The sequence below is a fragment of the Adiantum capillus-veneris genome, chromosome 27, assembly GCF_014529385.1.
Source record: "Adiantum capillus-veneris isolate H3 chromosome 27, ASM1452938v2, whole genome shotgun sequence".
Lineage (NCBI taxonomy): Eukaryota > Viridiplantae > Streptophyta > Polypodiopsida > Polypodiales > Pteridaceae > Adiantum > Adiantum capillus-veneris.
Window position 1 is genome coordinate 119,669,418 of NC_140957.1, and position 72,089 is coordinate 119,741,506.

A 72,089-nucleotide genomic window follows, 5' to 3' on the forward strand; every position below is an offset into this window, starting at 1 on the left:
CTTCTCATCCCAGTCTGTCCTGTTTTGATTTACCAGCTTCCTGATTATCTCGACCAAAATCTTATTGGTACTCTCTGCCTGTCCATTTGCCTGAGGGTAATGTTGATTTCTTGTGAAAAATCATATGCAGTTCAGTCAGTTTACTGATCACTTTGTTAATGAAATGGCCTCCCTGATCAGAAACTAGCTCAATTGGACACCCAAACTTGGTCATGATATTCTTGTAAAGAAACTTTGCCACACTCCTTGCTGCATTATCTCTCAAAGCTATTGCTTCAACCCATTTTGTGCAATAATCAGTTGCAACCAGAATATACCTGTTCTGTGTAAATCTTGCAGGTGGTTTGATAGGAACAACAAAATCCAACCCCCACTTCTGAAATGGTTCTAAAGGTAGCACAGGTTGTAATGGCATCCTATCTACATTCAATGGTCTGCCCTCTCTTTGACATAACAAACAGTTTTTACTGAATTCCTGAGTATCCTTGATCACAGTAGGCCACCAAAGTCCTGCTTGAAATATCTTTTTTGCTGTAACATCTCCTGAAAAGTGGCCTCCTGCATTACCTACATGAGCCTCTGCAAGAACTGCTCTCTGTTCATATTCAGGAACACATCTCCTGATCACTTGGTCAATTCCTCTCTTATACAACACCCCTGCAATCACTATAAATGGTTTACTTCTTAGGGCCAACCTCTTTCTATGATCCTTGTTCATTGTTTCAGGTAAAACTCCTTCAATTAAAAATTGCAACATGTCCTCATACCAGTCCCCTGACTGGTCAGTCACCTGAATAAGAAAAAGTTCTGCATTAGGTAATTGATCAGGTACACCTTCAGGATCATATTCCCCTGACTCTAATCTACTCAAATAATCAGCCAAGACATGAAGTCTTCCAGGAGTATGTATAACCACATAGTCAAACTCCTGCAACAACAATATCCACCCGGCTAACCTTCCTGACAAATGTGGTTTATTGACCAGGTAAATCAATGCTTGGTAATCAACATGAAAAATTACCCTGTTTGCCAACAAGTAATGCCTAAACTTTTGTAAAGCATATACCATTCCCAAGCACTCCCTTTCTGTCATTGTGTAGTTTTTTTTTGCAGGTGTTAATACCCTACTAGCATAATAAATGGGTCTGAACCATCCTCTTCTTTGCTCCTGCATCAATGCTGCTCCAACTGCTACATGGGATGCATCTACAAAGATATGGAATGGTAATTTCCAATCAGGAACAATCGTACAGGTGCTACTGTTAGCATATTCTTCAGAATCTGAAATGCTTTGATTTGCTCTTCCTTCCATTCAAATACACTATCTTTCTTTGTAAGTTTTGTCAATGGAATACACACATGAGCAAAATACCTCAAAAATCTATTATGCCACTTAACCTGTCCCAAAAACCTACCCAACTGTTTAACTGTTTTGGGCTCTGGTGCTTTTCTGATGGCTTCCACCTTGTTAGGATCAATAGAAACCCCTTCTTCAGAAATGATATGCCCTAAGAGGACTCCCCTCTTAACTGCAAAAGCACATTTTGCTGGATTTAGTGACAACCTGAACTCCCTGTATTTCTGAAAACACAGTCTCAGGTGTCCAAGATGCTCCTGTTTCTTTCCAAAAACACTGAAATCATCCAAGAAAACTCTCATGAAGGTTGTCAAAAACTCTGAAAATATATGTTGTACTGCTTTTTGAAATGTTGGAGGAGCATTTTTCAGACCAAATGTCATCACATTACTTGCATACACCCCCCATTCAATCACAAAAGCAGTTTTATTCCTGTCTTCAAATGCAATTGCAATTTGGTTATACCCACTAAATCCATCCAAGAAGCTATAAATCTCATGTCCAGCTACTGCATCAAGTAGAGTGTCACAAAAAGGCAAAGGAAAAGGATTAGTTTTGGTAGTTGCATTAAGCTTCCTGTAGTCAACACATACCCTGATCTTGCCATTTTTCTTTGGAACTACAACAATTGGTGATAACCAAGTAACTTCTTCCACAGGATAGATAAAACCAACAGCCAAAAGCTTATCTATCTCTTCTTTTACCTGCTTAGCATAATTGGGATTCATCCTGTACCTTTGTTGTACCACAGGAACTGCATCAACCTTCAGGTTAATTTTATGCTGACAAAAACTAGCATCAACTCCCTTCATATGTGTGTACTTCCATGAAAAAATATCTTTAAATTCCAACAATAACTCCTTAAGTTTCAGTTTAAATTCCTCATCAATATCTGCTGAGACTTTCACTGTTTGGGGTTCTTCCTGAGTGTTCAGGTTCAGTTCCTGTAGTTTATCTTGAGTTACCCTAGCAGTATTTGCCATCTGATGCTCAAATGCCCTTTCTGCTTGCTTCACTGCTTCAATAGCTTCCTCTTCTTCCTTCTTTTGAATTTGCAGGATCTTTAGTAAATCATTACCCATTTTGTTGCTTGGTTGTCTACTTCCCTGAGTAATCAGTGATTCATGAAATCCTGATTGTTTTCCATCATCCACTGAATGTAGGACATATCTATCTACAATCTTCTGCACATCCACTTCAAATATTGGTACTACTGATGAATTAGTCTTCAGAAACTCCTCTTCTGCATCTTCTCCAATTTCTTCCGCCATGTTGAGTCCTTCTGCATGCAATGCCCTAACCCCTGGTGGTATAACTTTCTTTGCATCCATTTGCATTTTCACTTTCATCTTCCCTCTTTTGATTACAATAGCATCTGCTCCCCATAACTGCTTTACTCTTGCTGCCCTCAACCAAGGTCTACCGAACATCATTGGGTATGAACATGTTGATTCTTCTAACCTGAGAACTACAAAGTTGGCAACAAACTCCAATCCTCCCACTGAAATTAACAAATTTCTAAGAATTCCCAAAGGCTGAACTCTCCTTTGATCTGCCATCTTTACCTGAAAAGGTGCTGGATCCAGTTCAAGAGAGTTAATTTTTTGCATGTAGATTCTGGAAGAATATTGACTCCTGAACCACCATCCAAGAAAACTCCTGGGACAAAAACTTTCCCAATAGATACCCCAACAACTGGTACTTTATAATCCATGTCCATTGGCAAAACTTCACATGCCTCTCCAATATTATTTTCTTCAGGATCAGTACTCATTACCTGATTACCATTTACTTCCTTCATTAACTTTTTGAGCAATTGTTGAGAAAAAGCAGGTACCAACCTCAACATCTGCTTTACAGTAAATGTAATTGGAGCTGCCCACAAAGCTTCATAAAATTCATCGCTGCTGCCCTGCTCTTTCAGTACAGCTTTTCCTTGTCCCAAAAAATATTTACCTTGCTTGCCCAAAGCATTAACAGAAAATTCCCACTCATCTGTGAATACATTCCCATCCTGAGATTGCTGTAGTTTCTATAGTGTCTCATTTCTCACTTCTTTCTGCTCTTTCCAGTTAACAGTACCTTTATCTGCTTTTTCCTGAACAACCTCTTTCATTGGTTTTGATTTTGATCTTGTCACTATCATGACATCAGTGCACTTACTGCTTTCAGGGACATCTTCAATTTGGATACATGTTGGACAGTCACAATTGCATTGCTTACACATTCCCTGAGTATACTAACATTCCTGAACTTTGTCAACAGATTCCTGCTTCTCCTGATAGCATGGTACTTTGTCCTGAACCCATTCTTCCTCACCCCATTCTTCATCTATCCATTCTTCCAAAACCACAAGATTAGCCCCCTGGAGGTCTCTGCTGCTGTTGAACTGGAGTTTGTTGGTTTTGCCCCTGAGGCCTGTTGTTATTGTTGTTATTATTATTGTATCTGATGATAGGAATACCTCTATCATTTCTGTGTTTGCACCACTGCTCACAATCAGGACCTTGTCTGTGTCCTGTTGCTCCACAATAATTACAAGGTGATTGATGCATGTTATTTTGACCCCTATTCTGAAATCCCCAATTGTTTTGATTCTGAAATCTTCTTGGAGGTGCAGGTCCTTGATATCTCCTGTTATTACCTTGTGGAGCTACCACATTTACTGCTGCCTCCCTCATCTTCTGAACAATGTACTCAGGTCTTCTTCCCCTGAAATCTGGATTATAGTAACAATTCTCATATTCATGACCAAATCTTTGACAAACCTGACAATAAGGTTTATCTGACATTGCAAACTGATTCATCCCCATTGATTGTAGTTTTTCTTGAACAATCTTGTTAACTGCTTCTACAGTAACCATATCCTTTCCCTGCTTCTTGTCAGTATTTTCCTTATCTTTGTCCTTCTTCTGCTTTTTCTTTCCCTTCTTCTTCTTCTTTTTCTTCTTCTTTTCTGCCCACTCTTCATCCTCAGAATCAGTTTCCTCTTCAGTATCCTGATCTGAATCTTCAGTATCTAATCCTGAGTCTTCTGCTTCAGAATCTGAATCCTCAGTCTTTTTCTTCTTCTTATTTTTTAATTCTGCTTTGCCTCCATATATCCTTTCAGCTCTAGCTGCTGCTTCCACCAATTCAGTAAAATATTGTGCAGTGGCTAGTGGGGGTCTCCCTGCAATTGCACTCCTGAACTGCTTTTTCAGTCCTTTATAGAAATAATCTCCCAATTGCTCCATAGAAGGTTGTTGGGCTGCTTCCGACCTGTTATTCAAATTCCTGAACTTTTGTGCATAGTCTTCCACTAGCAAATCTTCCTGTTTCAATCTTCTCAATTTCTTCAAGATGTCTTCAGGTGTCTTGTCCTCCCTGAACCTTAAATGAAATCGAAGCTTCAAGTCATTATAATCAGCAAAAGCTCCCATGCCATACTGGATTAACCAATCCATGGCCTTGCCTTGCAATGTTGCTGCAAAATGTTCTTTCTTCACTGCATCTGGATGAAGTGCCTCATACCCACTGGCAGACCATCTTGTTTGAAACTGACCAACATGGCTATCAGCATCTTGGGTTTTCTTCCCGCTGAACTTAGCCGCTCCCACTTTGGGATTTGGTGCAGCCATTGGTGGTGCTCGAAGTGGTGCAGGTACTCTTACCAGAAGTGGATTAAAAGGTAGATTACCTGTTCTTGCAGGTACAAACTGCAACTGCCTTCTTGTCCTTAAGAGTGTTTGAGTTAGTAATGCATTAACCAACTGTCCCAATAGTGGGTTTTCTGTGGGTGGAGTGGTTTGTTGGCCTTCTTGGTTTGCAGGTGGGGTTTCCTGCACCTTGTCTTCAGGTTCATGCAGTTCAATCCCGTCCCCAACAATATCTGCCCATGTAGCAAGTTCTCCTACTGGTTCTTGTTGATCATCACCATCTAACTCATCTCCTTGTCTCCCCCTTGCAAATAATTCCCTTCTAAGTCTAAACCTTGTTCCATATGAATGTTGTGGAACATTGGACCCCTGCGCTGATTCACTCATGCATTGCTGCTTCTCCCTTGTCTAGAATACTGTACTAGCATTCTTTGATTATGCACATTGTAGTTTGAAGGTAAATTACAGGCTCCAAAGGGTAACAGTTTTGTAACTACCTTTTCGAGAATGAGAATTCTGACTTCGCTGGGCAGTTGTGGGTAGAATTCTTTCAAGAATTGTGATGCATACTCCTCAGACTCTTCCCCCGATGTTTTCCAGTTCGCAAAATCCCGCAAATGGTCACTATCAGGGAACAGGTCGCCGCTGTGATTCATTCCTTAGCACCCATATGGTTTTAGGCGAAATTCAAACCAATTGTAGGATCGCCAAATGTTAGGCACACATTGCTATAACAAATAACCAATGCAGTAAACATACAATTCATATCAAATAGGAAGCAGGAAACTGCATACTTCAAACACCATACTGCAAAGGAAACAGGTACATAACATCATAGATAGAGGGAAAATAGTGTGCCATTCATCATCATTATTCAGTAATACAACAAAAACCACAGAACTAATGCAGGAGAGAGCCAACTGCATCAACAGGCATAGACATAACTGCTTCTCGTCCTGAGAATTCACGAGACACACAACTAACTTCCCCAAAATATAAAATACCCATGTTCACTTATCCCTAAGGTTCAAAGATAAAGGTTTTAGTTATAGTTCAAAAAGTAATAGCCTGACTGCCCTGAAAGCCCTGATAAATCAGGCACTAACAGTGTACCTCAGAATTTCATGTCAAACTTCATCAGGTACTTTGATGGATCGGTATTGTGCCAGGAAATCTTTCTTCACACGACTGTAGTCCAAAACCACCCGTGGAGTTTGTGCTTGCATCAATTCCTCAAAATTGTGTAGCCAAAATTTTGCATCATCCTGTAAACTATATTGCAGCAGCCGCAACAATATAGCTTGGTCTAGTATATTGCACAGTAAGCAATTGACTTCCAACTTTTCAATAAACATCTGTGCATTTTCCTTAAGCAATCCATGAAACTGTGGGAGCTCGTCTACCATGTTTGATTGCCACAAAAACAACTTACATGTGACGTTGAAAACTCAAGGGATGTCAATGGATCGCTCCAGTACCTAATCCACCTCACACTGGGTAACCCGGCCCCCATTTCTCCGCTTAACAAAACCTCACGACCCTTCAAAGGTTGCATCCAATTATACGACCGTCTCAAGTGTTGTGCACAATTTGCACATACATAGGCGGTTGTCCATAAGGACCCACATCCCTTTTACATTCACTACCTGCACAATAGACAAATTTCACAGGAATTGGAGCATAGGATCACTTTCTCCTCAGTGGGGGCACCAAAACAATGTTAGCATGCAAACAAGAAGGAAATCAAGAACCGCTATAGCCTTGCACACACCACATTATCGGAAGGAAACACCATAAATCTGCAAAAAACACCTATGTCAAACACCTGTAAAGTCGGGCGGGAAATAGCCCTACGCCGAACCATGATAAAAATTGATGAAATGGAAAGACCATAAAGATGAAGCTGGTGTTGTGTAGAACTCCATAGAGTATCCATATGCTTGATATCGACAACAGATGAGACATTAGGAAGAGAATGGAGTCTAGGAGGGCCTCTTTATTTGGCATTTTAAGGGAGTCAAAACTTTAGTATTAAGAAAGAAATCAAAGGACAACTTTTAAATTCAATAGGTAGAATGGCTAGTTTATTTGAATTCAAAATTTTCCCTCAAATGAAATTTAAAATCTAGGGGGCAAAAGTATATCAAGTAGCATATCTATGGAAAGAGATCGGCATGTAGATTCTAGATCTATAATCTCCACTCAAACCAGAGATCGTAAGCAGGAGTTATGGAAGGCCAAAAATCATAAATTTATCCTCCCCCTTTTTGGGGAGAAAAGTGCATCCTTTGACCACTCTTACACCTCTCTTACACACACACACCATTCTTGCACACATGGCATGTATCTATTCGTCCAAATATTAATCAACTCTATAATCTCCTGGAAAATAAAGAGGCCCTCCTGGACCCCATCCTCTTCCTACAGGAGTTACAAACTTTTGAACTTAGGGTATCTCCCAAAAGCTGCAAAAAAGCTAGTCTCTGTAAGCAAAAAGGATGTGCAGAGAATTGAATCTATTAAAAAGGGGATATTTCTGGCTATTATCTTAATGAATTTTCTCTCTCCTCCTAGTTGATAGGGTTCTCTCTTTGGGCACCTTTTAATTGGTCAAATTTTGGTCTTTTTTGGGTGAAAAATGAGCTATCGGTGACCATTTGACCATGGAATGGGGTAGGGGAAAGTGTCATTGACCAAAAGGTGGTTAGGTGCCTATCCAGACAGTGGGAACTCAGAATGGGTTCTCCCTCTCTCCCCCAACATCCACGAGCCCCATTAGCAAGGCAAGAAAAGCTCCATTTTCCCCTTTGATACAACCTTATGGGGTGTCGACTCCCCCCGTTATACCCTCCAATTTCCACTTTCTCCTCCCCATGTGGGATTACTCCATTGCCACTTGGCACCATCCTCCCACCTCTCCTACTTCCCCAAAAATTTCCAGCTTCTCCCAAAGCATGAGGGGACTTCTCAGACAATTTTCCCCGAGGCATACCTTGCTGCTACGGTCACCGAATGACGCACCGTAGCACAGGGCTCGAAGCCCATCGCCTCGGCTATCTCCAAAAATATAAACTTCAGCATTTTTAATCTTAGACCCCCAAGTTTTCCTAGTTGCCCTTCTCGCATGCACCCGCAATCACCTTCTAAGTTGAGACCGCCCGCCTTCGGATGCTCATAACTCATCATGTACAAGTCCGATTCACAAGCTATAAAACAATGCTTAAAACACTTATTAAAAAACATATTTAAGAGTCTTGAACAATTCAAAACATCAACATTCAAGCTTCGCAAAATCACACCTTTGCACATGAATTTTTACAAGGCCACTTCCAAAACTTGCACGGCTATGTACACATATATACATGAGGCTAGTGGGCAAGCTTTTTGGCATGACTTAGTCTGACAGCGTGAGAACAAAAAAACTACTAAGACTTGCTATGTATTTTCTTTTAATGGCAATGAGGTCTATAGTAGAGCTTGGTACAAAAATCATGGTATTCCAAAAACTTCATTTTATCATTACCGTGAACAATTTGAAAATAGGGACGCTCAGTGCATGGTAATGATGGTGTCATAAGAAAAGGAAGAGACCATAGAGAAATAGGAAGGGCATTGATGCGCTCTTTTGTAGATGAAAACTTAGAGAAAGTGCCGCATAAGAGTAGAACTATGGAAGATGGTACCAGGGAAACCTTGCTTGCAATACCAAACTCATACAAGCAAATTGACATCTTACATGATGTCAATAGAACACTCAAGAGTATGAGTCTCAAGCCAATGTCTAGCACTACATCAATAGGATTTGGAATATAGAGTTTGCTAATGTAACCTTGGTAAAAAATAAGTGAGTTCTCCAAATGTGTTGTGTGTAGCTGGATAAAGTCTCAACTAGGGTCAACAAAGGATGATGAGTTGATTTCATGTTTGAAGGATGAACGTATAATTCACATGATGCAACAACAAAGCTGTAAAAATGTGTACTACACCTCACATAAGTTCTTGCAAATCCAAAATGATAAGTATTTATGCATTATACATGATAAAATGGACCAAAAAAAGACAGCAATACTTAAATTGCGAGTGAACTCAAAAGACTATGTGCATATTAGTTGCAAGTATCATTAACAAGTATGATAGCACATGAACATGGTCATGGATGTATGGTCATTTCTCATTGAATGGTCTTTGGCCTTCAGATCTGAATGCTATTGGAATTAGGGTTGCAGAGAAACACACACAGGTTGGAGAAGACGAAGGAAGCTCAAGGCACACAATAGAGAGTGTGTTACTTAGTGTGCAATGGAAAGATAGATAGCCCTAGAGTGATGGGCGTATATACAATGCACGGGGGAAAAAACCTCCTAAAGAGGGAAAAAATGCCCCGACGATCCTAGTGTGTTCACACACATCACTACCACATGTATATGGTAACAAACCCCCCCTGGAGTGATGCGGTGAACGAGAGCTAGCACATGAGTAAAGGGAAGTGCCATGCCCTGAGGATAGGATCAGTCCACAAAGGGGAGTAAGCCCAAAGCTTTGTGGAAAGCTTCAAGATTATCACGAGACAATGCCTTTGTAAAAAGATCTACAAGGTTGTCCTGTGTTGGCACATAAGCCAAGCTGATCTCTCCTACTGAGAGCCTTTCCCTGACATAGTGGTAATGCACCTCAATGTGCTTTGTGCGAGCATGAAAAAGTGGGTTTCTCGCACTGCCAATGTGCTCTGACTGTCAATGTAGATAGTGTTGGCAGTGTCTTGTCCAACACCCAAATCAGCCATAAGGCGTATGATCCATACACACTTAACCGTAGCTGTGAAGACTGCCCTCTACTCAGGCTCACAACTCGAAGTGGCCACAGTAGGTTGCTTCTTGCTCAACCATAATATACATGAACTGCCAAGCATGAAACAAAAACCACTTGTGGACACTCACGTGTCAAAACAACCAGCTCAATCTGAGTCCGAAAAAGCATGTAAGTTTGGCGACAATGATCCCCCCTTGGGATAAAACAAGCCAAGATGTTAAGTGCCACTAAGGTAGCAGAAAATCCTCTTCACAGCCTGCCAATGCTTAGACCCTGGGCTATGCATAAATCTGCTGACCTGTGAGACTACAAATTGAATATCCGGCCTCGTGTTGCATACATAAATGAGGCAACCCCCAACAACAGTTTGGTAAAGAGTGACATCAGCACGATCGCCAGCATCATGTAGACTCAACTTGTTTCCATGGGAGTGGCAATAGGTTTGCAATCCTCAAGTCCAAACTTACATATCAATGTCTCTATGTAACTTTTTTGACACAAGGCAATACCACCATCACACTGCTTAAACTGTATACCCAAGTAATGATGCAACATCCCCAAATCTTTCATCTTGAAAGTAGCATTCAAATCAGCCTTAAATTCAACAATGTGTCTCTCATTTGGTCCAGTGATCAGCAAATCATCAATATAAAGAACCACAATGAGAAGTACATCACCGTCACGCTTTACATACAATGTGCTTTCCGCTGGACTATTACGAAAGCCTTGTTTGACCAAATGAGTGTCAGCTTTCTCATACCAAGCATGAGGAGATTGCTTCAAACCATACAAAGCCTTGTTACATTTGCACACTTTGTCCTCTTGTCCTTTTATGACAAAACCGCGAGGCTGCGTTACATAAACTTCCTGAAATATGTCGCCATTCAAGAAAGCAGTAACAATGTCTGATTGATGTACATCCCAATCAAAATGAGCTGCCAATGCACATAGAAAACGCACATTAGTCATACGACAAGTGGGAGAAAAAGTCTCTTCATAATCTATGCCTTTTTGCTATGCATAACCCTTTGCAACAAGTCGAGCCTTATGGCGATCGATTTGACCATCCGGCTTGCGTTTCAACTTGTAAACCCACTTCATACCAATGGCCTTTTTGCCAGCAGGAAAATCACATAAAGTACATGTGTCATTTTCTATAAGTGCATCATATTCTGATTGCATGGCAGCCATCCAATTTTCTGAATTTTGTGCTTCATCAAAAGTCAGAGGCTCCTCAACATCATGTAAGCTAGACACAGCCAAAGCATAACAATCTGATGCATAAGATGCATGGCGAGAGCCTAAACGAGTACGACTAGACAAAGGTGCATCCAATTTACTGTCATGCAAAGTGTGCACCAGCCATTTTGGCATACCTCTAGCCTGCTCATTTTCAGCCCTTTCCTCATCAAGTACATCATGTACATCTACATCAGTAATAGGATGATCTAAAACATTTTCAGAAACCCCCATAGGGTGTACATTTGCCTCATTGGAACTTACATTCGTATTTCCACCACTGAAAAGAGTCAACAAAGTGTCATAAATGTCCTTTGAGCTTACAATACTGTCTCTAGTACATGACAGCAAGGGCTGAACAGAATCTTCCACAAACACTACATCCCGAGAAACCAGAATAATCTTTGTTTGCGGATGATACAACCTGTAACCTATGCTTTCAGCACTATAACCAACAAAAATACATTTGACAGCCTTATCATCCAATTTTCTGTGCTGCACTTGTGGCACCAAAGCATATGCCAAACAACCAAAAACACGCATGTGCTCAATAGAAGGTTTTATATCATGCCATGCTTCATATGGAGTAATATACTGAAAAGATTTCGTCGGACACCTGTTAAGTACATAAGTGGCACACATAATGGCCTCAAGCCAAAAAGAATGCGGCAAAGCTTGACTTTTGACCATACATCGTGCCATTTTCGTCAGTGAACTGTTTTTCTCTCAGCAACACCATTTTGCTGAGGTGTATAAGGCACTGTACATTGGTGTTTTATCCCACGACTAGCCAGAAATGCATTAAATTCATGAGACATATACTCCCCCCCTCGATTGGAACGGAGGGTGCCCATAGTACATTTCGAGACATTTTCAGCCATAGCCAGAAATTGTTTGAAGCACATAAAAACTTCGGACTTCGCATTAAGCGGAAATACCCATGCATGCCTGGAGTAATCATCAATGAAATTCACGAAGTACAGGTAATTTCCCAAGCACGGAGTTTGCATGGGCCCACAAACATCACTATGCACAAGCTACAACCTGCATGTGGCCCGAACTGAACCATCCTTTGGAAATTTAGAACGCTGCATCTTACCCAAAATACACCCTTCACAAACATGTTTGACAGGTGCTTCAAGAGGCGGCAAAGAAGCAACCATATCAGATTTCTGCAAACATAGAAAACTGGCAAAATTCAGATGACCAAAATGTGCATGCCAAAGTTTTGCATCTGAAATAGCCCTTGAATCTGCAACAACATTTGCAAAATTTTGTCCACACTTGTCATACAAAGTGAGCTTATACAGCCCACGGCACAAAAGGCCAGATGCAACAATTTCATCACCAAAACTGAGATCATGAACTGTACATCTGTCATCCACAAATTTTACTACAAGTCCAAGTCTAGCAAGTGTAGATACAGACAAGAGATTCTTCTTGATCCCAGGTACATAAAGTGCATTAACAAGTGTGAAGGAATTTCCATTAGCAGTAGTGAGCACAATCTTTCCAACTCCATGAACTGGATAAGAGGTGTTGTTGGCACAAGTGAGTGAATTCCCATGAGGGACAGACTCAAGAGAGGTAAAAAATTCACGATGTGAGGTAATGTGCTTTGTAGCACCACTGTCGAAATACCACACATGTGAATCTGCAGCAAAACTGACAAGCATTCATCATGGACAACAAGATTGTAAGTGCACTCTGCGCTAAAAGCCCATTCTGCATCAACATTAGCAACACAGTCTCCTTTCACAGAAGACTCAACAATGGCTGCATTTGTAGTGGAACCACCCTCTTTCTTCTTAGCCTCTTTGGCCTTCAACTTAGGACATGACTTGATCAAGTGATCATTGGCTTTACAATAATGGCAACGCATCTCCTTTTTGCCCTTATCACCAGAATTTCCAGACGAATTGCTTCCAGCAGAAGCATTAGGAACATAATTTTTGCCACTCGCAGCAGAACTATAAGAAGTGTTTGCATTGCTGTTACCACCCTTTCTTTGAGAAGCAATAAAAGCCTGTTCAACTGCACACTGTCTAGTCCTGTTTTTTCTGGACAGTGACTCTTGAAACAGCAATGTGCATAATGCATTAAACTTGACAACTTTTGGATTTCCTTCGGTCATAAGTCTCCAAGTACTAGCAAAAGTCTGGTAAGAATCTGGTAAGGCATCAAGAACAGTCTGCACAAGGGAACTGTGTGAAATAACTTCACCTGCAGAAATAAGTTGCTCATTGATATCCTTGACACTAGCAAGGAAAGTTTCCATATCATCTTCCTCATGAATAATCTTCGACTCCAGCTCTTTACGCAGCAAAGCAATTTTAGCCTCATTGTGGCTTGCATAAAGACCTGCTAGAATATCCCAAGCCTGTTTTGCAGATTTTGCTGAACGGATGTGAGGAACAATGGTGCGCTTCACAGAAAACGCAATCAATGCATGAGCCTGCACATCCTTAACATCCCAACCAGCTTGTTCTTTCGTAGGCAAAACAACTCTAACAGCTGCAATCCTTGCAGCAAGACCTGCAACATCCTCAACATCGCCTACATCCTCAGAACCAGGACGTACATCAATGCCCTGCACAATGTTCCAGACACCCTTTGACACAAGAATATGTTACATCATATAAGCCCACATAGGGTAGTTGTCCCCATCCAACCTATCCTCAGTAGCAAACATCTTGAACACATCTATGTTGTTGTTGTCAGCCATGGTAAATGCTGCACCTGATGTGAAAACTGCCCGAAAATAGGAGAAATGGAGCGAGAACAACCTGTGCTATATAGCACAAACTGTAGAAGACTATAAGGCACCTGTTATGCAAAAAACGGCACTGACAAAAATTCTACACAAAATGACGAAATAGCCTTTGCAGTACTGCCTGTAGTGGAAACGGAGGCCGAAATGAGCCCAAATCAAAATTATGAGTAGACCGAGCTCTTCGAGCGTGCCCAAAATTTTTGTCGACCTACGAACGCTCGCCAAAGCTCACTGAAATCGGAGAAAGTGAGCAGGCATGTGCTAGAGCAGCTGGCGACTAAGCCCGGGAGAACGTGACCTGCTCTGATACCAATTATTGGAATTAGGGTTGCAGAGAAACACACACATCTTGGAGAAGACGAAGGAAGCTCAAGGCACACAATAGAGAGTGTGTTACTTAGTGTGCAATGGAAAGATAGATAGCCTTAGAGTGATGGGCGTATATACAATGCACGGGGGAAAAAACCTCCTAAAGAGGGAAAAAATGCCCCGGTGGTCCTAGTGTGTTCACACACATCACTACCACATGTATATGGTAACAAATGATGTGTTCACACACATCACTACCACATGGTAACAAATGCTACAATTGGTTCCCTTGCATTATTCTTACAGAATTTGGAAAGAACAGAAAACCATGGGCTAGGATATTTATGCCATGATGTTATGCCACACGACAATGTAACATTGTTCAATGCATTGAATTCAAGGACATCTTTACACCACCAAAACAAAATGATGAAAGATCATGAGAGGAATGCATCATCAATCATAACACCACCGTTGGCTATTGAAGGATAAAGGATTTCAACATATGAGACTTACAATTTCTCAATCCTTGGGAGTGGAACCATCAACCAGCAGTAGCTCTCCACGAGTGGAGTTGGCATAGATTTCAAAATTCTCATTCTTAATAACAACAAAAGCAAGAGTATCCAAATAATTTTTTTCACCCCCTAGCCTTGCACTTGATGCCTCATACAAGAAAAAAATTATCTTCATTTTCGGGGTAAAGCTCAAGCGGATTGGGAACGAAGCAATGCAAGTGACAATTGAGGTAGCATCCAAGTAAAGAGAGAAAGGTGATGCTCCATCATCTACCTTGTTCTTTGTTTTGATTGCAGAACCCTTTATACACACAAAACCACCAACACTTACCAAGGAAGCAAATTGGCTTATTAGAGATGAACTGACAATGGCAGACTTTGCTGGAGTTGTGTAAATCCACAAGATCAGTCTTGAAAAACTTCATGGCTTTTGGTTCAAAAAGCTTGTATGTACCATAATTGTTTAGCGCATAATTCTCGATTGCAAATCTAGGAGTGATGTCATAGAGGTTTGTTATATGTTTAAAAGGCACATTAAGTTATTTAGTAAGAGGTTCTTGTTGCGGAAAAGCATTAACTTTCACTTCATCATCTTTGGTATCAATTAGAGCATCTATAAAAGAAAAGAACATGGTAGCGCATTCACATTAAAAGACAAAGGTAGACAGTTAATGTTTTTGGTTTTATGTATACCATGCCTCTCGACCTTAACAATAGCCATCTTTACTTTTTGAGATTTCGAGCATCCATCTTGTGCACATATTGAAAAATATGGGCCATTTCAAAACAAAAAAGATGAACTGGTTTTGTGTAAGCTTTCTCCAAAAAAGGTAGAAATTAATGTACTGCAAGCTTGCCTTTGGCCTTTTGAGAGAGATGGTTCGATAGTGAATTTTTGTTCACTGTATACACTACACTTGTGAGAAGTTGTCGGAGTACTTGTAGATGACTCACTCACATCAATACGTACACATTCACATTTGGAAGTTCCACTTTTTGGATGTGCGGTACATGCAAGGATGGAATTTTTTCTTGGCTCTACGAAACGAATATGTTCAAGTAGGAACACCAAAAATACAAAGAACACCATAACACCTGTACTCCATGCTGTCAATCTCCATGCTTTGTATGCCACCATTGTTGTAGGCCATATTTCAGCACACTATTTTTTTTCTGCATGACACAAACAAATATAAAGGCTAAGAACATTTTGCAACTGTGATTCTATCATCAATCATCCAAAATAAATCTTCAAGGAAGAGGGAGTCAAAAATAGGGGAAGGGGGGGGATTGCATCTTTCTCATAGCACACCTCACAAATAAACCACTATCTTTAAGAGGGGCACAAAAAAGAGTGAAGAAAGGTGTCAACAACACCAAACAAATAGAACTGGAGAGAGCAGGGAAAACAAGTAATGGCATTTTGAAGAAGTAACACACACTCTTACACCACCAATCCAACATAGAGCAGTGCCACATGAGACAAATAGGAATGGAGAGAGCAAGGAAAGTGAATAACGTCATTGCTTATTAGCAGTGAGTGATAGGTTATATTGACACCACCAACCCACCGTAAAGTAAAAAAGTATAAAGAAAACAAACAATGCACGAGACCAAAAATTATCAACAACATTCTTTCAAGCCCAAATGGAGCTAGCACAGAGAGAGAGAGAGAGAGAGAGAGAGAGAGAGAGAGAGAGTGGAGGAGAAAAAGAGCGAGGATGGGGGAAGACAAGGGCAAGATGGAAGGTTGCAATGCTAAGGCATCGAGTCAAACGAGAAAAGATTTCACTTAAGAGAGAGAGAGAGAGAGAGAGAGAGAGAGAGAGAGAGAGAGAGAGAGAGAGGTCAGCCACACCAAACAAATAGAAGTGGAGAGAGCAACAAAAACGAGTAATGGCATTTTGAAGCAGTAACAGACTTTATTACACTACCAATGCAAGATAGAGCAGTGCCACATGAGATAAATAAGAATGGAGAGAGCAAGCAAAGTGAACAACGTCAATTTATTTTAGTAGTGATAGACTATATTGCACCACCAACCCACCGTAAAGTAAAAGAGTATAAAGAAAACCAGCAATGCACGAGACCAAAAAATATCAACTGCATTCTTTCAAGCCCGAATGGAGTTAGCACGTGTGCATGCACACACACACACACAGGGGAGGGGGGGGGGGCATAGAGGTGGGGATTGATGCTAAGAATTCTTCAGGAGGCTCGTGACATGCAATGAGCCTACATTTTGAATCACGTGAATATTTTCAAACGGAGGAGGATATTAGAAGAGGGACAAGCAGAGAGAAAAAGGGGAAAGTGATGTTGGATGTGAGCTCAGCATGTTCACACGTGGCATACATTAAAAAACCCTAGCTTCAAAGACCTTTACATGACAAACACCAAGCATTGAGCACGAAAAATATTTTGCAAAAACAAAGGGACATAGACCAAGTGAACACATACAATAAACAATTGCCTACAAAAGAAAACAATGATTAGAAGGTCTTTGATTCACAATTTTTACATATCTCAACTGCCCCACCTTTAGATCCCTTTCCCACTCAACTATCAATGGCCACAAGAAACATAGGCAAGCGATAATGTGAGAAAGAGTAAAAGAGTCTAACAACACAACCATCAGCAATAAGAGACTACTCCAAACACGGCAGTCAACAGAACAGGCAGTCCCAAAAGTCAAGTATCAAGATGGACCATGTGCCTATGCACACAAGAAATCATATACAGAAGCAGTAGACACAAGAAGTGTTAGCCTACAAAAGCAAGAATCTTATCACAGCAAACTGAAGTCAAAATTTCCACATGTCTCTATTAAAATGGAGAGAAGAAAAGCACCTTCCTTCCATTTATAAATCTTTAAGCATGCTTCAAAAGAATACTAGAAGATAGTCGACAGCATAGAATCACATTGAGGCCCTCAACAAACCTTTCACCTAGAAATGGACATAACCAACAACACAAGAATAAGAACAAATACATTCCGAGCACAAACTCAGTTGCAGGTTATCCCAATGGAGAAATCAATGCCATGGGACTGCTAGTCGTGCTGCACTCAAATCATAGCCTAAAAAGCAACTCTAAAAAGCAGTAGACACAAACAAACAGTAACACAATGTGCATAGAGGAATTTTTTTTAGAAGCAACATTCCCATCACAAAAAGGCCGAGGCTCTATCCTATAGCCTAAAACATGAAATGACACATGTAATAAATCGTCATTCACATGCTTTAAGTCACTCTGTGCTGATTCAAACCCACAAACAAACAAAGACGACTGACTACAGAAGAATGAAATGAAGACTTGTGCTTTCTAAATTGAAAGATCAAGCAATGTACATACAAAATATAATTTGGGCATTATAAGATCATGTTTGACACACACGCTCAACATGATTAGGTGGATTGCTTGTGTAGTTTCTTTGGTAGAGGGAGGCATCATCATATTCATACAAACACCTATCTACGTATTTAATTTGCACAACCGGCTTTTTCTTAACCTCCAGTACTCTGTTGCACTCGTATGCCTTTATTGGTATGAGATAAAGTCACCTAAGAAAGTTATATGGCTAATTAATCATGTTGTGTTTCACAACACAAACATACAATTGATGGGCCTTGTGACCAATAATGTTTGTAGGTCAAAAAGCCTATTTGTCTCTAATACTAACAGTATTATCCCAATTGTAAGTTGAGAGAAGAAAATTGGTCACCTCAAAACAATGGAAATAGATTGAAGATAACATTTGAGCTGCAATATGTAAAGGTCCAATAATCAAGCAGAGCACACCACATTTTGTGGGACGCATGTCTAACCTCACCATCCTATCTTATTGCAGTATTAGCGAGAACCACGATTAATTTGTCAAACCATGGGATGAATTTGACTCGACTAGTGTATAGAGGCTACAAGAGGTTGTCAATCTCTCGAAAAACAACTAACAACTCGCATCTAACTCAAGATACACTCAAGTGACTGAAATCACGAAAAGCCAATCGCTCATTGGTAAGAAAATCACATCCGTTATATCATCAAATGACATCCAAACGTAACAAAACTTCTAGGACTAGTTTATAAGATCTAAGCACACATGCTTATGGTCTCAAACCCCGCATTAGGTCAAGTTGCAAAATTGCGATCATTGAAGATTTGACCTAGTCGTTTTCCACCCAGAATGTATCTAAAATCTTAGCAATGATGCCCCAATACCCCGCCTATGCTTAGTTTTCGATTTAAAAGTGGAAATTCCTAGTTATGATGAAACTAGGCCGTGGGTCCACGATGCCAAAAGCTATGAAATACTATGAATGGCTTACGTCAATGCGTAGAGCTCTTACCTACTGTTGCAATGCAGCAACCACAATCGCAATGTGACAACCGGAGAGGGAGTAGGAAGCGCGAGAAGGAGAGAAGTGAGCATCGTTAGCTCACGCTGTGTATTTCATTATCCAAAACTTATAGAAAACTTACAAAAATTGGCTTTTATACCTTAGCCAAGGTTTTTGGGTGGTCAAAACTAATAATTTGGAGTTCTACCAAAGTTGGATGATGACTATCTCATACAATCTGAAAGCTTGTGGCCTCGGCTCATTGATTACAGAGTTTATCCGAGAAAATAGGAGTTACAATATTCTCGATTTATCAAAATAATAAATGTTTTACAAAGAGAACTTTGAAAAATGTTGTCCATGTTAGCTTGCTGCTAACATTCCCCCCCTCCTCGCCTGTCTCGTCCCTTGACACAGCTTTATGGGTTGAAATAGTCTTCAGGTTGACGGGCTGGTGAGGCGTTCTTTAAGCACCTCTAGTGTCTTGTGGTATCTGATTCTTCTTTCCTTGTCAGGTACTTGCAAAAATTTCATTATTACTTTATTCTTCAGATCCACCGTTGAGTATCCTACAAACTTGGATGTTAGGTTGTTGATCACCAACGTAGATATCTTTGTTCATCGCCAGGTGAAGAATCTAGTGTAGAAAGCTTCTTCAAAGGCCAACATATTATTCGATGGCAAGAACATACACCTGGCATAGAATCCGTAAAGGACTTGTTCTAAAGTTGCCCACTCAGATCGTAGCATAAGCCTTTGTTTCCTTCTAAGAATGATAGCCATGGGGCTCCTGTTTGCTCAGGCTCGTTAAAAACTTGTATACATGTGAGCAGCATCCTGCAGATCTTATATAACATGGCACATGAGAGATCTAGTAGACTCTTGAAGAAAGACATGGCGCCCGTTAAGGTTTTCACCATGTATTCCTCTGTCGCTTGGCCTCTCTCTAGAGCTGGTAGCCTGGGGAAGTTAAGCCAAGTTGGCCTCTTCTTTTGCAGTGCTTCATGCGCTTGCCATGTCCTTACTCTGGGTACATCACAGAAGGTTGGATCTCGTTGAAGGGCTGTAGGTGCTCTTGTGAATAGAATCAGGTATCTCATATTCTTGTTCATCCAGATTAACCTCCACTTTTGGTGGTCCTTATCTGCGCCACTTCTTGTACAACCTCTCTTTCACCTATAATAATTCCTCTTGGATGAGAGGGTACGACAGGGATTGTTGATGCCATTGAGCATTGACCTGATTGGGAGTGAGTTGAGTAACGTTGATAGAGTGTAAAACTCTCAACTCCCAATCCATAACGGCTTTCCACTGCTCATCCACCTCTAGGGTGATCTTCTCTTTTAGTGCGTCTTCTTCAGGATTTGACAACTAGACCATTGGCATTGTGTCTTCATCCGTGATGTTAATCTGCAAATTTTCATCACCACTCGGCTTTGCTGTGGACTGTGTCTCAAACTCAGTAAACGAGACCAAGGGTATGTTTATCGGTGGCGGCTTTGAAGTGCTTGCCTCTTCCTGCGTGGCTGGTTTCCATCTCTGAGGAGTTGATTAATCTGCTTGAGTTCTGCTATCTCCTTTAGGAGCTCCTCGTCTCTCTGAACTTGCATCAGTGCCAGGTCCCTGTGCTATGATTGTTCTAGCTTTAATTCCAATTCAAGGTCTTTATTATTCTTCTCGAGTGCTTTGTACACTTCGCCAATTCCTTTGATCGAGGCCACGGCTAGCTTTTCTCTGATTTTCCATAAGAAAATTTCTTGATCATTGATCCATTGTTCAAAATACTGCAAAGAAGCATTGGCAACATCTAATTGCACCTGAATTTTTTGAGCTAACAGAGATGTCGTAAGAAGTTTATTCGTAACTTCTGTCAGAAGCTGCTTGTCTTTTGCTTTGCGGGCATCAGATAATTTAGTGAGTAGATCACCTAACTCCTCCATTTCTTTTTGTTGCCTATCTTTGGCTAACTGATGTTGTTCTGCTTCTGCCTTCAGCTCTTGCACCTGCCTTTGAAGATCAGTGATGACAGTCATCCTGTCTTCTAACTCTCCTTGGAGAGCGTCGATCACCATTTTTAGTTCTTTGGCCTTCGTGCTACGGTTTAATGTTGCTGAGCGGAGTCTCTCCGTCATTTCCTGCATTTTTCGTGCATATTCATTGACTTGGATGATTACCTTGTCGTTTGACTGCCACTCCTCCTTTCTTGCCAGTTGGATGTGCCTACAGCCTCATGTGTGGCTTCTTGCTGCATCGTGACCGCTGGTGGTTCTTGTGTAGTGGTAGATGTCGGTCTTCTTCTTGGGTATCCTGAGGCTTTGATGCCTCGGCAGTTTCTGGTTGAGTGGAAGTAGATGGTGTTGGATCATACCTTGTTGTCTCTTCAGGTGCTGGCCTTTCTTCTTTCTCTGGCTTGGGTTCTATCTCATGTGTAGTGGTAGACTCTTTTTCTGCACCTACTTCTTTATTAGTCTCTTGTTCAGATCCTTTTGCCTTTCCCTCTTCTGGATTTTGAGTATCTTTTGTGGCCTTCTCCTGTTTTGACTCGGCTTCTTTTGTTGTTTGTCTCTAGGGGTGGTCAGCTTCTTGTGAGGATTTTGTTCGTTTGTTGGACTCGGAATATTTCTCTTTCTTCGGCACCGCTTCTATATTGGTGTCTTTGCTTGCAGGTGATGGTGGCTGGCTAGGCATGGGATGGTCTTGTTGTTCTGTAGGCGGCGAGGGGGGTCGGGGAGATCCATAATTCTGTTCTTGTCTAGCTGTTTCCTCGGCTTCCCTTTGGTCTTCCGCCTCCTTGGCTTTCTTAGCAGCTTCTTCTACCTCCTTCAGCTTTAAATCTTCAGCCTCTTGGTACATTCTCTCTAAACTCTCTATTGGATCTTTAGTTTCTTTTGTTGTATGATGCTTTGTTCGAGGACCTTTAAGTCCAGCGAGTACCCATTTTTCTGGGTCCTTCCCTTGTGCTTGCCTACTACGCTGGTACGCCTGTTTCTCTCTCTTAAAGCGCGCTTGTTTTTTAGCTGACTCTTCTTGGTGTGCAGCCACAGCTTTTCTTCATCTCTTCTCTCTGAGATCTCTTTTCTTCGTTGTTAGAGCTCTCATTGCTATGTCGTTCAGGCGAGCTGTCAGCAGCTGACTCTTTATCAGATTTATATGATCTTTTACCTGACCTTGTAGCTCTTGGAGAGGGTTGTGCTGCCAATATCCATGTATTTTGATCAAGGGTAGGCGGTAGGTTGTCGGCGATGTCGATGGCATGATATGCTATTCTAGTCCAGACCTCTAGCGCACCCAAGTACGTGATTTTTCCTTTCTTCTTGGTGCCCTTCAAGGTTGTCAAGACATACTACACGTGGTCCACTGGTTGTCTTGTTTTTGACTTGAGAATGCGAGTGAATGTGGTGGCCACGGCGTGATTTGGTGTAGTGTACCTTGGTGGCCTTTTTACCAAGAAATGAAAGTGTTGGTGGTACAAACGGGCTAGCTCTTTCACCTGTTTGTGGGATAAGGTCGGCAAATGTAGCCGCGGCTATCTCTTTGATAAATGTGCCCATGGTTTTCCTGTCTCTTGCTTGCATGGTCATTCCTTCTGTGGACAGTCTGAGTGCCTCTGTCACTATCTCTTTTGTCATCACTACTTCAACCTTGTTCCCTTGGGTGTTGGATATCTGTGCGGTTCCGTCTTCTTTGATTGTGAATAGAATCTCATAAGCCTTCTAAAAATCCACTCTGCAAGGCTCTTGTTCGTAGAAATCCTTGAGCCCCAGCCTGCGGTTAGCTTCTTTGGTTTCTGGTTTGGCAGCTACATCAGAGACTTCTTTGGGCAGGAGTTGCAACTCCACCTCCCTTCTTCACCATTGAATCTGCCAGTGAAGACTGTAGTGTGGTGTTCTTCTCTAGAGAGGTATGATGCCTTGGCTGCTTTGACTGACTCGAGGTCTAGTTGATACGCAGGCAGTTCCTGTAGTTTCTTCTTTTGGTTGAGCTTCTTTTTAGCCCTCTCCGCTGCTTGCATTGCTCCTGTTCAATGAATAGAGTGCAAATTTAGCAGATTTGTCGAAATTATCTCTAAAATGTCCTTTAGGCTAAAATGCTAACAATTTGGTCCAATTTGCTTCAAATAAATTTTTGAACAAGCAAAGATGCATAAAAGCACGCAAAGAACAAAACTGTATAGTCAAAACAAATATTCGCAACCAAAGTAAATAATCACGATTATTTACAACTGAGAAAAATTTTCAACATTTTGCAAACTTGGCTTTATAGACTTGAAGTATATACCAAATACATACTCTGAGTGAAATATGGGCTCATTTGGATGCACAGGGTGAAAATGGTACCAGATTTTGGCTTTAGGTCTCTAGAATAGTAGATATAAAGGAAGTTTGAGATTTTGAACTCCAAATTGATTCAAAATTGGCTAGTGGGCTAAGCACATGATGTACTTTGGATGTATGATGGCAAAATATCAAATTTCCCAATTTTGATTAGAAAGTAAATAATAGCGATTATTAGCTTTTCTTCTAAAATTGACATTTTTTGGAACAAACTGGTTTTAGGCATTGTATAGACCTTGGGTATGAGATACGAAGTGATTTGGATCAAGAAATGTTGTCCATAACCCAAATTTTGGCTTGCAAAGACTTCTTTGCGTTTTCTTGACAATTTTACAAGTAATGGGTGGTCATTTTGGCTCATACTTGATTTTTGGCATGTAATAGGTGTGTACACATGATAGGTGAGGTGAGGTGATAATTTCCAAGTAAAACTGATGCAAAAGTAATAATCGTGATTATTTACAACAGTGTTAAAATCCTTTCAAAACCTACCAATTTTGACCTAGACACATTTCATACACCTAATACAAGTCCTAAATTGAATTTGGTCAATTTTGTTCATGCCGGCATCACTTTGTGCTTTGTCGACTCTGAAATCACTACTTTTTGTGACTACTCTGTCTGTTGGGTCGGTCGATCAACTTTGAGGCTTTGGACTTGTCCGCAACATAGTCGTGAAGCAACCTATCTAATTCTGGCTCATTTGGAGGCAGTTTGACCTTGTATGTCGAATTTGACGCTTTGTAACCTTCGAGCCGTTTTTTGATGCTCGAGGGATTTGCTTGATGCATTTCACCAAACCAATCATATCCATTGTATATGGACCTCATAAGCAAGCCATCTATGGAGTCAGGTCGGAATTCTGGCATTTGCCAAAAATCTAACTTTTCTATTGGGGACCCCCTCGACCCCAGTTGAATGGCCATATGATGGTATAGAAAGGTTCTATTATATTAGGGCATGCTATGGTTCAAAGCCCATCTAATTTGGTCAAGCTGGCAGGCTGCTATGGTCAGTTTTAGGTCGTGGGTCTTCATGCACTGCTCGGTTCCTAGGGTTTTTTCTAGGGCTTTAGACTAGCTACCGGCTGTACAAAATGAATCATTGTCGAGTAAAGAACTTACCCCTTATGTCTCTTGTGAGATGGCGCTGAAAATGGTCAACTATGGGCTCCGGAAAAGTCGCGCGAAAGAAGCGGAAATCTCTCTCTACAAAGGCTCCAAGTGGAAATGAAGTGGTTTTAGTCTACCTCGGATATCTATACCCGGACTTCCCGAACCAAATTTCCATAGATTCCCCCGTTGGTCCTACTAGGCCATGAAATCTATGTTAGACTCAAAACATTTCCTTGATCGGATTCCTGTAGCTCATTCTGCAAGAATTTTGCAAAAGTAGGCTTGGCCGCCTAATTTAGGCTTCCCGCTTCCATCTTCTGATTTCATTGAAATTTTTTGTGCTTGTCCGCCTTGTCTTTCTAATAACCATCGTGTATTCCGTTTTTCTATCTGATCTTCCCTGCTATTTATTATTAATTTTTGACCTGTTTATTTAAAAAAATCAAAGACAATAGCAAAATGCTCTAAAATAGTAAAGTAAAAATCCAACAATTAAGAAAATCCCTTGAAAAACATAGCTTTATTGTTTTTTGTTGGATTTTTCTATTTTTAATGATTCTCTGGATCATTAAACGGACAATACCATGGTCAGGCTCAAATTTCCATAGATTCCCCCGTTGGTCCTACTAGGCCATGAAATCTATGTTAGACTCAAAACATTTCCTTGATCGGATTCCTGTAGCTCATTCTGCAAGAATTTTGCAAAAGTAGGCTTGGCCGCCTAATTTAGGCTTCCCGCTTCCATCTTCTGATTTCATTGAAATTTTTTGTGCTTGTCCGCCTTGTCTTTCTAATAACCATCGTGTATTCCGTTTTTCTATCTGATCTTCCCTGCTATTTATTATTAATTTTCTAGCAATTAATTGGTTAGTGGCAAATTGTATTTCTTTAAATGACATCCACTAATCCAATTAGCCATTGGTTCACCATCTAGGGTGGACAACTTTACAGCTCCACTTGGAGATACATCGTCAATGGTAAATGTTCCATTTCCCTTTTTCTTAAACTTGGAAATGTGTTGCTTAAGGGAAAAGATTAAAACTAAGTCCCCTTTCTTGAAGATCATTGTGATTAAGTGGGAATCAAAAAATTGTTTTTGTTTTTGCTTTTGTGCATAGATATGTGCTACAGCAATTAGCTCGTCTAGCTTTTCCAAATCTTCAAGTCTTTCTGACAATTCATGTCCAGTCCACTCAAGATTCTGTGCTACCCTTAATGTCGGCAACAGAAATCTATTGGGAGTATGGCATCAAGACCATAAACAAGGTTAAAGGGTGTGACATTTAAAGCTCTTTTGAATGAAACTCGATAAGCCCATAGAGTTGCATGGAGATTCATTTCCCAGTCTGTCATTCCTGAACCAACCACTTTAGTCAGCACCGAGCTAAGACTTTTATTCGTATGCTTAGCTTGTCCATTTGCTTTTGGGTGATAAGGAGATGATTTGTTATGGATGACCATAAACTCATTGAGAAAATACTCTATTACCTCATTGAGGAAATGAGTTTCCCGATCACTGACAATGTCTATTGGCATTCCATTCCTCGTGAATACATACTCATATAAAAATGCAGCAACTGTTTTGGCATCATTATTTTGAATTTCTTTAGCCTCGGTCCACTTGGTCAAATAGTCCGTAGCTACAATGATATATTGAGCTTGGGTTCTATAAGCAGGTGGTTGTATCGGTCCAACAAAATCTATACCCCATTTTGCAAAAGCGCTAGCCCCCATCATTGGTCTTAAGGGAATGCTATCTACTCGTGTTGGCATTTTTTCTCGTTGACAAGCATCACATCTTAGAATATATTCTTTAGCATCTACAAAAAGTGTTGGCCACCAGATGCCTGCCATCAATATTGCTCTTGCAGTGGTTTCACTATAAAAGTGACCTCTAGCTAATCCAGCATGTGCTTATTCTATTATATGGAATATACTCATTTTCATTTGCACAAAGACGCAGATGTTGATCTTTACCTCTCCAATACAATTGGTTCCCAATAAGAGCATAGTCTCTTGCTTCAGTTTCAATTGCTCATTGACGACGTTTACTCATATCTGTAGGAAATGTTTGGCTCGATAAGTAAGTAACCAGATAATTACTCCACTTAGGAATAGGTGACATTTGAAACAATGTTACATGAGGTATGGGTGTTTGTTTTTGAGATTGAGTAAAATACTTTACAAAAGATCTAACATCTCTCCTCATAGTTGGCCAAAATACTCCAAGTCTCAAGATTCATTGCATAGTTTGGTCTTTTGCAATGTGAAGTCCTACTATGGTAACATGTGCTTGACTTAGGTACTGTTCTTTTTCTTTGGGATTAATGCATAAGATCAATACTCCATCCCAATTTCTTTTGTATAGCCTTCCAGCTAGCAATTGATACATAGCCGATTGCTCGATTAATCCAATTGTGATAGGGAGTGGTATTTGTGAATTCACCTGAGCGATTGTCATTAATGACACAATGTTTTCCGATCATCTAGGTATCATTTCTATGGAGAACAAATAGACATCTGGTAGATCGTCGTCTACCCCTTTAGGTGATTCACCCAAAACAATCCATGACAAATGATCTGCTTGTTGATGTGTAGTGTCTTTTTTTACAACCACAGTGAAATAAAATTCGAGAATAATGATGAACCATCTCACTGTTCTCCCTGTGCTGCATGGCTTGTTGACCAAATACAGCAAAGCTTGGTGGTCCACAAAGAACGCAAACTTGTTGGCTAATAGGTAATGTCTTTACTTTTTAACGGCATAGATCATTCCTAATCCTTCTCTTTTGGTGGATGTGTAATTCTTTTCCACCATGTTCAATTTTCGGGGCTAGCATAAGAAATACGAAAGTCAATTTTTTCCATCTTCTAGTTGAGCTAGTATACAACCGATAGCAAAATTAGAAGCATCTACATGTACGTGGAATACCTTATCCTAATCTGGTGCTTTCAATATTGGAGCTGAGGTGAGATCTTGCATAAGCTGCATGAAGGATTCTTCACATGCCTCGGTCCATTCAAAGTGTGTAATCAAGCTATACATGGGTTTTACAATTATAGTGTACATGTAGATGAACCTTCGGTGATATCCACAATGTCCCATAAAGGCTTGTACTCCCTTGATTGTTGTTGGTCTAGGCAAATCAGCAATGACATGAATCTTCTCAATGTGAGTAGCTATGCCATTTTTAGATACTATATGTCCAAGAATTTTTCCTTGTCTTCCCATTAATGTGTACTTTTCAGGATTTAAGAAAATCCTATAAAGTCTACATTTTTCGAATACCTTTTTGAGGTGTTCAAATGATCAGCCCGGATTGATGAATGTACGCATAGATCATCCATATATAGTTCTAAGAATTTCCTCAGATATTATTTGAGAGCATGGCTCATCAACCTTTGAAACGTGGTTGGAGTATTAGTAAATCCAAACGGCATAACCCGATAGGCAAATATATCCCATTCTGTTGCAAAAGCAGTTTTATGCTGATCTTTTCGGTTAATCAAAAGTTGATTCTATCCCAAAAAGCCATCTAAGCAGCTGTAAGCTTCTTTTCCTGCAACTCATTCTAAAACATGCCCAGTTATTGGAAGAGGAAAGTTGTCTCTGATGCCAAGATCCATTCACCTTTTTCAGATTAACACACACTCATAATTTTCCATTCTTCTTGGGTACTACCACAATTGGAGACACCCAATGTGAGGTCCCCACCCCGTTGTCTCAACAACGGATCTGATGGTAAACCTGCTGGCCGCTAGATCTATAGCGGAAGCAAACAAAGTGATCTGGGTTCATCTAGCGGACGATCTCTCATCACAAAGTGAATTGAGTTCGAGCCTACTAGCAAGGAGATCTAGCTCCACCTCGCAGGGGAAGTGGGATTTAACCTATGTAGCGATCCTAAGACCCACCTTCCAAGAGGAGAGAAACCTCGAGTGCCTTTTTCCCCATGTTTCAGAGGCACGTACTCTCGAGATTTCACCGCTCTAGGGCCAATGAGTATTACTAATATCGAAGTAAGCACAATGGGGACAGAGAATTCCTGACCCATCGGGACCACCCATCTCGTAGGCATTGGCAACCTGAGCCAAGCCCCCACTTTCCACCCCCACACTCACACTTCTTTATGTGAACTAATTACTACCACAAAGGTTGTTCAACATAAAGATTCCTTGTTTAATTCCAAATCACATTGTTCGTTAAGATAGCCCTTCAACCAGTATTGCAAACAGTACCAAGACAGAATTCTAGTAGAAATTCTACTCAAACTTATTCATAAAAGTTCCAATGTTCTGGAGGTACAACATCCCCCCTCCAGCGAGAGTTCACTCCTCCCGTTGTCGCCTAGCTGCCCATACAACTAGGTATGTCCACCGCATAGAAAGCACGTCATGGACACTCCCACCGCATAGAAAGCAAGACGTGGGTTCCCACCGCATAGAAAGCAAGTCGTGGGTATCCACCGCATAGAAAGCAAGTCGTGGATTCAAGAGCCCTTAACGAGGAACTCTGCCCCCTGTGATCAGTAGGGGGGTCAGGACTAATTCAACATTGGAATTAAAATGAAAATGTCGAGCTAAATTTTCCCTAGCAGGCATTCTTTCCTATTGCAAACAGCATACCCATCAAACATTACCTTCCTACTTTAGAACTTAATGTACAATGATTTCAATGCCGAGGTTTCCGTCGGATTTCTCCAACATGTTCGGGGATATTTTCATTCCTAACTAAACGTGTGCAATGTTAAATTAAACAACTTGAATAAAAATATGATCTACCTCTTCCACTTCTTCATTGATGGCCCGCGAGATGGCCGGTATTTGTTCCTCCATAGGAGCTTTCCCCTTTCCGTTGACATTACTCGTTCCTGCCTCGCGATCGTGGGCACCACCGAAGCGCGTCTTCTTAACCGGTGCCATTTCTCACTAATTTAAATGATTAGCTTGGAGAAAGAGCTAAGGTTCGCAAGCATCATAACAGTCTAATGGGTAGATTAGTGACATCAATTAATTTCTCCTATCTGAGAGATCTAGATTTCTTTCATAAAGCAATCATTAAGGATGGCACATAATCCTATGGGAACCGGCTCTAAGATAATTATTCGGCTTACATTATTCAGAATAATTAGGATTTCACTATTGGAATTACCAGAGAATTGAATTAAGTATGATTAAACTATTTCGTGGCAAATAGACGATGCAGATTTACCTTAGGCATATGTGTGAGGAAAACCAATTCTTAGAGTCTTAATGACAGATTAATTCCTCCTTAATTACATCTTAATGCATAAGATAATGAATTCAATTAAGCTTCATTGTTAATGAGTGATTAAAAGAGTGATTCTCTTCAATCTACACAATTACTAGCTTACCGATTAATTACTATGCTACCTAGAGAGAGAAAATTCTGATAATTATGTTCTAATCATTAACCGAGAGTGATGAATGGCTGATAATTCAGCTATGGAATGATGATTACATAATAGAATATGGATAAGGAGAATTTAGAGAGTAGTCATAGAGAATTACGACTAGGAATAAGCATAATAGACGAGAAATTTAGATGGTAATGAAAAAGGATTTGCAGAAAGCATTAATTAAACCGTGGTTATCGTGATTAAGGGCTGATAATCCTCTCGATTCTCTGATCTAATCGAGCTTCTTGAGGCAAGAATTCGACAGCACCTCCCTCCTTGCTTCCCCTTCAAAAGGTGTGTGTTCCGGCAGCACCGTCCCAGAGTGAGTGTAGGTGTGTGTGTGTGTGCACTGTGTGTGTGTGAGCATATGTGTGTGTGTGTGTGTGTGTGTGTGTGCACTGTGTGTGTGTGTGTGCACTGTGTGTGTGTGTGTGTGTGTGTGTGTGTGTGTGTGTGTGTGTGCAGGTCTTTAAATAGGCCACCTCAAGCTGAAAATTGATCTGGGTCGCTAAATGCATCTGGGAGCTTCTCCAGTTAAGCATGGCAAGTCCAGTTCCCTGCCCACCAAGTGTCAGGTTGGCCTGGTTAACTGGTTTTGAGACTGAGCTGCTGGTTTGGAAACTCTCCCAGGACTCCCACAAAGCAAGAGGGCGTCCCCTAGCTGCTAAAGATGATTTGGAGTGGGCTGGAACCTGTTCCCACACAATCCCGGGCCCCTAGTACCTCCCTGAACAATTTTTAGGAAAATTGGTTCTAGGCTAAAACGGGTCATACGAGTCGGATTTTGATGCCGAAAATTGCTATAGCAAGCTCTAACTAAGGCGTAATGGCCCGAGTACCTGCCATATTTAGCAGCCCCCGGGGTCCGAAATGCATTTTTTTGAAATTCGGGGTACGGGTGCAGTTTTTCGAGACGATCAAAACTGGACAGGTCGGGTGACCAAAAACTTACTATTTTTGGAAATTTTTTACAAAAATTATTTTAATTCACATTTCGGAGCTTTAAAACATTCTAAACATCATGGCACTGCCAAAATCTGGAAAACTGCTAAAAATAGTAACTTATTCCATTATTTTCATTTCAAGGTACAATGGTGTTCTTTTTTATCGGGGTCGGAGACCTTACAACCTCCCCAACGTGAAAAATTGAGATGTCCTCATCTCAAGAATGTGCTTGGGTAATCCTTTATAAGCGTTGGTTCGTCCTCCCAAGTTGCATCTTCTTCAGGGTAATCCTTCCACTTTACCAGATGCTCCGTGATAGTTCTGTTGCGTAACTTCCTTTCCCTTGTTTCCAGTACGTAGTCAGGTTGGAGGTTGAGAACTCCTTGTGCTGGCATGACTATCTGATCTGAGTCCAGGAATTGATCAGGGTTAGGAATATAGGGTTTGAGTAAGCTGACGTGGAATACATCATGAACCTTCAAGTTTGCAGGTAACTTTAGCTTGTAGGCTTGGTCACTCACAACCTTAACGATCTCGAATGGTCCACAATACCTTGGGCTTAGCTTCTTATATCTGCCTAGAGATAATTTGCTTTTCTTTGGTCGGACTCGTAGAAAAACCTTATCTCCTTCTTTGAAAGTTCTTTCCGAACAGTTCTTATCTGCATAGTGCTTCTGTCTATCCTGAGCGGCCTGAATGTCCTGGCAAATAGCCCTAGTATGTGCTTCCATATCCTCTAACATCTTTCTAGAGGCTTCTACCTTGATGGTTGGATCTGAGAAGTTCAGTGGTGCTAAACAGTCCTGTCCATAAAGAGCTTTGAAAGGTGACATTCCAATGCTTTTGTGTTCGGAAGAGTTGTAAGCATACTCCACCAAAGGTAGATATTGTAACCACTTCTTTGGCTCTTGCGAAAAATAGGCTCTGAGAATGTCCTCGATGACTTGATTAACTCTCTCAGTTTGCCCATCTGTCTATGGATGATACGATGTACTAAAGGCTAATTGTGACCCAATAGATTGGAAAAGAGAAGTCCAAAATTTCGATGTAAACTTGGCATCTCTATCGCTGAAGATATGCTTGGGTAGACCATGTAACCTAAAAATCTCCTTGATGAATACCCGATTAGCATCTGAAGCAGTAAAGGTTGTCTTTACGGGTATTAGATGAGTCACTTTTGTGAGCATATCAACAACCACGAAAACATAATCATAACCTCCTGTAGAAGGTAATCCTGTAACAAAATCCATACTGATGCATTCCCATTTCATCTGGGGTATGTCAAGAGGTTGAAGTTGCCCTGGTAACTTGATTATTTTGGCCTTTATCCGCTGACAAGAAAGACATTGCCTCACATAGCGAAGTATATCCCCTTTCATTCCAGACCAAAAATAACTCCTCCTGACAGCATGAAGAGTCTTAGCATAGCCTGGATGTCCGGATGTAGGGCTATAGTGCGCTACATACAAAATGGCCTTCTTTAAGGCTGGATCTCTAGGTACATAGAGTCTATGTCTGTAGTAAAGACATCCTCCCATAAGAGAGTAATCTTTAGCTTCAGGCATCTTATTCTGCTGGACTAGAGATACTATACGTTGGTACTCTGGATCTACCAAGGTTGCTTCTTTGATTCTATCCCAGATAGGGTTATTTGGAATAGAGATAGCTCCGAGAAAGGATTTTCGGCTAAGACCATCTGCAACTGCATTTTCCTTTCCTAGTCTATACTTTATGTCAAGGTCATATTCCTGTAATAGCTCTATCCATCGTCGTTGTCGCATATTGAGAATAGGTTGAGTAAAAATCCATTTTAAGCTCTTGTGGTCTGTAACCAGCTGAAACTTGCGTCCGAGAAGATAATGTCTCCATAACTTCAGTGCATGAATAACTGCTAGAAGTTCCAAATCATGAGTAGGATCATTCTTCTCATGATCTCTTAGCTTTCGCGAAGTATACGCCAATGGTCTTCCTTCTTGAGTAAGAACTCCGCCTAGAGCGAATTTGCTAGCGTCGGTCGCTACTTCAAATTCCTTACTGAAATCTGGAAGCTTTAAAATAGGAGATGAGACCAAGAACTCCTTTAGTTTAGCAAATCTAGACTCATGCTCGGTCTTCCATTCGATCCTCATTCCTTTCTTCAGGAGTTCCGTCAAAGGTGCAGCAATACGTGCATAATCCTTGACAAAAATCCTGTACCATCCCGTTATTCCAAGAAATCCTCTTACTTCGCTGACGGTGGATGGTTGAGGCCAATCAACGATGTCCTTGACCTTGTCTGGGTCCACTGAAATCCCCTCAGCTGATATGACAAATCTAAGATAGTGGACTTTAGGCGAGCAAAAAGTGAACTTGCTCTCTTTAGCGTAAAGTTGGTGTTTTCGGAGAAGATCAAGTACTTTACGAACATGTTCTTCGTGATATGCCTCGTTCTTAGAGTAGATCAGAATGTCATCAAAGAAAACCAAGAAAAAATCATTGAGGTAAGGTCTTAAAATATCCTGCATAAGTCGATTGAAGCTTGCAAGAGCATTTGTTAGACCAAAAGACATTACTATGAACTCGTAGTGCCCATACCTAGTATTGAAAGCCGTCTTTGGAATATCTGATTCCTTGATCCTAATTTGGTAATATCCTGACCTTAGATCTATCTTCGTAAATATTTTGGCGCCGTGGAGCCTGTCCAAGAGTTCGTCAATCCTTGGAATTGGATACTTGTTCTTGACAGTTACCTGGTTCAGTCCACGATAGTCTATGCATAGCCTTAAGGTTCTATCCTTCTTCTTCTGAAAAAGAACTGGAGAACCCCAAGGAGAAGTACTGGGTCGAATGAATCCTTGCTCAATGAGTTGCCTAAGCTATTCTTTGAGTTCGATGGCCTCTGGAAGTGACATCTTATAAGGTCTTTTTGAGATAGGTTCACATCCAGGAATAGTCTCAATCTCATGATCTACCTCTCTGTGTGGTGGAAGATTCGTAAGGTCTTTAGGGAATACATCATCATACTCCCTCAACTAGTTTGGTCGAAGTGAGGTATCTGATTGGTCCACTTTATTAAGTTTAACCGCATAAATTTGCTGACCCTTCCTTAGTCCCTTCAAAAGTCTGTTGGCCTTAACTAGAGTAGCCTTAGGTCTCCCATTTTCCCCGTGGATTAAGGCTTCATTACCCAAGTTATCTATAAAGGTAAAGTTTCCTTGTGCACAATGTATGTGGGCCCTATTTTGCTTTAGCCAGTCCATCCCTAGTATCCCATCAAAGAATCCTAAGGGTAGGGTTCGAAATTGGGCAGAAGTTGGGTGTCCCCCTAAAACAAAGTCAATTTTTCCTACAGAGTGTTGAGATACTACCTCCTTGCCTTTTGCTAACTCTACAACTAGCTTGCTTGTTGGGTACTTATCTAGCTTAAGCTTCCTCATGCATCGGGGTGAAAGAAATGAAAGAGTACTACCACAATCTATAAGGAAGTTAACTTGTTCACCTCTGAGAGATCCTGGCGTATGAATGACTACGTATTGCTCGCAACCATTGGGATTGTCAATTGCAGCATGTAGGGTTGCTCTCTCCACTGTTTCATCACCCACAGTTGGTTGTACCACTGCGGCATTCACTCTGGCGGTAGCTCCACGCCCTCGCCCTCTGTTCATCCTTCCTCATCCTCCTCTTCCATTAGCTTGGCCACGCCCACGGGTATTCAAGGGTATGGCATTGGCGTTGGTTGCCTGAATGTTCCTGGGGCAATTGGAACTGTAATGTCCATGCTCGCCGCAACCATAGCATCGAACATCGGGGAACTCCATGGCTGTGGTGGTAGCCACAATAGGGCGCTGGTTATACGCTTGGTTGGCTGGTCTGTTATCCCAAGCAGTGATCGTTGCCCTCTTTGCCCAATGATTCCTTCTGTTCTGATTAGCCTTTTGTACTTCGAGAGCTAGAGGTTTGGCTCTCAACAAGGCATCCTGTAGCGTCGTTGGCCTGAGAGCTTCCAACCGAGTATTGAGGGGATCGATTAGACCTTGGCAGAACCTTGCCACTTGTTGTTCCAAGGTCATCTTAGGAGCATATCTCTGAAGAGTGACAAACTTTGCATAGTATTCTTCGATAGATGAATTCTGTTGCCGATGTGAAAAGAATTCATTCATCCTCAAGGTTCTATAGGCAGGCGGTAAATAACGTCCCATTATTACAGGTTTAATGTCTTCCCAGGACTGGGAAGATCCCTTAATGTCCATGTCCCTGCAATGTTGCTTCCACCATATCTTGGCATCGCCAGTTAAGCGGAACATCTCAAGCATAGTCTGATTTACGGGTTGGGTCCCCGCAGCTTCAAAGTAATCGTCCATGGCTTCCATCCATACTTCCGCATCTCTCTCCACATTTTCCCCCTCGCCCTTAAAGATCGGAGGTTGGGCTTGCTTAAGGAGGAGCTTCTTCTCTTGCACTGCCGAGTACAGAGAAACAGGCGGTGCCTACATGGATTATACGAATTCTTGATACATTACTTGGATTTCAAAATAGACACGAGACTTTAAATAAAATTCAAGATTCTACTTTATCAAGAGACAGAGATTCAGAGACAAAAAGCACTTTATTGATGAAAATTTATTACAATTCAAACCCCTCAAGGTTTAGGATAACTAATGATCATCTTATTACATTGCTTTATGGATTGCGTATAAAATACGCCTAGGAGATGGTATTCACGTGATGCACTACTTCCTTTGTGTAATAGTTTCTATACTCATTCTTGAGTGGATAATAAACTAAGATATCAAGCCGGAGTTCCGCCTTCAGTAATCCAAAGGTTTTGACTCGGTTCGCTGGGATCACGTTGGTGACCTTCTCCAAACGCCAGTCGTTGATGGTTTGATTGGAGTTGTCTGAAACAGTCTGGTCCAATCGTGTAGGCACCAAATAGAATATCTCTATTACTCTCAACTCTTCTCCCCAACGTATCTTCTTCAAGTCAGTAGCCAGGCATCCTAGCTTCCAAGCGTAGATGTAGTAAACCCCTCCTGGAAATGTCCAATCAAGTTCCCATCCTCTATCAATGCGAGTGGAGTGTGGCATATAATCCTTCAACAGTATCTCCATGACATCTCGCCTAAACTGGTAAACTGGGGATCTTCGAGCTTGCTCATAAATAAGCTCAAACACTTGGAACTTCTGATATTCGAGCACGGGTCTTCCTGCAACACCAATGCAAGGAATTCGGATCAGCTACCTATATATTTTCAGTTCCTTTTAAATGTTCAAACAATACGAATTTATTTCCCAACCTAACCTAGGCTCTCTAACCTAGGCTCTGATACCAGATGTGAGGTCCCCACCCCGTTGTCTCAACAACGGATCTGATGGTAAACCTAGTGGCCACTAGATCTATAGTGGAAGAAAACAAAGTGATCTGGGTTCATCTAGTGGACAATCCCTCATCCTTAAGTGAATTGAGTTCGAGCCTACTAGCAAGGAGATCTAGCTCCACCTCGCAGGGGAAGTGGGATTTAACCTATGTAGCGATCCTAAGACCCACCTTCCAAGAGGAGAGAAACCTCGAGTGCCTTTTTCCCTATGTTTCAGAGGCACGTACTCTCGAGATTTCACCGCTCTAGGGCCAATGAGTATTACTAATATCGAAGTAAGCACATACTAATATCGAAGTAAGCACAATGGGGACAGAGAGTTCCTGACCCATCGGGACCACCCATCTCGTAGGCATTGGCAACCTGAGCCAATCCCCCACTTTCCACCCCCACACTCACACTTCTTTCTGTGACCTAATTACTAACACAAAGGTTGTTCAACATAAAGATTCCTTTTTTAATTCCGAATCACATTGTTCGTTAAGACAACCCTTCAACCAGTATTGCAAACAGTACCAAGACAGAATTCTAGTAAAAATTCTACTCAAACTTATTCATAAAAGTTCCAATGTTCTGGAGGTACAACATCCCCCCTCCAGCGAGAGTTCACTCCTCCCGTTGTCGCCTAGCTGCCCATACAACTAGGTATGTCCAGCGCATAGAAAGCACGTCATGGACACTCCTATCGCATAGAAAGCAAGTCGTGGGTATCCACCGCATAGAAAGCAAGTCGTGGATTCAAGAGCCCTTAACGAGGAACTCTGCCCCCTGTGATCAGTAGGGGGGTCAGGACTGATTCAACATTGGAATTAAAATGAACATGTCGAGCTAAATTTTCCCTAGCAGACATTCTTTCCTATTGCAAACAGCATACCCATCAAACATTACCTTCCTACTTTAGAACTTAATGTACAATGATTTCAATGCCGAGGTTTCCGTCGGATTTCTCCAACATGTTCGGGGATATTTTCATTCCTAACTAAACGTGTGCAATGTTAAATTAAACAACTTGAATAAAAATATGATCTACCTCTTCCACTTCTTCATCGATGGCCCGTGAGATGGCCGGTATTTGTTCCTCCATAAGAGCTTTCCCCTTTTCGTTGACATTACTCGTTCCTGCCTCGCGATCGTGGGCACCACCCAAGTGCGTCTTCTTAACCGGGGCCATTTCTCACTACTTTAAATTATTAGCTTGGAGAAAGAGATAAGGTTCGCAAGCATCATAACACTCCAATGGGTAGATTAGTGACATCAATTAATTTCTCCTATCTGAGAGATCTAGATTTCTTTCATAAAGCAATCATTAAGGATGGCACATAATCCTATGGGAACCGGCTCTAAGATAATTATTCGGCTTACATTATTCAGAATAATTAGGATTTCACTATTGGAATTACCAGAGAATTGAATTAAGTATGATTAAACTATTTCGTGGCAAATAGACGATGCAGATTTACCTTAGGCATATGTGTGAGGAAAACCAATTCTTAGAGTCTTAATGACAGATTAATTCCTCCTTAATTACATCTTAATGCATAAGATAATGAATTCAATTAAGCTTCATTGTTAATGAGTGATTAAAAGAGTGATTCTCTTCAATCTACACAATTACTAGCTTACCGATTAATTACTATGCTACCTAGAGAGAGAAAATTCTGATAATTATGTTCTAATCATTAACCGAGAGTGATGAATGGCTGATAATTCAGCTATGGAATGATGATTACATAATAGAATATGGATAAGGAGAATTTAGAGAGTAGTCATAGAGAATTACGACTAGGAATAAGCATAATAGACGAGAAATTTAGATGGTAATGAAAAAGGATTTGCAGAAAGCATTAATTAAACCGTGGTTATCGTGATTAAGGGCTGATAATCCTCTCGATTCTCTGATCTAATCGAGCTTCTTGAGGCAAGAATTCGACAGCACCTCCCTCCTTGCTTCCCCTTCAAAAGGTGTGTGTTCCGGCAGCACCGTCCCGGAGTGAGTGTAGGTGTGTGTGTGTGTGTGCACTGTGTGTGTGTGAGCATATGTGTGTGTGTGTGTGTGTGTGTGTGTGTGTGTGTGTGTGTGTGTGTGTGTGTGTGTGTGTGTGTGTGTGTGTGTGTGTGTGTGTGTGCGCGCAGGTCTTTAAATAGGCCACCCCAAGCTGAAAATGGATCTGGGTTGCTAAATGCATCTGGGAGCTTCTCCAGTTAAGCATGGCAAGTCCAGTTCCCTGCCCACCAAGTGTCAAGTTGGCCTGGTTAACTGGTTCTGAAACTGAGCTGCTGGTTTGGAAACTCTCCAAGGACTCCCACAAAGCAAGAGGGCGTCCCCTAGCTGCTAAAGCTGATTTGGAGTGGGTTGGAACCTGTTCCCACACAGTCCCGGGCCCCCGGTACCTCCCCAAACAATTTTTAGGAAAATTGGTTCTAGGCTAAAACGGGTCATACGAGTCGGATTTTGATGCCGAAAATTGCTACAGCAAGCTCTAACTAAGGCGTACTGGCCTGAGTACCTGCCATATTTAGCAGCCCCCGGGGTCCAAAATGCATTTTTTTGAAATTCGGGGTACGGGTGCAGTTTTTCGAGACGATCAAAACTGGACGGGTCGGGTGACCAAAAACTTACTATTTTTGCAATTTTTTTACAAAAATTATATTAATTCACATTTCGGAGCTTTAAAACATTCTAAACATCATGGCACTGATAGAATCTGGAAAACTGCTAAAAATAGTAACTTATTCCATTATTTTCATTTCAAGGTACAATGGTGTTCTTTTTGATCGGGGTCGGAGACCTTACACCCAATCTCTTTAGTTTTTCTTTAGTTTTTCAATCTCTTTTTTTATCTTCCTGGCAAATGTTTCTTTATACATATATGGTCTCTGTCTACTTGGTTTTGCATTACTCTCATGGGTATGGTATGTTGACAGATTTATGGATCAACACCCTTGAGATCCTTGTAAGACCAAGAGAAGATATCTCACAAACTCATCAAAAGATTTTGTTCTTCTTCTGTTAGGTCAGTCACAATGTAAAGCAGATCTAGGCTCTTCTCCTGGTTTAGACAAGTCTATCCTTTTAGCATTTTCGAGTCCTTTGTAAGACTCACCTTGTTTTCATAGTCCCCTAACAGGTTGTTCAACTATGATTCTCCAATCTTGGAGAGTATACTTTTTGTAATGGGATGGAACATGCATTACATCCTTACCATCCTCTTCAATGGTTTCCATTTTGGTTGTGTATATCTTCTTTAGAGCTTTTTTCAACTCTTGATATTTCTTTTCAGCTTGACTCTGGTCATTAGTGGTTTCTCATCCTGTGATTTTTCTTGAGTACCCTTCCTTGTTTTTCTCAATGTTTGAGACATTTCTGAGTTTTTGTTTGAAGGATATCTCCCAGTTATTTTGTCCTTGATGCAATCCCTAGCATCTATCTGCATAAGAAATTGTGTTTTACTGGAGACTGATGGCATAGGTTGTGTTTTCACAATTTTGGTGTCTCTCTTTCTTCTATATCATTTCTGTCTTCTCGATTTCTGGTTTGGAAAGTCAAAAAACTTTTCCTCCCCTCCTTTTAAGAGTAACTTAGCTCTGGTATGCTCTTTTTCTGACCGCAAATCTTTTGAGGTAGTTGAGTGTTCATCTAACTCATCAGTTGCATAGTAATAGAGGTATGAAAAGACCTCTTGAGCTTTCATTAAGTCCTTGGGTTCCTCATCTTTGTTTTCAATGTTGAGGATTGAAATCATTTGGATGGAAATTATGTCGTAGCCATCCTCATTGCAAAATTGAGTAGGCATAGCCGTATTCACACATACATCCATTGTCACTAAAATTTGAGTCCACTCGAATGGCTCAAACAAATGCTCTGGAAAGGTTTCAGGTACGTAGGCTTCGTCTGTGCAGTCCCTTTCTAGGATACATTCTTCTCGTCTTAAGATTCCGTTTTCTGAAGCTCCACACATCCAAATAGAAGTGTCTTTGTTTAACCAGGATGGGAGTTTAGTTTTAGCCGAAGAGACTGAATCAAACTCTTGGATGGGTGTTTTCAAGACATCTCTATAAGTGTGATCTTTTAGATTGAATCTTGTTATAGATCTCACTTGCTTCAAGTACAGATAATTGTTTCCCCAATCTTGGATAAGCTGTACCTGTCGCATGAAAGGTCTTCACAATATGATTTCATAGTTGAGTTTTTTTCCAAGGTCTACTATGGCAAAAATGTGTTGATATTCAATTCCACAAGAATTGACTATCACTTTTTCAAGCAGCCCTAATGGTCTCTCAATGTGTCCGTCAACCAACTGCAATTTCATTTGAGTTTGTGTAATGGCTTGCTGTCCCCAGGATTCCCATACTGCTTTTGTGGCTATGGCTATTCCAGCTCCACTATCCAGTATTGCCATGGTTTCAATGTCATTATATTTCAGTGGGAGGGTGGTGTTTCCTTCTTCCCCTTCATAATATTCTCCGACCTTGTTCATAGGAACTGATTGAATCTCTTTGTTTTCCATTTTCATTTTTCAATTCTCCCAAATTCTTCGAGATTAACCCCGTTATCCCCACCTTCTCTAGGGTTTTTTGTAAATCATTCCATAAGTATGGTCTGAGTTTTAACAGTTCTCTCAAGGTAAGAGTGCATTGGATGGGTGTAGACATGATTGAATGAATGTTGTCTACAACTAGGTTCTACTCAGCTCTTTTTACTTGAGTGGTCTTGCACACGATGGATTCATCTTCGCTATCTCCCAAGTAAGAAGGTAATGTTTTTACTATCAATGGTTTCGACATTCCTGAAGCTTCCGATCCGCAATCCCCGTACAAGGATTGTACATCCATATTCATATCAAAAGGTAGGTTATCCAACTAGACTTCTTCTATAGGATCTGACTTTAGAGTTAGGCTCCCATCACTGATCTCTCTTACTTTTTCCCATAAGTGTCCTGGCCAGTCTTCCTCTATGAAGGCATCTTCGTTGTCAGGCACTCTAAAATTTGGTTTGTTTGTTTCAAGGTGGGTTTCTACCACCACCTCGAATTTTGCATTTGTTTATTTTACCACAAGCTCTTCAGGTTTTTTAATACTTTCAAGCTTCGGTTTTTGTTTTTTCAGCATTTCTTGCGTGATTCTTACCAAATTTTAATAAGCTTCCATCTTAGCTGCTTCCATGTCTGGAGATGGATAGTTTTTCCATTTGTTTTCCATGTTTTGGACTGCTTTAAGTCCTACTTGGTAGGATTCCAAGGCAGCATTAATAGGCTCAACGATTTTATCAATCAGAATGGATCATCCAGATTTCACGGTTGTTTCCTTGAAATCATTGTCAGTTTCTTTCAACTTGTCCTGGAGTAGCTTCTTTGCTTTCTCCTCGATTTCAACCCATTGTTTTTGTTTTCTTATCTCATATCTTTTGCTTCGGCTACTTTTGATTCTTTGAGAAGAAACTTTTGTATTTTCCGAATCATCAGAGGAGTTTTGTTTCTTTTTCTTTGCCTGGTCTCTAGTGATTACTTTGATTGGAACAATCGGTTCACTCTCTAATGAGGTACTAGGCATCACTTGGACTACGGTTACTACGGTTTTACCCTTGTTCAAAGGATTTTTAGGACAATCTTTCGGAAAGTTTCCTCCTTTTTGAAACATTGTATGCAATAAGCTTTAATTGGTTTTAGTTTTTTGTTAGGCTTCCGGCATTCATTTTTCCAATGATCATCAACACCACGGTTATGACAGTTTCGTGTTCATGGCTTCATTATGGGTCTTCCCATGGGAGGTCTCACACCTTGATTAGCTACATAATACATTGGTGCGAGCTCTGGTGGAGCATAAGTCACGGTTTCTTCCATTGGTGGTGGATGTGGATTATACCAATCTCATTCTACCATTACTGTATATGGACTAGGCTCTGCATAGGGTGTAACAGGCACTAATGCTTGTTCATCTATGACTCCTTCAGAGTGCATGTACTTTACAGGCACTTCATTATGTCCTGGATACGGAGGTTGTTGTCCCATCACAGGTTAAGGTCTTTCCATACCCATTGGTGGTCTTTGAGCTTGGGCCATATCAGGCTGATATCTATATATGGATTGTCCTTGTGGCCTCATGGGCACGTATTGAACATTCCTCATCATACTTTGGTATGAAGTAACACTCATGGGTCTCATGGCTAGTCCATTTACCCTTGATTGCACACTATTTTTGTGACCTAATTGGTTGTCCGTGTGGAGGTATCCCTTGTCCTGGTCCTCTCATAGGTGCTTTTAGCATGTTGTTCATCACGTCGTTCATCCTTTTTAGCAGATCTTCTATGGCTAAGAGTGGTGCCGCAGCATCTGTTCCCACTTGTACTGGTTTAGTGGATGTTGTCTTCTCACTTTGGTTATCCTTAGGGACATCTTCTTCATTGAAAATCTAAAAATTTTCTCCTAAGTCGATGCATCAGACACACATGCTTCTAGGGTTGTATGCTTTTTACAATAGAGGATAGCATGAAGTTATTTGTTTAGCAATCCCTCCAAAAACAAAGATACAATTCGTTCTTCCACATGTATCTTGATCTCTGGGCATCTGGCAATGTATTGTTTCATTCGAGTTGCACAATCCCTAACACACGCACCATGTTTCTGTTTAAAGCTATAGATTTGAGCTATTGTATTATGTTTGATCCCCGTTTTGGAACAAGCACCTACAAATCCTTGAGTTAATGTGTTCAAGTCCATGATTGACCTTGGTGGAATGTTCTGGAACCATGTCAATGCTTTTCCTTCTAATGTCATTCCAAACCCCTCGAATTGAGTATGAAAATTGAATATACACTTTGCTCTTAGCACTTGCGTAAAGCTTGCTAAGTGGTCATATGGATTGCTTGATCCACTGTATTTTCTGACCATTTTTTAAAATTAGCTGGTCTGACGCGTCTGTTTGGTTCAACTCCAGGTCTTCTGGGAGTTGGTCTTGTTCCGAGTCCTTCAAACCAGTCTGTTGGAAATAGTGACTCATGTAGCCCTCAACTGGCCTTATTGTCACTCAGTTTTCTACGTGATGAGGTGGTTTCCGATTTCTTCACATTACTCTCAGATGATCTCTCACGGTGTTCATCCCTTGGAATTGTTTCTGGTCCTTGCCCCAATATCCAATCTTGTATGGAATACCCTTGGTATTTGGTTTGTTCTACCTCCTCAGGAGTCATCATAACAAAATGGTTGTTATAACAATCCCTAAATAGATAGGTTGGTAGGTCCGTTGATCCCTTATCTTTTATCTTGAAGATATAGTTGATCTTCATGACCGTTAATTGTTCTGGTTTGGCATGAGAAGTCCACAGAAGATCTTTTATGTTTCTATCTTCCCAACAATAGACTTCGATCCTAGGATTATCCGTACTAAGCCGTTTGAAGGGCTTCAAATCTACTTGATCGTATCCCTCGAATTCTAAAGTTGGTGGTTCTTCTTTTGCTGACATATCTAGGATTATGGTGTTTACTTCTAAGCCCCATTTGTCTATCACGTAAGGGTTTTCGACTTGTAAATACAGAGTTCCGTTTAGATCCATGTACATTTTTCCTTTTTGTTTGCCCTAACCTCTTCTTTGAACTCAATACCATGGTCATGAATGCGAATAGCATACTTCTCGTTAGGGTCCAAGTAAACCTGGACTCCATGACGGGTAGTCTTGTAAAAAGATAGTATATTCTTATAGCGCACTGTCGTTCTGGTTTTCGAGTGAGTCGAGTAAGAAGACATTTCGGATGTTGAATCTGAAAAAGTATCTGAGACTTCTTCAGGAATTGTGTGCAAGGAATTGCCTTGATTCATTCTTTCTTCGATGGATACTCTACTTGAGGTTTCTCCGAGTATGCCCTAATTCCCTAGTACACAACCAGATCTAAGGTTCATATAGACTTATGAATCCCTGGATAGAGTGCTTACCTTTGGATTGACTTGTCGTCACTTTCCACTCGATTCAATTGCAAATTGATTCCTGTACAAATTTGATCAAGTTAGCTATTCTTCTATAAAGACGGTAGAGTTTTTGCTAATCTCCCGATGGGTCTCTGTGTATCACTTCAAATCGAGCTATGGGAGTCAAAAATTTGACTTTTAGATTCGACTTTAGCAAAAATCAAAGGTTTGATCTGCAACTTGAAAACTAAGTGTATATGTATCAACTTTGATCTGATTGAACCCAAAATTTCCCTGTAGCTTTATATTATGTTGGTCTATCATGGTATAAGTTCAAAAGTCAAAATTGATGTCTCTGGATAGCAGAAGTAAATAATCGCGGGTGATTATTTACTTTTGTCAAATTTTTGCACTTTTTTGATTAGTTTGGCAAGTATACAACTTGTTAGAGTCCCTGGACAAGTTTCAACAGGTTTAGACAAAATCTGATCAAGTTTATCAACTGTTTGGTGTCCGTAGACTCTGATTTTGAGAATTTGGGTTAAGTCTCACTTTTGGGATCTAAATTTCACCAAAATGGATTTGTGAGGTCTACTTGATGTGCTTGACTTTGTGATCTAAACTTTGCAAAATCATCAATTTTTGAAGCAGATGTAAATAATCGCGATTATTTACTCCAGCTACATTTTGCCCCAGCTTTGACACAGATCTGTTAAGCACCTTAAGTTAAGGTCACTAGACAATTTTCATCAGGTTTGAATAATTTTTTGTCAAATGGTCATCAATTATCTGTTCGCAGACTAACTTTGCAATTTTTGTCACAAATATCAATCCAGTGATCCAAATCTTACCAAATTTGGTTTGTGCGCTTATTACAACATGGTAAGACTAGTGGTATACTGACTTGGTCAAAAAAGTTGAAAAAGTGGGAAGATGTAAATAATCGTTATTATTTACATTTGACAAATTTTTTCAAATTTTTGGTCAACTGAGCATGTACACATGTTTATCACATTAACATAAGCCTATGAATAAAATTTCAACAAGTTTGGATAAATTTTCCTCCAATTTATACTCAAGCTTCAAAAAGCCAATACAAACTTTAGTTTTTACCCAGTTTTTGGTCAGTTTAGTGATCCAAATCTCTTGGGCCTTTACAAAAGTTGTTTGTACACATGCAACGAGTCAATGGTATGAACCTTGGTCAATTTAGAGCAAAAAGTTAATAATTGTGATTATTAACTTTAGGCTTGAATTGAATACTTTTTTGCAATTTTTTCAAAGAGAGTCCTTATATGAGCTATTTTAAGCCTATGAATCAAGTCAAAACTTAATTTGGCCTAAAATGTCAAGAAAAAGTAAATAATTTGAGTTTTAGCCAACTCTTGAAATTTTTACCTCGAAGTGGCTTTGAGCTTACCAGCTGGTTCAGACAACTCTTAGGCTTACTCTCCAGTCGGATTGAGTGGATTCGAGTCTTTTCGAGCTATTTCTAGCCGTAAACCTAAAATTCTGCAACTTCCAATAACAACTCACACTTGATTCTTTTAGAGAGATAAATGTTCTGAAATCCACCTCGGATCCTACTTACTCTACTCCTAGATTCTCATGCAATGGGGTTGTGAAAAGTGTCCACAAACACTCGTTTTCTTGTGTTTTTTTATGTTTTCCAGAGCCTTGATCTTAAGACTTGTCTCGTCTACCAATCATTCTCCAAATCCTAATCTAAATCTACAATCCTACAATAGTAAAGGTACTCAGCAAGTACGATTACTTCCATGCTACCTCTACACAACAAAATACGACAATCTTAAGATATGCGATTTCTAAAAGAAAGTTTTAGACTCTAGGCAAACCTCGAGAAAGTTAATGGACAACTACACAAGACGCTCGTGTTTTTCCCTAGTTTAGGTCTCTTCGATCCCCGGCAATGGTGCCAAATGTGGGACGCATATCTAACCTCACCATCCTATCTTATTGCATTATTTGCGAGAACCATGATTAATTTGTCAAACCATGGGACAAAGCTGACTCGACTAGTGTATAGAGTCTACAAGAGGTTGTCAATCTCCCGAAAAACAACTAACAACTCGCATCTAACTCAAGCTACACTCAAGTGATTGAAATCACCAAAAACCAATCGCTCATCGGCAGGCAAATCACATCCGTTACAACATCAAGTGACATCCAAACATAACGAAACTTCTAGGACAAGTTTATAAGATCTAAGAACACATGCTTATGGTCTCAAACCCACTTTAGGTCAAGTTCCAAAATTGCAATTATTAACAGCAATGGATTTTTGACCTAGTCGTTTTTGACCCAGAATGCATCTAAATGCTTAGCAATGATGCCCCAATACCCTGCCTATGCTTAGTTTTTTATTTAAAAGTGTAAATTCCTAGTTATGATGAAATTAGGCTCTGGGTCAGCGATGCCAAAAGCTACGAAATACTGTGAATGCCTTACGTCAATGCGTAGAGCTCTTACCTGTGGTTGCAATGCATCAAACACAATCACAATGTGACAACCACAGAGGGAGTAGGAAGTGCAGGAAGGAGAGAAGTGAGCGCCGTTAGCTCATGCTATGTATTCATTATCCAAAACTTATAAAAAACTTACAAAATTTGGCTTTTATACCTTAGCCAAGGTTTTTGGGTGGTCAAAATTAATAATCTAGAGTTCTACCAAAGCTGGGTGATGACTAGCTGATACCATCTGGAAGCTTGTAGCCCCGGCTCATTAATTACAGGGTTTATCTGAGAAAATAGGAGTTACAATATTCTCAATTTAGCAAAATAATAAATGTTTTACAAAGAGAACTCTGAAAAATGGTGTCCATGTTAGCTTGCTGCTAACACATTTCACATACATGTTGGAATAGATTAGAGGTAACATTGGAGCAACAATATGTAAAGATCTAGTAAACAAGCAAAGCACACCATATTTCACATACATGATGAGCACATCATTGTAGATATTGACCAAAACTACTTGGCTTTTGATCTCATCGTACATGCGTACCCATGTCAACTTCTTGCGTGATATTATATAGCCACATGCCTTTGAGATGCAAGCATGAAGATTGCACTAGGAGAGAGATCCTTGCTTTGCATTCAATGAAATCCCTAGAGCTTTTTTGCCTTGTCAATGTTGTTTATGGCTAGCACTAAGTGTATCCCAACAAACACATCTCAAATTGGAAGCCGCTGCAACTTATGACATCATCATGCATATGCTTACCATGCATAATCCAATATTCTTTCAAGATGCATAGCAAAGAAAACAATCAATCTTGGAGAGCGTGTTTGTGTCTTTTCCAAGAGTGTTGTCTAGATTTAGGAAAAAAGCACTTTTGTGTCGCCCTTGCTAGAAATTTTTGGGTTGTCCTTAGCATCATAGATGCTTTGGATCTCAAGAGGGGTAGAGCAATGAATGCATTGAAGGAAAACGTAGAGGACTTGAACTAATTTACAGGACGGATCTTGTAATTAAGAACAATAGCTTACTCACTTGTGTATGATTAAGGAAGGATGGCTCGATGTGCCTCCAATATTCCTCAATAGAATCTAGGAGTTGTCGAATGGAGAGAGGAAAAATAAAATCCTATATGTGAAGATGGAAGAGGGGCTTTACATTATTCCCTCCAGATATATGTAGAACTCTCTAAGTGGGAAAACACGATAGGGCTCACAAAGTGGGTCAAAGTCCACGCAAACCTCACCCACTGTGGCAAACAACACAAGGCCGGCTATGCCCACCCTTAAAACCCGACAAATCTTGCCCAATGCTAAGGCCAGAGCGAATTCTCCTAGTCGAAAAAGATAGACAGGCTTCCCCCATACCCAAAATATGATATTTTTCTCCAGTTGGAAAGAGGTCTATCACCACTAGAAGACCTTCAAGGCCGAGCATTTCAGAAGTTGCAAATCGAAGGTCTTCTATTTATTTAGGTGGTACGGGCTCAACAACTACTATAGATATGCTTGTAGGAAGAAAAATGATGGAAGGCTACATTCAAATGCATGCACATACACATTTATGGTCCAAGAGAGAGACCAGAAGAGAGGACAAAATGGTGTGAAGAACCCAACAAAAAAACAACAACGTCACTATTGTCCACAAACGGTCAGACAAGTCTATCACATGAAATTACTTGTTCATAGCCATGTCCAAATTCCTTCCCAAAAACACAACTTCCATTTTTAGGTCATATACATGCCACAAGACAACACCACAATCCATAAAAGAAACATACCCAAACCAAAGGACATGCTCAAGAAGAAGTGTGGTACTACCTGATACACAAGCCTCAAAGACACTCGACAGCCTCAACCTCAAAACCCACCTATTTAAACCCGCCACAAACCATAGCCAAAAATGGGAACTCCATACAAAGCCATCCCGAAATGATGAGCTAAATCCAAAGCCAGTCAAGGAGCATGGGCACAACATGGCACACTCGGTAGAGATTGGAGCTTCCATCGGAGGTGAACATCAGTACAGACCCAAGCAACCACAGAGCCGTCCCAAAATCTGGACCAGCACATGCACAAGAGAGGAGAGTAGAGAAAACGAGGGCATAGGGGCCATCATTGCACGGCTTGTGCACGTCACGAGGGAGCCTCACCACATAGATTCCAAAAGGGGGGGAGGTAAGGGGTCTCCTCTTGAGCAATTAGGGGGGGACACATAGATTCCCCAACTTTGAGGCAAACCCTAAGGCTGCTAGTATGGCGGGCCAAAAAAGAAAGAAACAAATTCCCCTCAATGCTTTTGCTCGTTGCTTGCTTCTCTCCAAAACTATACAAAAACGTGCTAAAAACGAAGCATTTCTCTCACCTCGCGACTTCCAAAATAGGAATTTTTTTTGTTTCTTTTCTCCTTTTAGGAAGTTTCCATTTTTCCTCGTATTCATGCCCACCACTTGGCTTGAATGTATTCTTCCATGTGAATATATTGTCTAGTGCCTACTGGCTCACACTCTGTTATATTCATTCATTATGAAGAATCCTCCTCCAAATTCTCTTGACCTTTTGAATTCTTCTTATGGTAGTCTACTTAACATTCAAACGGTAGAATGGGTTTTGAACCCTCATGGGTGAACCCACACCTTTCGTTCATGCATTGTTGTAGGACATCCAAGAAAATAGCCCATGTTGCAATTTCAGCGTGATCGAGTTTAAAAAATAAAATGTATGATTGTATCTAGCAACAACAACACCCAGCCGTGTGCCCCCTCCACTACTTTCTCTTCCTACAACCTACAAGCATGGAGGACGGACTACACCAACTATGCCTGCATCCATTACTGGTTGTGCGTAACACTCCAGGCTTTTGATTGTTGCCGAGAGGCATCACTTGATATTCTCGTTGATTTTTCATTTTCCCCAGCTGGGTACCCCCTACTTCCTTCATTTGTAGGGGATAGAAATGGCATTGTGTTTGTTTCCTTGCTTGATATCATAAGGATATGAAGGCTCTCCTCAATAAAAGAGGGTGGCCCCGTTTTTTGGGCAGCCACATGGGAAACACCCCCATCATGAGTTGTTGTTAATAGACAAATAACACAACCACAAGGGTATGGAGGGATGTCATCACCACTCCTAGTGGCAACACACACTAGGTCCCACCGCCAGTGGCAACACACACTAGGCTTGACAACGCATGTAGCAACAAGGGTGACTCTGAGCTACTCGTGAGTGAGTGAGTGAGTGAGTGGGGGTGTAAGGCCAAGGGCAGACCAGGGGGTCATGGACCTAGGCCAAGGGCCTGGGTGGCTTAGATACGGAAAAGGGATCCTTAGTAGGCTAGGGCTAAGAGCCACAAAGCCTATCTATAGTGTTGTAGGGAGGTGGATCTCTCAAGCCAATCTCCTCGGTTCTTATACTAGTATCAGATTTTAGGCTTTTAAAAGGGAAAGGGCATGGTCCTCAAGTCACTTGGTCACTTTTTGCATGCTCACGCAATTGGGGAAGAAGGCAAAGGCCATGTGCAATAACTCTTAGGCAAGGAGGGAGCAGAGGCTTCACCTCAAATCGAGCACCAGGGATTTAATATTTACGTAATTACCAAAAAAATTGTGTGATCACAAGGTTTTGCTGACATATTTACATAATCACAGTTAACATGATCACAAACAAGCCAGTTCAGAGCAACTTGGAAACCCACAAAAACCCCGTTGGGCTTTTGCATTTTCTTGTTGGGCCCACCGGGAAAACCCTAAATCCTGGCGGGCTGCAGCTTGATATATAGAGGGCCCTAATTAGGCCCGTTGGGTGTTTTTTATTGAGCCACACACACACACACACACACACACACACACATAGAGAGAGAGAGAGAGAGAGAGAGAGAGAGAGAGAGAGAGAGAGAGAGAGAGAGAGAGAGAGAGAGAGAGAGAGAGATCAATGACTACCTTTGTTGTGGGAGCTACCTAGTGTCGTCACAATTATAATGACTACTTGCACACAAAAAAACAGACATCATTTGATACACTTACAACCACAAATAGCTCATAGATGCGTTAGCACACGTGCTCCAGTTTGCAAGGAATGCTTGGCATTGTTGTGTAGCTCTCTCCGAGCCAATCGTGATGGTGCGGTTGAATCTCTAATGCGATCAGCAAACAAGAAGTAGCATTAGGATGAAGCTCACTCTCTCTCTCTCTCTCTCTCTCTCTCTCTCTCTCTCTCTCTCTCTCTCTCTCTCTCTCTTTATCTCTCACACACGGTCAATACAGCTTAAAACTTTGATTATGATTAAGTTCTCTTTACAAAATGACCTAGGTACCCTATATACTAAGGATACCATAGGTTAAATCAAATTAGAGTTCAAGGGGTCAAATGACTTTGTATTTACAATCTGGAAGTGCCATTGCACCCCGGCTTCTAAACAAGTAGAATAACTACTCATTATAAATGATGTTTTTAACCATAATCCGCATCATTTCATAACTATCAAAAAATAAGACTTTGGTATGGAAATTGAATTTTGTCGTGTTGTTGACCCATGGGTGACACTGCCCCCCTCCGAATTCATGTGGTCCTTGACATGACCTCATTGTCAATGCCGGTGCGGTCTTTGTTGTCGTTTTTCTTTCTTGTACTTTATGTCCTTCACATACAAACCCTGAGTTGCAAGATTTGTTGTTGTCATTATAGGGCTATTGCTTGATCGAAATTCAAAAAGAAGCCAATCTCGTTCATCTTGACTCTTATCATCATGGATAGATTAAGATGCAAATTCATCCATTGGAAGTTGTCTAGTAACTTGATCACAACCTCTTTTTGTTTCCATAAATATGATCACTCTACTTCCATCCATCATTTGCTTCAGTATATCTGGAAATTTTGAGTATTTCTCATTCTCAAAAACAACTTCTACAATCTGTAGAATTGAGTGATTGTCTTTTAGAGCTTACAAACCAATGACAACTTTGTAAGGATTCTGAAGAAATTGTCTAGCTAAACCTTCTACTTGTTTAGGCCAAGTTATACTCCAATACTAAGGCTGTTTGTTTGTCAGGCCGAATCTCGGAGATAAATTTTTTTATTTGAGATTGAAAACCCATGTTTTCTAGGGTCTTTTTAATTCTTTGCCTTCTTTGTATCACTTGTGCCAACATTTTTCTCCATTGCTTTCACTTCAATATTGCAGACATAAGAACTAGATGTTCAGTTAAAATAAATTTTAAAAAAATTCGATATATAGAAACCCAATCACTAGGAAAGCAATCAAATCTACGCAATATGAGATTTGCAATGCACTCTAGTCAATTCCACATATCGACCACATATGTTCTGAGACAACATACACATTGCAATGCACTCTCACATGGAATTATGGATACAAAAATTATATGAAATTGTCAATGCAATTATAAATATAATGATTAGTTATATATCCTCTACGATCTGAAAACAATAAGACACATCTATTTTCACATGCTACAAAGAATCATCAACATTTACATTGAAATGATGATAGTTATTTGCAAAACACACATGAAAGAAATAATGTCGATGATTGACCATCGCATGCACTAACAATCTTTTTATTATAATACATAATTCACTCCCTATACAAACCAATGCATAAAACAAGGCAGTGAAATCTTCAATACAATTACACAATTGAGGACTACTTGTACCCAATCAAGGATTGTAGCCTCCTTATGCATCCAATTCAATATATAAAAGCTAATTTAACCCAATTAAGGATTATATCTCTCATATTGTGCAGTGGCAATGTATATCAATTCAAATTTATGATGGTGAAAAATGTAGGACTTCAGGGATCTTTATATACCCAGCACACTAGTACAGGGCATCTGACCCTTGACTATCAACTCCTTATTTAAATATGCTCATCTTCTAAAACCAACTACAGCTCTTTTATGGACCAATGTCTTTGTCACAATGAGCATGACTCTCCAAATTATCAATTGTTTTGGTCTCATACCTTTGTGTTCGGTGAAGGGTTTAAATACGTTTAGAAGTGGTTACCGAATTAAGAATCACATTCGGCCCAAAAAATAGGACCCGTGACTCTGTAACCTTAGGTCAATTCACAAAGAGATGACTATACCCGGCGCTCGGATACACTCCCCATGGATTTGCCTAGATAAAATGCCAAAGTAAGAAGAGGTTTATTATATATAGTCGAGCCTGCCGGGAAAACCCTATAGCCCAGCAAGCCCCGCCGGGAAAATGGAAAAGCCCGACGAGCCTACCGATTGTATTGGTTTTTGCAGGTCACCATCAACATCACGTTAACAATTAACGTGATCACGTGATTTTCTTGTGTAAATACTAGAGTTATTAACGTAATCACATGACGTCAATGAAATCCCTGTCGAGCACAGACTACCGGCTCGTTGGGAGCGTAAGGGTGAAAACCCATAACAAGTGTAGACTTGGCGGAGCAATGATGTGCTCTCTCTATCTATCTATCTATCTATCTATCTGTCTATCTCTCTCTCTCTCTCTCTCTCTCTCTCTCTCTCTCTCTCTCTCTCTCTCTCTCTCAATCCCTCTTTGGCTTTGCTGTGCAGCAGCAGGGCCACCATTGTTTCTAGTTGCAAGGGGGCACCCATTTCTCACTGGGCCTCACATCTCTAGTGCATTTGAGGTCAATTAATCAAAGGGAGGGTTCTTTTGGTAGCCTCCCCCCTTCCCCACACCGTCTTCTATTTTCCATAGGCAAAAAATTTGGGCATAGATGGAAGATGGAATCAACGCCAAGGGCCAACAAAATCCAAATTTCAATAATGTTTTTGCAATTACAGTGATTTTTAGCAAAATTGAAACATATTTACAGAGCTATAATTATCAATTTTCAACATAATAAAAAAAACATTCAAACATTACTTACAAAACTAGAGAAATTACATCTTTTGATCGGAGGTGCTCTTCGGTGCTTGCAAAAAATGAAGGCAAGATTTTATCTTTGACAAGATTAATTTTCTTGCTTTGGAGAGTTTTTTGAAGGCCACTCATACACGTATACTTCAAGCCATCAAGAAGCTAGTAGAGCTTCCAGCTCCTATTCAAAGAGGGTAGATATTGGCATTGGATTTGTTTTTGGCAAGGCTATGAGCCAATATGGGAACCACGGGCTATGGTATGACATGTAAGACTCCCGATTTAATGATCATGGATTCACATCTCATTACTAGACGACAATTTTACCTTGAATTTGGCCATATGGGCTCCAAGATAAGGATGCTTAATATGATTAAAGAGAGTTTCTTGATGCATTTTCACATGTGTCACAAAAACAAGATAGTTTCTTTCAAAAAATTTATCAATTAATTACCATCAGAGTAGCTGATGCAAGTAGGCAAGGTTGCCTAATAGCAAAAATAGGTCAAGCATGGCCTACCACTTGTATTGACAAGATACTTGGCAAGACCGACCATTAATTACAATTCTAAGATAGTTCATATTTTTTGGGACATGGCTCCTAGACCCATTTACTAAAATCTAAAGGAGTAAAAAATGGTCATACTCAACCCATTGTTGAACGACAAATCTGACGGGTTTCCTAGGGTGAATGCAAGCAATATTGGCCAACTCAGGTACAACTTTTTTGTGTAATTATTTAGTTATTGTAATGCTTTCAATACGGTATCCTCCTCGACAAGGTCAAAAATCAAAGGTACATCACGATACATGTTCGATCTAAGGAGCAAGGCTCCATAAATTTTGTTGGCTAGTATCGCTCTGATATGTCCTCCTTATGCTATCAAGTGGAGGAAAAAAGACAAGCTTCTAGGAGCGCGGTGCATATCTATGTATATGCATTGGGTGCATGATCACTCCAACACAATTACAACTTGCTAGAGTTTAGGCACAGTACGTACACGTAGTACATTGAAAGCACAATTCATCCATAGGATACTACAAATTATGCGGCCAAGGGTGGAGCTTCTAGAAAATTTGTAAGTACATCAAATTTTAGTTTCCAATTTTGAATTTATTACTTTTATAGAATTTTCTCTTCTACCAACTTGACAAGTACATGTTGCTTTGGTCAAGCACACTTTGGTAGTTAAGCTAAAATTTGATATTTAAGCTTTATGAACCACCTAATTTAAGATTGGGCAATATAACGATTCTCAATCAAATACACATTTTGGCAAGGCCAATTCTCTACGCAAGATGGACAACATTGATTTCCTTTTACCCTGACATCTTTGTGTCAACAAGAGCACTTGTTAGCAGAGAGAATTCAAGCTTTATTCTATCTCATGTCCTTAATGAAATTATGCGAAGCAAGGCTTTACTTAGGGCATATTGCCTACAAGATTCGAAAGTTTGGAATATGCTATTAGCATAGGAACTAGCAAAAACTTGGAAACATGTCAATCTGATATTTTCTTGGAGGCTGGTATGAACCAACCCACAATGGCATGCAAGGTACATAAAAGTATTTAGTTATTGTTTTGTGAGTCATGAGCATAACTTTTTCCATAAGCATTGACAAGTATGATTATGTACATGCAGGTTTGGATCTATCTTTTGCTAAATGCATGCACACTAGGTGTTATGGACCCTAGTGTTTAGCAAACATTGATTTGGAGTCGCATGCACATTCATGACTTTAGTAGCTTCTAAATCATTTTACACTATATGTGCGCTATCTCCATGAGATTAATTGTAGATCTATGAATCATCAATAGAGTTTGTGGCTTGGTTTGGGTGCTTGTAGATTAGCTCACTAAAATTAATCAAGATGTTTTTTTCTACAATTATTGATTAATTACCAATAATACATATAATTGTGACCATGTTTATCAATCACTTTGAAGGACTGTCTATAAATGTTCGGGAAACACACCTAAGTACTGTCAATTATCCACAGAGGATAGGCAATTTACAAGTGCTAGTTTTGTGCTAAAGTATTTGATAAACACATATGTTAGCACAAAGCAATCCAATTGGAATGGTTATCTCCCTAGTTGGAGTTTTCTTATCATGCAACAAAGCATGTGGTTGCGAATTGTAGCCTCTTCCTGTTTAAATCCGGGTCTCAACATTGAACACCTCTTATGGTGGGGTTGTTTTCTCATAAATACTGATAAAACCTCAAGGAATTATACTTTGTTGATGAGTTACATCATCCAATTACTTTCATGGAAAGTGAAAAGAGGTACTCTTTTGGGTACATCTTAGTTGTGATAACTTGTTTAGCATGCTCAAGTGAGTTTTAAATGGAGTCTATATGTTATGTTTGTAATGGACCGACTACTCAACCGTGCTCCATTTCAAAGGACAAATTGATCCATGAGGGATGCCACTACCAAAAACATTAGTGTTCTTTATGACATTATCAACACTTTTGTTTCTGAGGTCAAGAATGCTTTTTCAAGGGCGGAGTAATGTAATCCCAAGGCCAACCCAGGGATCACAGGCCTAGGCCAAGGTCTTGGATGGATTAAATGTGGACTAGGGACCAATACTAGGCTAGGAATAAGAGCCACAAAGCCTATATATGGGGTGGTAGGGAGTGGATCTGTCAAGAGAATCTCTTGGTTTCTTACAGGGGGAACCCCCTTTGCATGCTTATGAGGGGATTCCCTTCTTTTATAAATACCTCAAGTTCTTGTAGCAAGCACCTCCATAATATTTTTATTGGCATGCCAATGTCTTCCTTTTGAAAACAAAAAACCTCACAAAACTTACCCTCATAGGGTATTTTGGCAGTATATCACCTAGTATAAACCCAAAATTCTCCTTGAAAATCGTGATCTTGTTTGCCAAAACCTGGGCACCAATGTTTGTTTGCAAAGAATTGCTTTACATTTTTCCCTATCCAAGAAAAGCCCCCAAACCACAAATCCTATTGATAACCATTTTTCGGCTTTCCATAATTGCCATAGTAAGCTACCTCACCCTATCAAATCACTCAAACATTTTGGTTATCCCTACCATTTCACTGTACGTAGGCGTGTGTGAGTTAGGGGGCTTTTCCCATATCTTCTTAAAAACCTTCAGCTAGCTAGTCATTGGGCTAGTTGAGCCCAAAAAATAAATAAAATCAAAAAAATAAAATATATCATGGCCCCTTTGTGTGTAAATATGGCATTGTATATATGGCCTAAATATAGGGATTTTCATAATTATTTTGGTATTTATTTAAATATTTCTACCTAGGTGTGCGTTATTTTCATATATATGCTATGTACATTTATTCACCATTACCATAATATTTTTTACCTCTGTATTCTATAAAAAAGTCATTTTATGCAAGCTTCTCCTATTTTTGGGTGAGAATCCACTCCAAGGAAAAACCTCAAAAATACCTTCCACCATCAGTCATTGCCTTTCACTAAATCCCTATTTCCTAGAGGTATTTTTTCATGCTATGTACATTTATTCACCATTACCATAATATTTTTTACCTCTGTATTCTATAAAAAATCGTTTTATGTAAGCTTCTCCTTTTTTTGGGTGAGAATCCACTCCAAGGAAAAACCTCAAAAATACCTTCCACCATCAGTCATTGCCTTTCACTAAATTCCTATTTCCTAGACGTGTTTTTTCTTATCTCTTGTAAATAAATACACTTCAATAAAAACAAATGAGGGTCTCCTCATTTGATTCCTTATATTTTCATATATCTCTTTTTTCCATTTTATATCCATGAAATATAGTTTATATACTAGCCTGTTTTTTCTCACCATATCCATGTATTATATTTATGCATAATTCACAACCATGCATATTTTAATACCCCTAAGAATCAATTAGGTCATTCTCTCATGAAAGGAGGGGCTCACTCTTGGATGCATTGTACAAATTCAACAAGGAGGGGGCCACTAAAAGACTTTTGCAAGCATAAAAACAGGCTTTTTGGTGAGATTTTTGGTACCCATCTCCACTCCGAATTTGGAGCGGTGGTCAAAAGATAAAATGTGGAACAAGAGCAGAATAATCACCTCAAACGTTTTCGTGATTTTTGGAGCAACCACCGGTGAGCTAGGATTTTTTGAGTGGACCCCAGTCTGCCCACTTTTCTCACAAGTAGCCCTTAGTCTTCTCTCACCTCTTTCCACACTTCTACACACACACACACATTCATTCCTCTCAATCCCTCACTCAAACCTGCACCTTCAATGGTTTCTCTCACCTTCTTCACCACCATTAACCTCCCCTCTTACTCCCATAGCTCTCATATGAGCTCTCCATGTACATACACCATCTCTATGCCTCTCTCTATTACTTCCAAAGTACAATTCCATCTTACCCCTTCTCTATATACATAAAATTCAGCATGTAAGCCATGCTTAACCTCTGAAAATCAAGATATCTCATCAACCAAATTACCATTTTTATCACGATAATCAACCTTGGTGGCGGTGGCGTAAAGAAGAGAAGACAAAGAAGAAGATCGACATTCATTTTGAGAACCTACACAAGAAAGTCAAAAACTTCTTCAAGCTTCACCATCACAAGGATTTCCTCACTTCATTCAACCATCCACCCCATTCTACCCATTGTAAATATATCATTAACTTTCTAGTGATTACTAACACTAACCACTAACATACTAACACAAAATAGCCATTGACCTAACCATAAAAGACACTTCACCTCAAGACATGTGGATAGTAGCTCTCTCTCTCTCTCTCATTCCTTAAAACTCTACTTTCACCTTATCTACCATCAATAATGCTCTTTTTGAGCCCACATCCATTACTCAAGTAGACAGAGAAGGCCCGCAATGTTTTGATATTCAAAAAAATCATAATCCTAATTTGTTAGCTTGTAAATTAGGATTTCCAATAATCTTAATGAGGGGTCTCCAACCTATAAATAGGCCCCTCTCCTTCTTGTAATACAACCTCCAATATCTCACATAGCACCCCAACACTCTATGCGTGAGGAGAGACTTAGGTGTAGCAACCACTTTGTGAGCTTCACTCTTGGTGTGAGAGAAGCTTTCAAGCTACACATTGCAAATGAGAAAGCGTGAGTTCAATAGCTCAAAACCACTATTGTATATGTTCCTCCATCATCAATAAATTGAGGTTTGGTGCATCAAAGGCGTGATTCAACGTTCAAATCTTCGTCCTTCCACTTGTGCGATACAGTTTAGTGAATTCAAGGTGACCTGTGTACTTTGAGTTTTATCGTTATCTTGTTTTAGAAAGTGTTTTAGTGTGTTTTCATTGCCAATTTTGTGTCCATTCTAAGAGGGTATTGTGGTGAGAGGTCTCCCACACCCTAAGACAGTGTGTGTGTGTGTTGGCAATGTTTAGCATTCACTAAGCATTGAGTGCTTTTTGTACAAGCTCTACAATAGCAACATAACGAACCATCTCCATTTGCAAGTCACAAATAAGGTATTACGCAAGATCCATTCCTCTCTCTCTTCCCTTTTCTCTAGCTCTCTCTGGCCCATTTTACGTGAGTCTTGGTGTGAGGTTGCTTGTGTGTGTTTTGTGGCGCATCCTCTTGGTTGTGCCAGAATCTCTCTTGCGTCCGAGTTCGCATACCATAACTAGGTGGTGCCCCTTCATTTGTTTGGCTGTGGGTTTTTTGTTTTTGTTTCTTGCTTGTGGTTGCCCCAGCCCCAATGAGCATCACGGGAGCCTTGAGAGGTGTTTAGAGGTTGCCTCTCTTGTTGCCCGCCCCGGACCGCCTCAAATTGGTGCCCCCACAGAGGAATGACTTTGTGCTTATTGTTGTTGTATTGCATGAATTCTTGAATTTTAGCATAATCAAGTAGATTATATGAATCATGAAAACTTGTATGACCGATTTTAATTTCAAGGCAACAAAAATTGATCTAGAATATGGTTTGGATTAGCATAACATAAGAAAGGAAAAAACCATTTTCACATAAGAATCTAGAATTCATGTTGAAAGACCTTTCAAAACTTTGTGTAGTTAGTTGATGTCATGAGAGAAAATGATTGTTTGGAACTAATCTTTGTGTGGTTCTAGCATTGAGAGACTGTGACACACTATACCTTTGATGATATCCCAATCTTCTTCGGAAATCTAGAAGAAGATGTTGAGATGATTTTCTTGCTGATTTTAGAATGGTTTGTCATATCCTTGGTAAAAGGGATGACATTGAAAAAGGGGATTTTCTATTGCTATGCCTTAGAGGCAATGCTGAGCAATGTTTTTGGAGTATGTCTTCTCATATTGAAGATGGGTATACCCAAATTTCCAAATCTTTGAAGACCAGATTCTCTAAATTTCCAACAACGGAGAAAGCATGGGCTTCATTAGGGAGACTTCAACAATATGGTGAAGACTACTATGCTTATGAGGATATTTTTTCTCGTCAATGGGGAGGATGTGGGTTTAGTTCTACATTTCTAGATTATGTAAAAATGGAGCAATTTATTTCGGGTTTGTCTCCTTTCCTAAAGACTAAGGTTACTTGTAGTGGACCCTCTACCTTTGAAGAAGCGGTCACTATTGCCCGAAGGAAGTTTCACAAGTACTTCTACATCAAGAATGGTTTCCATCATGCTAGAAGAACCAACCATCATGAAAGTGTTTCTATCAAGGATTCATCTCCTTTTCCACACTTATCTCCTTCTTCTCCGACAAATGTTGAAGAAGTTACTTACATGCCAACTGATTATTCAAGTGCTAAAGTGTGTGGCCAAAATTCAAATGTGGAATCTCTTTCTTCTACCTTTATCACAAGCATGCAAAAATTGACACAAGATATCTCAAATGGCATTGATGATTCAATAATGGATACATCCAACCTTTTGGCGGAGGATCAATTTCTGGTCCGAGCAGACGAAGCTTTTGTGCAACATGACTCTATGGAGAATGAAGACCTTGAAGGTAACCTTGATCTTATGGAATGTTCTGAGAGTGTATCTTGTCTAAAAGAAGAGAGTGAAGAAGAAGATGAAATCATAGGTGGGGAGATCATAGACCACATTGATCATAAAGGGATGATTGTGTACATGGAAGTCCAACTCCAAAACAAAGTAGAAGAGTGTGAGTTGAATCCATGTGAGGATAATCTTCAAGAAGTGTTTGAGGATGTTGAAAAGCATTGGTATGACGCATGTATGTTAAGCATGGAAGAACCTATCATGCAAGAAGCCAAAGTTTTCACAAAATCAAACAGTAATCCGTCAACCTTTGAGGTGGTACAATGTGAGGAGTTACAACCTTGCCAAAGGGGGGTCTTAGAAGGGGATGAAGAACATGGGAGAGTAGTAAAAGATAAAATCATAAAAGGAAACTATCAGAAGGGTATCATTCTCTCCAATGGTGTTTTAGTGGGTGGCTCTTCATTCATGGGACAATCTCTTAGCAAGAAAATCCAATCTTTTGAAGCCCCAATCATCTTCACATTGGGTTTCACCTCTTCAAAGTCAACTTCTCCTCTCTTCACATATACCTTTCGTCGGGGGCACCATACCTTCTTAAGTGGAAGAGGACATGAATACTTGGTGATGAACGGATGTTTCCAAACCTTCTTCATTTGGTTCTTTGGTGTATGGAGGTCGCACATTGTGATGCTTCTGGTCTTCATCATAGATGAGAAACTTGTTGATTGCTACATGTGGATATTTCTTCAATCAGTACCAAAATCTATTCTCTTCCAATGTGTTGGAAGCAATAGAAACCTTCGTCTATTATCTACTTATGTGGTAAACTATTTGCAATACCTTCCAATATCAGCTGGAAGCATGGATCAAGCTTTCCTAAATCATGAAGGTCATAGAATTTTTGACTTGATGAGCCTACCCAGGTTGAATGAATTTTATGAGCTAAAGTTCAGGAATTTGCTCATACAAGCTCTTGAAGATCGTAGCAGATACATCAACTTTACACAGGAGGAAGAGAAACCAATCTTTTATATCACATTCATAGTGATAGATGCAATGATGGACAAGAATAAAATCTACAAGTTTCTTCAACCGAAATCGGTAAGTGATTCCATACCATACATCTCTCTTTGGGAAAGATATTTCAAGATCTTTGATCCTGGGGGGTGCTTATGGAAACTTTCTCAATGGAGGAGGTTTACTCAATCACTTCATTACATCCTCTATTGGCTCTGAGAACCTTTCATATCACACAAGGTTTTTTAATCATACAACAAAGGTTCTTCAAAGATGAGAGCAGACAAAGACAGACGTTACACAATCTACATGTTGTATGATCGGATAAATGGTACATGAATGTACCATTATCTAAGGGAGGGGGTAATGATAGCCGTTTTTTGGCTTTCCATAATTGCCATAGTAAGCTACCTCACCCTATCACATCACTCAAACATTTTGGTTATCCTTACCATTTCATTGTACATAGGCGTGTATGAGTTAGGGGGCTTTTCCCATATCCTCTTAAAACCCTCAGCTAGCTAGCTAAATAAATAAATAAAATAATAAAATAAAATATATCATGCCCATTTGTGTGTAAATATTGCATTGTATAAGCTAGGATTTTTTGAGTGGACCCCAGTCTGCCCACTTTTCTCACAAGTAGCCCTTAGTCTTCTCTCACCTCTTTCCACACTTCTACACACACACACACTCATTCCTCTCAATCCCTCACTCAAACCTATACCTTCAATGGTTTCTCTCACCTTGTTCACCATTAACCTCCCCTCTTACTCCCATAGCTCTCATATGAGCTCTCCATGTACATACACCATCTCTATGCCTCTCTCTATTACTTCCAAAGTACAATTCCATCTTACCCCTTCTCTATATACATAAAATTCAGCATGTAAACCATGCTTAACCTCTGCAAATCAAGAGATCTCATCAACCAAATTACCATTTTCATCATGATAATCAACCTTGGCGGCGGTGGCGTAAAGAAGAGAAGACAAAGAAGAAGATCGACAGTCATTTTGAGAACCTACACAAGTAAGTCAAAAACTTCTTCAAGCTTCACCATCACAAGGATTTCCTCACTTCATTCAACCATCCACCCCATTCTACCCATTTTAAATATATCATTAACTTTTTAGTGATTACTAACACTAACCACTAACATACTAACACAAAATAGCTATTGACCTAACCATAAAAGACACCTCACCTCAAGACATGTGGATAGTAACTCTCTCTCTCTCTCTCTCTCTCTCTCTCTCCCCTTAAAAATCTACTTTCACCTTATCTACCATCAATAATCCTCTTTTTGAGCCCACATCCATTACTCAAGTAGGCAAAGAAGGCCCACAATGTTTTGATATTCAAAAAAATCATAATCCTAATTTGTTAGTTTGTAAATTAGGATTTCCAATAATCTTAATGAGGGGTCTCCAACCTATAAATAGGCCCCTCTCCTTCTTGTAAGACAACCTCCAATATCTCACATAGCACTCCAACACTTTATGCGTGAGGAGAGACTTAGGTGTAGCAACCACTTTGTGAGCTTCACTCTTGGTGTGAGAGAAGCTTTCAAGCTACACATTGCAAATGAGAGAGCGTGAGTTCAATATCTATTGTATATGTTCCTCCATCATCAATAAATTGATGTTTGGTGCATCAAAGGCGTGATTCGACGTTCAAATCTTCGTCCTTCCACTTGTGCGATACGGTTTAGTGAGTTCAAGGTGACCTGTGTACTTTGAGTTTTATCGTTTATTTTGTTTTAGAAAGTGTTTTAGTGTGTTTTCATTGCCAATTTTGTGTCCATTGTAAGAGGGTATTGTGGTGAGAGGTATCCGACAGCTTAAGACAATGTGTGTGTGTGTGTGTGTGTGTGTGTGTGTGTGTGTGTGTGTGTGTGTGTGTTGGCAATGTTTAGCATTCACTAAGCATTGAGTGAGTTTTGTACAAGCTGTACGATAGCAACATAACGAACCATCTCCATTTGCAAGTCACAAATAAGGTATTACGCAAGATCCATTCCTCTCTCTCTTCCCTTTTCTCTAGCTCTCTCTGGCCCATTTTATGTGAGTCTTGGTGTGAGGTTGCTTGTGTCTGTTTGTGGCGCATCCTCTTGGTTGTGCTAGAATATCTCTTGCGTCCTAGTTCGCATACCATAAGTAGGTGGTGCCCCTTCATTTTTTTGGCTCTGGGTTTGTTGTTGTTGTTTCTTGATTGTGGTTGCCCCAACCCCAATTAAGAAGCACAGGAGACTTGAGAGGTGTTTAGAGGTCACCTCTCTTGTTGCCCGCCCTGGACCGCCTCACTATTTGCAAGCAGTAACCAAATTGGTAAACATTTTGGGAGTGAGGCTCTAGACCAATTTAACTAGTTATTTCCACTCTTTCCCATTCCTCAGAGTATCATATACATGGCATATGCTTGCTCCCACATTTTTAGACCTAATTTGACTAGGTCTTGGAAACCCAACAATTCCCCCCTCAAGCCCATACTAAACTCACCATTCTCATGACATAAGAGTTTTAGGTTTAAACTTAACCATGTGTTTGTGGTACACTCATAAACCATGAGTGTAAAAGGTGTAGTCAGAACCAAGGGTTTGGTAGACCCATAACATGGTGCTATGACAATGAACCCTCCCTCAAACACATAGGGTGTATGTCAAAATACTACCATCAAATGGAGTTTTTGGTTCACTTCCAAACTTGGGATTGAGGTTTACCCAATAACCTCATGAGAAGTGGTTTACAATAAGGACTGGAACCAAAATGATGGGAGCTTTTACCACTTTTACCTTGTGGTAGTGTTATAACCCATACAATTTTGACATAGTAGTAAATCGATAATTGACAAACTAAACAAGGATTTGATAGGAAATATATGGTTGCAATAATGAAAATAACCATAAATATATGACACTAGACATGGAAAAAAACCTTTTGTACTTTCCATGTGCTGATTGGCCAGTTCGCTATAGAAAATATTTGTTCTTGATACTCTTTATCCATAAGGTTACCTTTTGCAAGAGCAACATGTACAATTGGATCAATCTGTACTGTTATCACCTCCTGGAAAACTCCTTTGAAGCTGTTAAGCACAAGAAAAACCGTCGTTAGATGGATTTTGAAAAATTGGAAGCCCATGTAGGATGCTCACTTTGTTATCGATGAAGTCAAGGTCTTCAGCTTTTGAGAGGTTTCTTTTCACCAAGACTTGCCGTTGATAGCATTTCAATATGTTGGCCAAAAAATTGCACACAAGTTCCATTAAGAGGCATTTTGAGAGGCTATGGTTACCAATGTGCAGATAAATTTTCCTTTAGTGCACAGAGAACTCTTGGCGGGTTTGGCAGCATCTTAGAATGCTTGGGCACCATAGCAAGCTATGAAGACGTTTAAAATGAACTTTGTAAGAGTTCAATCCGTTCTATGTTAATCATTGTTGACAACAGTTTAGAATGCCTCTGGAACTGTTTGGTTCTACAACACCGCCACCTAGGAGACTTTCCAATTGCAGTAGTGTTTTGGAACGCTTATCAATAAGACCACGAGCCTAGAGATTCATCTAGGAATTTCGTGGAAGACCGCAACAAACGATGGTGCTTCAATATGGTGCCACCTAGGAGCTCTTGACGCTTTGATACCACATTTTTGGAGTGAGTCTATGGAGGATGCCAATGGGTGGAAGACATGGCAATGGAGCTTGCAAAGAAGTGCAGAACGAGATAGATAGATAGAGAGAGAGAGCATGGGGGATTCACTAGTACGTTGCATATGATGGTACATAGTCATGCATTTTTTGGATGAGAATAAAGTCACTAGGTCATGCCAAAAAGCCTTGTGTATGTACGTGTACATAGACCTACAAGTTTTGGAAGCGACCATGTAAAAAATCATGTAGAAAGGTGTGATTTTTCCAAGCTTAAATGTTGATGTTTTGCGTTGTTCAAGTACCCAAAATACGGGTTTTAGTAATTATTTTCAGCCGTGGTTTATAGCTCGTGAATCGGACTTGGGCATCATGAGTTATGGCCATCCAAACCTTGTACAACTTTCGGAGAGGTCATTTTTTAGCAAGAGAAAGGACACCTCCATGTTCGAGCGGCCATAACTTCTTCATTCTTCTCGGTTTTGTGTCTCTACAAATATCTCCATGGCAGGAGCTTTATCTCATGATGTCCTTTGTTTCTCTTGATTTTGAGTGTGTTCCATGCTTGGAGGGTTTTTCATAAATCTCTACAGGTGTTTAATCCAGGTGTTTTTGACCGTTTTTAATAGTTCTTCCTTCTGATGGTGTGGCTCGTGCAAGGCTATAGAGGCATTCAATTACCTTCTTGTTTGCACCCTAACAAGGTTTTGGTGCCCCCATGGAGGAGCAAGTGCTCCTATGCTCCAATTCATGTGAAATATGTCTATTCTACAGGCAGAGAATGGAAAAGGGATGTGGGTCTTGATGGACAACCGCCTATGTATCTGCAAATTGTGGACAACACTTGAGGCAGTCGTGGATTGCAACCTTTGGAGGGTTGTGAGGTTTTGTGAAGCCAAGCACTGAGGGCTGGGTTACCCAGTGTGAGGTGGATGGGTACTGGAGCGATCCATCAACATTCCTTGAGCTTTCTATGTCACATGTAAGGCAATCAAACATGGCGGATGAATTCCCATAGTTTCATGGATTTCCTAATGAGAATGCATAGACTTTTATTGAAAAATTGGAAGTCAATTGCTTACTGTGAACATACTAGACCAAGATATACTGTTGCGGCTGTTGCAATATAGTTACAGGATGAGGCAAAAGTTTGGTTACACAGTCACAAAAGAGTTAGTGCAGGCACAAACCTCAGGGTAGTTTTGGACTACAATCATGTGAAGCAAGTTTCTTGGCAAGCATAGTACGGATCCATTGAGGTACCTGATGAAGTTTGGCATGCAATTTTGGGGTACACGCAAAAGAGTAATGAGAGTGATGATGATTTTTTCATGATGTTCATTGTTTATGGGATAAATGGGCCCGAGCTTTGGAAAAGGAAATCCCTCCATCCATGTTAAAGAAGGACCATTTTGTGGAAAACCTAAAAGAAATTCTGAAGTTCAAATTTGAGCTGAAAAGGCCCACCACCTTCGAGAAAGCAATCACTATTGCTAGGGAGAAGGAATGGAAGGCTCAAGGACTCAATGAGTATGGGAAAGCGGTCCCTGTGAAAAATAATGGCGGTCAAAAGGAGGAGAATCAGGTTGAGCTTGGAGCCTAACTTGCTCAAAGGTTTGCTAATACTAAACGGCTATAGAGAAATATGCAATACATGGTGACCATGATGCAAGAATTGCAACTCAGTGTTCCTGGAGGTGGATGCAGTCATGGTCGTGGAGGTGGACAAGGAATGGCTCAGGCATGTGAAGCTCATCCTAATGATGATGCGGGTTGTGGACAAGGCATCTTTGAGCCGCAGAGGAGGTCCATTGCTACCCGTTATAATTGTGGGGAACTTGGTCACACTTATTGTTCAAAGCCAACAAGGATGGGAGGTGATATGTTCCCACTCCTAGCAGATTCCTAACAGGGCTAATGATTATGCATTGGATATATGGGGAGATCAAGGTACTGAACAAAAATATAAGGCCTCAACCTCTGGTGGTCATGTGAATGTGGTGCGGGTTGAAAAGAAAAAAGCAGATATGCTGCACGTAGGAAAAAGAGAGAGGGAAGGATATGCCTCTCCAGGTCGTAGAAAAAAGAAAGGGAAAAAGAAAGAGGGTGAAGATGCAAAAGCCAAGAGAAAGAGAAGACCTCATAGATGCTTTTAAGTAGCAGATTTACCTTTGTGAGAAGGCCAAACAGCTTACAGTTTAAAGGAATACTTGATTGGGAGGAAGGTAGATTGTACTTTTGGACAGTTGATGAATATGGTGCCCAAACTCAAGAGGCAGTGGAAGTCATTAGTGAATCCAGAGAAAGAGTCAAAGCATTGACAAGTCAGAGTGTTGGTTGTGGGAGAGATACTCGACGTTTGTCATGTGGTGAACGCTTGGCACAAAGGTGTGGGCATGGGAGAGGCTTACATTGATGGAGGTCCTCAAGTTTGTGTGATCACACAGTCATGTGCTGAGAGACTAGGTATAATTACATGCGGGAGCTCTGTGTTTTGGATTTGACTAGTGAGCCATGACAAATTGAGTGTTTGGGGATGATTAAGAATTTGGAAGTTGTAGTCTTTAACATGAAGGTTATAGTAAACGTTCATATTATGCCAGCTAGAGTGGGAGCTTTTCCTCGCATTTTGGGAAGACCTTGGTCGAGATTTGTTGGTGATGTGCAAGATTGGGGCAAGGGCACAATCTACGTGTATGGTAGGAAGGGTGAAAAGAGGGTGTTTGATATGACTACCAAGCAACCTATGGCACTAGAAGATGTGAGTGAAAATGATGAATCCGAAGTTACCATTGAAGATAGTTTGAAAGATTCAGAAAGTAACTTGGCTTCCAACTACAGTGCTGAGGGTGAAGTGTCATTCTTTTTGCTAGACAAGGGGAAGAGGGAAGTGGGTGAAATGTTACAAGTGTCAAGAATTTTAAATGCTTCAAGCCGTTTAGAGCAACTAAAAGAGTTGATGCAGCCTAAACAGAAATTGCCAGTGAAGAAAGAGTTGATTCAAAATATATTGAGTATTGATTCGACGCAAGGAGAAAGAAGGAGTACTTTAAAATGTTGGACAAGTTTCCATATATTTTTATCACTTCATACCAGGAAATAAGGGGTTTTGTTGGGGATCTTGTGAAGATTGAGCTAGTTGAAGAGGGAAAGTCAATACGATAGAATTAAGAAGGATGGGTAAAGCAGTTGGTTGTCATTGTAGCTCGAGTTTGCCTTTCCTGTGGTTGTTATCTGGAAGTCGTACCTGTAAGTTGACTTGAAGCTTTGTCAAGCTGTTATTTGGCCTTTTCCTTTTGACTTGTCAGTAGATTTGCAATTAGTAGTGTGGGGATATCGTGGTTCTTCTTGTTTTTGTTGTTATAAAAAATAAAAGAGTAAAAGTACAATGTAGCGTATATACAAAATGAAGGTCTTGGATACCTGGATAAGACTAAAGGGAAAACCCAGTGGGAAAAAATGTCTTTAGTCATAATTAAATGCGAGGATATACGTACTTAGGTTCTGATGTTATAGAGTTATGCTGAGTTAAAGTACATATGGCTATATGGCTACTAGTATGGGCTTGATATACATGGATAAGTGTTAGTAGCTTGAAGTTAGAGTCATTGTTGTTGAGCAAAGGCTCATAAAACCTATTTTCGCTTGGTCATCGTCATTTGTTTGTGTAAGTGCATGGGTGGAATAAAAAAGAGTGCCTAATGCATATGTCCAATGATGGGACATCTATATGCTTGCACAGAGTTATGCATGTTAAACAAGATGTGGTGCGAGAGAAGAGTATTGATGGGTTCTTCATGGAGTTAGTGTAGCTAGCAAAACATATAGCCTGAGTGCTTCAAAAGCTTTCACTACTCACAAGAAGGGTTTTCGTTGTTGAGGTTTCTCCACTCTTCCTCCCTTGTCAAGTGCGTGAGTGTTTTTGTTTTGGACTACTCCGCCTTCTCCACCTTATATATTATATGGACTTTGACTCTTATGCTCACCTCTTCCAGCATGAGCGACATGACTTTATGTATGCTCAGCTCTACAGCTTGAGCTTATACCTATTAGCTAGACTCATAGACCACAGAAAAATATTAACTTGAAGCTTGGGTCTGACACTTCGCTCATTTAGTGGCTTAGCTGCCCGACTCTAGACTCTTGTGCCATGTAAGTTTAATGGCGACTTGGACTTACCTGATCGCGGCTTGAAATCCAATTCCATATGCTTTTGATGTTTAGGCCTTTCTCGTTAGTTTCCGTTTGAGATAACATGTTGTCCAATACATTGGCATATATCTTCTCTTCATTCCTTGGTAGCAAATTGTGGTCGCTTGATGAGACAGGTATTGATGTTGAAGCAATGGTTGATGAAGTCTTCTTCTTCCAGATAGTGTTCTTCAAAACTGTGACCTCCGCATTTACCGTTGCTTTCTTTTTGTTGTTAAGAGGCTGTAAAGGAGTTGTGTATCTTTCTTGTTGTTGAGCCTCAATCGCGGATTTTGGAACCCACATTGTTCTTGGGCATGGTGTGATGTCCTTTGCCACTTGCCTTGTTTCTTCTTTGACTTGATGGTACCTTGTCTTTAACTTCCAAATATGGCAGTTGCTTTTGTAAAAGCCTTGCTCTTGTAGTAATTGACGAGGGATCCATCTATAAGTTGTAGTACTCTTGGGTGTAGCGGGTGGCTGCACTTGATTTCTTGATGTTTCTTGCTTTTCCTGGGTGATTCCTTGATAATCTACTACCTTAGGTAACCAGATTTGAAAGTTACCCTCATAGAATCCTTGCGCTTTGAGTAACTCGACTCGAATGAATCTTTGGACTTGCTTGGAGGTGATCTTCACTTGACTTTGTTGGGTAGTCTGGTAGAATTCTGATTTCATTACCCAGACTTGTCGTATGGTTTGTCCAGTGGAAGACCTTCTCTTTTGCTTTTTGTATCTATCCTTTCTCTTGGTTGAGTTATGTGATTGACGTTGACGGCTTTGTTGATTCCCGACTGAGTGGTTGTCATGGGATGGATATCGCCAGGCTGTTATCTTGGGCTTGTTGACCCAAACATCTGAATTTCCTTTCTTGTAGCCTTGTGCATTAATTGACTCGCTTGATGTGATCCATCCTGTTACCTTTGCTTGTTGAGGTTGTTCCTGTGATTGTATCCAAATTGGATCATTAACTTTAATATGTGCCTTGGATACTAGCACTTGGTTGACCTGTTTTGACTTCCTTTGGAGACTTTCGGGAGATGGAAACTTTGGTTGATAGAATTTTTTCTTGGGTTTCCATTGTTTTGTTGATGGTTTGGCTTTTGATGTAGAGGCTTTGTCTTGCACTTGCATTGGCTGGGCTAGAGACTGCGGGCTTACTTTAGCTTTGCCTTTTTCAATAGCCAAGAATCTTTGAACTGTTGTAGGCTTGACCTCTGTTGCCACTTGATAGCTTGTCATGATGACCATTGTTGAAGATTCAGGCTCGTCTCAAAGACTTGTGCCCATGGCTTGGACAAAATCAAGTGTGTTCCCATTTGTCGAGAATCTACCACCAAGAATTTTTCTTTGACATTCTGTGAGTGTAGTTGGACAGTAGCTTCTGCAATCCCCATACTTATAACATCCACTTCAAGTGAGAGATTTACCTTTATCTGAATATCATAAAGCTTTGGCTTACCTAGAAGTAACCACATGCCATATGACATGACATTAGTCGTGGAATTTGTATCAATTTTTGCCATAAAATTCATCTTGACTCCGTCTTGTGCACTTAGCAAAAAGTTGATCTTCTTTGGTACTAGATTGCCTGTGTTCTCTTGAGTGACTTGAGCAATCTTTGGCCTGGACTCCTTGTCGACGTCTGAGGTTCTAGTGGTGAGAGATGCATCATGTGGTGGTGATTTGCATCTAGCACTTTGGATAGCTTTCATACCTCCCTCTGTTGTAGCAAGTGTAGCAATACCACCCAATGATATTGTAGACATCATTGAGGTATTCACTTCTTGCCTATCTGACCCTTCATTATATGAAGCACAAGCAGGATCACCCATAGAGTCATTTGTCTTGACTTTGAGTTCATCATTCTCAGATTCTTCATCTGTCTCACACATAACCCTTAGCATGTAGTAGGGGACTATGTCATACCCATTCTCATCGCAAAATTTTGTTGGTGTGGTCTCATAAACACAGAAATCCAAAGTAGCCAATATCTGATTCCACTCTAGCGGTTCTAACACCTCTTCCGGAAAAGGTTCTCTTATGTAAGCATCATCTTCTAAGACTCTCTCTAAGGCATTCTCATTTCTTCCAAAGTCACTACACTCCGATGCTCCACACATCCAGATTTCTTTCTTTTTGCCCATCCACGGATGGTCTGTTGATCCACTTTGTGTTGCAGAATCAAAATCTTCCACGGGCGTTCTAGTTACATCTTGGTAACTATGATTTCTCATATTTACACGTCTTGTGGTTTCAGCATGTCTCAAGTATAGATAATCATAACCCCAATCTTGTACCATGCCTCATGAATGGTCTTCCAAGGATGATTTCATAGTTATTTTTCTTGCCAAAGTCAACTATGGCAAAAGTATGCGCATACTCTATACCACAAGAAGACACCACTATCGCTTCTAGCAATCCCATGGGTCTTTCCACATGCCCATCCGCTAACTTTAATTTTATTCTGGTTGTTCTAAAGGCGGGCCTACCCCATTTCTCCCATATTCGTTTTGTTGCTATGGCAATTCCTGCTCCGTTGTCAAGTATAGCTTTTGTTTCAATCCCATTGTACTCGACCGGCAAAGTGGCATTACCATCTTCTCCTTCACAATACTCTCCTACTTTATTCAGAGGTACCGGCAAAGTGGCATTACCATCTTCTCCTTCACAGTACTCTCCTACTTTATTCAGAGGTACCGGTCTTACATTTGATCTAGGCTTCTCGATCTCATCTAGCTCTTTTTCCAGGAACCTTAACGGGCTTTTGATCCCAATTTTTTCCAAGCATTTTCCTATATCCGTACACATACTTGGCCTGATTTTCAAAAGTTCTGCCAATGTAATTGTGCACTTCACTGG

At 40.3% G+C, this 72,089-nt stretch overlaps 1 pseudogene; it reads right to left on the bottom strand.

Moving 5' to 3' along the window:
* Positions 1 to 14,647: 14,647 nt before the first annotated feature.
* Positions 14,648 to 48,538, bottom strand: LOC147422656 (uncharacterized; annotated as a pseudogene).
* Positions 48,539 to 72,089: the final 23,551 nt, after the last annotated feature.